This window comes from Aegilops tauschii, chromosome 2 (genome assembly GCF_002575655.3).
Source record: "Aegilops tauschii subsp. strangulata cultivar AL8/78 chromosome 2, Aet v6.0, whole genome shotgun sequence".
NCBI classification, from domain to species: Eukaryota; Viridiplantae; Streptophyta; class Magnoliopsida; order Poales; family Poaceae; genus Aegilops; species Aegilops tauschii.
The window spans coordinates 174,562,673-174,634,761 of NC_053036.3; the positions used below are offsets into that span (position 1 = coordinate 174,562,673).

General features: G+C 44.4%; 1 protein-coding gene across 2 annotated transcripts; it reads right to left on the reverse strand.

Moving 5' to 3' along the window:
* Nucleotides 1–37,029: 37,029 nt before the first annotated feature.
* Nucleotides 37,030–47,039, reverse strand: LOC109744470 (B3 domain-containing protein Os07g0563300). Of its 2 annotated transcripts, none has more exons than XM_020303682.4 (12): nt 46,546–47,039; nt 46,159–46,240; nt 45,954–46,055; nt 44,615–45,444; nt 44,327–44,423; nt 43,153–43,327; nt 41,011–41,081; nt 40,234–40,638; nt 39,882–39,931; nt 39,436–39,549; nt 38,668–38,735; nt 37,030–37,954 (listed from the first exon to the last, which is right to left on the reverse strand). In XM_020303682.4, the coding sequence occupies exons 1-12, from the start codon at nt 46,866–46,868 to the stop codon at nt 37,395–37,397; spliced, it is 2,877 nt and encodes a 958-aa protein (XP_020159271.1). In that variant the 5' UTR covers nt 46,869–47,039; the 3' UTR covers nt 37,030–37,394. The 2 variants fall into 2 exon arrangements, with proteins under 2 accessions (XP_020159271.1, XP_020159212.1); XM_020303623.4 differs by having other exon boundaries at nt 44,597–45,444.
* Between the last annotated feature and the right edge of the window lie 25,050 nt (nt 47,040–72,089).

Below are 72,089 nucleotides of genomic sequence, written 5' to 3' on the forward strand. Positions count from 1 at the left end.
CTGCAATTCAATTGTGCGTGCAATGATGAATCACTCATGCCTGTTATAGTGTACATTTAGGCATCATCATACATGGCATAACCTAATACATGTGCATTCCATTGTAGAATCTGGAATATGCAATGTTTATGTTAGTTCATACGTTGCACATGATGTTTAAATGCCCCTTAAATCTGGTCAGTCAAGTGATGGTCTTTAAGCCTCCTTCTTTGCTTCTTTTCTTGATATGTAAGATTTGCTCACACATCTGTTCAATTGCTTGTTTGCATCAGCCAGCCATACTAGGACTGTTTGCTTTGATTACTTGTTGTTCTTGACCTAACACTCTAACAAAGCTTGTCAACGATTTAAACACTAAGGGCTGCTGTAGTGGGGCCTTTTCTTACTCATAGGTGACATAAAGGTTTGGCTGTACACTAAAGTAGGCTCTCCAAGAGTACCTGGAGATCCAGTTCGAAGGTATGCCTAGTTTTTACATAGTGCAGACATAGTAAATGCTCATTTCATTGTGTGCAAGTGCAAGAGATGCGGCATGTTTCATTATGTGGTGTTGTTTTGTTATAATCTCATCCTTTTGTGTTCACAGACTCGAAAGTATGCATATTTATCTTCCAAGGAGACGAGTAACTAGTTTGTGTCACCTTGCAGAGGGGGTGCAATGAAGATAAGATTGAGGATTTCCAAGTACAAGATGTTAGGAAGGAGCCTTGCAAGAGAAGTAGGAGCTGCGCTGAGCCTCTTCAACCTGTTAAGCTAAGTCACTGTATCCAACTCAACAGTTCAATTCCTTGTTTGTTTCGGGCATAGTTAATTTGCTCTTTTCAATTGCTTTATTTGTCCTCAGTTAATGAGATGCCCAAAGAATGATGCCTGATGTTGGGTACTTGTATAACTATTAGTTGACATAATTAAAGGCCTTACCATTTAATTACTCTGCCGAAGTGTGCCTGAAGCTTTGAAGTCTATTAACCAACTATTATTGCATGAGGCTCACAATCTAGTTTATACTAGGCTAATGATTGCATAGTTTTGCTTGTTGTAGTATGTTTGTATGAAACCCTCTGCTGTTCATTATGCTCCCTAAGACTTTAATTGAGCTACAGAATGGCCAACTGCTTGCTTACTTCTACGCAACGTGCTGTCTAAATTTGTAACTTGTCTGTGTTTTGGATTGGGCCCCAACATCATGCTCCTCTGGTGAGCTAAGAGAGATTTCTGTATGCAGGCTGCACAGACTACCTTTTTTATAATTTTTAAAATATCACCTGCTTATGCTTCATGATGTGTAACATTATTGTTAGTCCTGTTTTGCCATGTACAAAATAGTCATGTGTACTTACAGAAACATTTCAGGATGAAGTGACATCAACACAAAGATCTGCGAGCAGTGCGGCATGGCCGTTACCGAATGATTATGGATTGGAATTGGAATGTGTTGATGTTCTCGAGCATCAACTAGAGGTGGCAAGACAACGTGTACATGATTCTCAATGTACAATCAACAAGTTGAGACTGGACATGCAGGTATTAGATGCAGGAGTCAAAAAAATGAAACAAGACACTGAGGTAACAACGAAGGAATTGGAGATTTTGCAGACTGAAATTTGTGCTATCTAAATCCGGCCAATCCTATTTTCTGAAGAGATTATAGTTCAAATGGTAAGTTATGTTGATGCCCGTCCATGATGTATGAGTTGTATTTGCCCAGTGTATGTAATTTGCTGTTTGTGTATGCTTTATTATCACTGGTGCCAAACCATAATGCCCAGTGGGTATAATCAGCTGTAATTTATTTATTGAATAGTGTAGGATTATTCTACGTTTCTATGCCTTAGTCTCTTTATTCTATAGTGTATGTTTTTTAGAGGTGATAGTATAGAGTAGGATAATTCTTTGAATATGCTATATCGTTCAAACGGGGGCCAACTCGCCCAAACGTTGTAGTGACCATGGCCCTCCACAAGTCGTACGATCCATGGGCCATCTACGGGACGGACGATCCATGGCCTTCTAGGGCCGTCGGGTCCGTGGGCCTTCTATGGGCTGTCGGATCCGTGGGCCTTCTATCGGCTGTCGGATCCATGGGCCTTCTATGGGCCATCGGATCCATGGGCCTTCTATGGGCCGTCGGATCAATGGGCCTTCTATGGGCCATCGGGTCAATGGGCCTTCTACGTCCCGTATGATCCATGGGCCTTCTACAGGCCGTCTCATCTATGGGCCTTGTACGGGCCGTATAAGGGGCCATAAACGGGCTAGAGTGGAAATCGTACGTTTTATGGGCTGACCATAATGGGCCGTTAATAGGTCGTATTTGATGATGCTATGAAAATGGCCCAACAGATTAACGGGCCACAAACGGGGCGACTGTATCCATGGGCTGAATTCGGCCCACAAGCAGAAAAGGCTAGTAACGGGCCGTAAGTAACCGAATGCTGGAAATGAGCCCAAGAATAAATGGGCCCTCAAAAGGCCGAAAGGTAACACGGGTTGGAAACGACCCAATGGAATAATGGGCCGCTAATGGGTATAAAGCGATACACTGTTCATTACGGGCCGGTTTCACCACGGGCCATTAATGGGCCAAGAGTTACAAAGGGACTCATATGGGCCGAAATACGTCATGGGCCATACATGGGCCGGAAGTTAAAATGGGCTGGAATTATATTGGACGGCCCAGATGACGCTACTGGGCCTAATTCGGATAGGCCGTAAACGGGCCCTGGGTTAGCGGGCTGTAAATGGGCTATATGCGAACAGGCAGTTAACAGGCTTGCCGTGGGCCGGCCCGCCACCTTTTGACCAAGTCAAACGGGCCGGCCTTTTCACAGGAATGGGCCTCTGTTGGGCCGTGCCACGTGTTGACGTATCATAGGCGCTTTGGGTCCAATGAGTGGATGACATCTGTCCCAACGGTGAGCCGACACGTGTTTCCTCCAGCCAATGATGATTTTACACGTGGAAAATCCCCATTGGTCGGGGCTGTTAACGGGTTATCGGATCCAAAACCGGACCCGATAGCTTAACGACGTTCCGTTACGGTGGATGCCACGTGTCGGTCACCCTTGACGAAAGCACTTCTGTGACGCGCGATTTATCGTCATGGAAGTGGACACTTCCGTGATGATAATTTTGGCAATGTCATGGAACACTTCTACGACAGCACAGGTATGACTATCTTGATTCTGTCATAAAATCGTCATGGATGTACATGCATGACAAAAATCGCGACCTACTGTGACAAACACGTATCATCACGGAAGTGTATTTTTGTAGTGATCTGAAAATCCAAGATATAGTACCTCATCTCACACCTCCGGGTACGCCACAGAGAAATGGCATGTCGGAATGGAGGAATAGGGCCTTGTTGGACATGGTCCGGTCTATGATGAGCAAATCAGATTTACCCTTGTCATTCTGGGGATACGCTCTAGAAACTGCAGCTTTCACACTTAACAGGGTACCATCAAAATTTGTAGAAAAGACACCACATGAGATGTGGACCGGGAAGAGTCCCAGTTTGTCTTTTCTAAAGATTTGGGGTTGTGACGCATTTGTCAAGCGACTTATGGCGGACAAGCTTACACCCAAGTCGGATAAGTGCATATTTGTGGGATATCCAAGAGAAACCTTGGGATATAGCTTCTACAACCGCGAAGAGAACAAAGTGTTTGTTGCTCGGAACGGGGTCTTCCTTGAGAAAGAGTTTCTCAGTTGGGAGGCCAGTGGGATGACAGTCCGACTTGAAGAAATTCGAGGACCACTCGGGGACGACTTGGCTAGTGATGAGACCATACCGGAGTCAGTCAGGGAACCCGTAGTGGAAGCGGCACTGGAACCATGGAGGTCGGAAAGATTGCGCAGAGTGCATGATATTTTGTTCCTAGAGAGTGACAAGTCGGCTACGTATGCGGAAGCGATGGTGAGCCCGGATCCGAGGTATGGCTTGTTGGGGAACGTAGTAATTTCAAAAAAAATCCTACGCACACGCAAGATCATGGTGATGCATAGCAACGAGAAGGGAGAGTGTGTCCACGTACCCTCGTAGACCGGAAGCGGAAGCGTTAGCACAACGCGGTTGATGTAGTCGTACGTCTTCACGATCCGACCGATCCAAGTACCAAACGTACGGCACCTCCGAGTTCAGCACATGTTCAGCTCGATGACGTCCCGCGAACTCCGATCCAGCAGAGCTTCACGGGAGAGTTCCGTCAGCACGACGGTGTGGTGACGGTGATGATGATGCTACCGACGTAGGGCTTCGCCTAAGCATCGCTACGATATGACCGAGGTGGAATATGGTGGAGGGGGCACCGCACACGGCTAAGAGATCAAGAGATCAATTGTTGTGTCTAGAGGTGCCCCCTTGCCCCGTATATAAAGGAGGGAGGGAGAGGCCGGCCCTAGAGGGGGCGCGCCAAGTGTGGGGAGTCCTACTAGGACTCCCAAGTCCTAGTAGGATTCACCTTTCCTTTCCAGAGTAGGAGAGAAGGAAAGAGGGGGAGAGGGACAAGGAAAAGGGGGCTGCACCCCTTATCCAATTCGGACCAGAGGGGGCGCGCGCGCCTCCTTCCTTTTGGCCTCTCTCCTCTATTCCCGTATGGCCCAATAAGGCCCAATACTTCTCCCGGTGAATTCCCGTAACTCCCCGGTACTCCGAAAATACCCGAATCACTCGGAACCTTTCCGATGTCCGAATATAGTCGTCCAATATATCGATCTTTTTGTCTTGACCATTTCGAGACTCCTCGTCATGTCCCCGATCTCATCCGGGACTCCGAACTACCTTCGGTACATCAAATCACATAAACTCGTAATACAATCGTCATCGAAACTTTAAGCGTGCGGACCCTACGGGTTCGAGAACTATGTAGACATGACCGAGACACGTCTCCGGCCAATAACCAATAGCGGAACCTGGATGCTCATATTGGCTCCCATATATTCTACGAAGATCTTTATCGGTCAAACTGCATAACAACATACGTTGTTCCCTTTGTCATCGGTATGTTACTTGCCCGAGGTTCGATCGTCGGTATCTCAATACCTAGTTCAATCTCGTTTCCGGCAAGTCTCTTTACTCGTTTCGTAATACATCATCCCGCAACTAACTCATTAGTTACAATGCTTGCAAGGCTTATAGTGATGTGTATTACCGAGTGGGCCCAGAGATACCTCTCCGACAATCGGAGTGACAAATCCTAATCTCGAAATACGCCAACTCAACAAGTAACTTCGGAGACACCTGTAGAGCACCTTTATAATCACCCAGTTACGTTGTGACGTTTGGTAGCACACAAAGTGTTCCTCCGGTAAACGGGAGTTGCATAATCTCATAGTCATAGGAACATGTATAAGTCATGAAGAAAGCAATAGCAACATACTAAACGATCAAGTGCTAAGCTAACTGAATGGGTCAAGTCAATCACATCATTCTCTAATGATGTGATCCCGTTAATCAAATGACAACTCATGTCTATGGTTAGGAAACTTAACTATCTTTGATCAACGAGCTAGTCAAGTAGAGGCATAATAGTGACACTCTGTTTGTCTATGTATTCACACATGTATTATGTTTCCGATTAATACAATTCTAGCATGAATAATAAACATTTATCATGAAATAAGGAAATAAATAATAACTTTATTATTGCCTCTAGGGCATATTTCCTTCAGTCTCCCACTTGCACTAGAGTCAATAATCTAGTTCACATCGCCATGTGATTTAACACCAATAGTTCACATCACCATGTGATTAACACCCATAGTTCACATCGTCATGTGACCAACACCCAAAGGGTTTACTAGAGTCAATAATCTAGTTCACATCGCTATGTGATTAACACCCAAAGAGTACTAAGGTGTGATCATGTTTTGCTTGTGAGAGAAGTTTAGTCAATGGGTCTGCCATATTTAGATCTGTATGTATTTTGCAAATTTCTATGTCAACAATGCTCTGCACGGAGCTACTCTAGCTAATTGCTCCCACTTTCAATATGTATCTAGATCGAGACTTAGAGTCATCTAGATCGGTGTCAAAGCTTGCATCGACGTAACTCTTTACGATGAACCTTTTGTCACCTCCATAATCGAGAAACATATCCTTATTCCACTAAGGATAATTTTGACCGATGTTCAGTGATCTACTCCTAGATCACTATTGTACTCCCTTGCTAAACTCAGTGTAGGGTATACAATAGATCTGGTACACAGCATGGCATACTTTATAGAACCTATGGCTGAGGCATAGGGAATGACTTTCATTCTCTTTCTATCTTCTGCCGTGGTCGGGCTTTGAGTCTTACACAATTTCATACCTTGTAACACAGGTAAGAACTCTTTCTTTGACTGTTCCATTTTGAACTACTTCAAAATCTTGTCAAGGTTTGTACTCATTGAAAAAACTTATCAAGCGTCTTAATCTATCTCTATAGATCTTGATGCTCAATATGTAAGCAGCTTCACCGAGATCTTTCTTTCAAATACTCCTTTATGCTTTACAGAAAATTCTACATTATTTCCGATCAACAATATGTCATTCACATATACTTATCAGAAATGTTGTAGTGCTCCCACTCACTTTCTTGTAAATACAGGCTTCTCCAAGAGTCTGTATAAAACCATATGCTTTGATCAACTCATCAAAGCATATATTCCAACTCCGAGATGCTTACACCAGTCCATAGATAGATTGCTGGAGCTTGCACATTTTGTTAGCACCTTTTGGATCGACAAAACCTTCCAGTTGCATCATATACAACTCTTCTTCTTGAAATCCATTCAGGAATGCAGTTTCGACATCCATTTGCCAAATTTCATAATCATAAAATGCGGCAATTGCTAACATGATTCGGACAGAATTAAGCATCGCTACGGGTGAGAAAGTCTCATCGTAGTCAATCCCTTGAAGTTGTCGAAAACCTTTTGCAATAAGTCGAGCTTTATAAACAGTAACATTACCGTCAGCGTCAGTCTTCTTCTTGAAGATCCATTTATTCTCAATGGCTTGCCGGTCATCAGGCAAGTCCACACTTTGTTCTCATACATGGATCCCATCTCAGATTTCATGGCTTCAAGCCATTTCGCGGAATCTGGGCTCACCATCGCTTCTTCATAGTTCGTAGGTTCGTCATGGTCTAGTAACATAACCTCCAGAATAGGATTGCCATACCACTCAGGTGTGGATCTTACTCTGGTTGACCTACGAGGTTCGGTAGTAACTTGATCTGAAGCTTCATGATCATCATCATTAGCTTCCTCACTAATTGGTGTAGGTGTCACAGGAACCGGTTTCTGTGATGAACTACTTTCCAATAAGGGAGCGGGTACAGTTACCTCATCAAGTTCTACTTTCCTCCCACTCACTTCTTTCGAGAGAAACTCCTTCTCTAGAAAGGATCCAAATTTAGCAACAAAAGTCTTGCCTTCAGATCTATGATAGAAGGTGTACCCAACAGTTTCCTTTGGGTATGCTATGAAGACACATTTCTCCAATTTGGGTTCGAGCTTATCAGGTTGAAGCTTTTTCACATAAGCATCGCAGCCCCAAACTTTAAGAAACGACAACTTTTGTTTCATGCCAAACCATAGTTCATAAGGCGTCATCTCAACGGATTTCGATGGTGCCCTATTTAACGTGAATGTAGCCGTCTCTAAAGCATAACCCCAAAATGATAGCGGTAAATTAGTAAGAGACATCATAGATCGCACCATATCTAGTAAAGTACGATTACGACGTTCGGACACACCATTACGCTGTGCTGTTCCGGGTGGCGTGAGTTGCGAAACTATTCTGCATTGTTTCAAATGAAGACCAAACTCGTAACTCAAATATTCTCCTCCACGATCAGATCGTAGAAACTTTATTTTCTTGTTACGATGATTTTCCACTTCACTCTGAAATTCTTTGAACTTTTCAATTGTTTCAGACTTATGTTTCATTAAGTAGATATACCCACATCTGCTTAAATCATCTGTGAAGGTGAGAAAATAACGATGCCCGCCACGAGCCTCAACATTCATCGGACCACATACATTTGTATGTATGATTTCCAATAAATCTGTTGCTCGCTCCATAGTTTCGGAGAACGGCGTTTTAGTCATCTTGCCCATGAGGCATGGTTCGCAAGTACCAAGTGATTCATAATCAAGTGATTCCAAAAGTCCATCGGAATGGAGTTTCTTCATGCGCTTTACACCAATATGACCTAAACGGCAGTGCCACAAATAAGTTGCACTATCATTATTAACTTTGCATCTTTTGGCTTCAATATTATGAATATGTGTATCACTACGATCGAGATCCAACAAACTATTTTCATTGGGTGTATGACCATCGAAGGTTTTATTCATGTAAACAGAATAACAATTATTCTCTGATTTTAAATGAATAAACGTATTGCAATAAACATGATCAAATCTTATTCATGCTCAACGCAAACGCCAAATAACATTTATTTAGGTTTAACACTAATCCCGAAAGTATAGGGAGTGTGCGATGATGATCATATCAATCTTGGAACCACTTTCAACACACATCGTCACTACACCCTCAACTAGTCTCTGTTTATTCTGTAACTCCTGTTTTGAGTTACTAATTTTTAGCAACCGAACAAGTATCAAATACCCAGGGGCTACTATAAACACTAGTAAAGTACACATAAATAACATGTATATCCAATATACCTTTGTTCACTTTGCCATCCTTCTTATTCGCCAAGTATCTAGGGGCAGTTCCACTTCCAGTGATGTAACGCCCCGAGACCGACGCTTCAGAAGACTTCCTTATTTTCGTGATCGCCGCGTGTTTCTTTTGGTGCTTGATCTTTTATTTTTGCATTGCATCATGTCATCATGCCATTTAATTTTTAAAACCCAACTAAGTAAATTGCATGGATCTTCGATCCATTTAAATCGAGGGAAATGCACATGGTGATTTCTCTTTATAACATATATCCTCCCAATATTATTAGGGAGCTATTTTAAAATATTCGATTATTTGGAGTTCACCTTAACACACGTGCAGAATTAATCCTATGCCTTTTTCTGCTTTGAGTCGATCTCTCTAACCTTGCCAATTCTTTTCCCTCTTATCGAGACCCTTCCTAAATGTTCAACATGTTGGACACTTTGTAATCCTACTCCTTCTTCTCATCTTCTTTTCTGTTTCATCTTGCCCTTTCCATCTAAAACATCATCTAGTGCAACACCCCATCACAAGCGTCTTCCTTTCTATTCTCACCCATTTATTGCAAGTGGTATTTTTCTGTCCCAGTAAAATGTTCACTTACTTTCTGTAAATCTTAAACCATGCCAACTACCTCTTTGTCAAATTTCATCTCTTTTAAAGTTGTTTTGGTTGGGTTAAAAAATGGCTCAAGTTTGAATTCAATTCAAACTTGAATTATTTTTCTTCCTCTAAAAATTGCCAAACCAATTTATTAAAATTGTGTATATTATCAAGACTTCAGAGATATTTTCTTTTCTAAAATATTCCACCTCTAGCACCTCCTTCTTTTCTCTAAAGTTCTGGTTGAGGAAATAAAGAAAAGAAGGAAGAAAGGGAGAGAGCCCAGCCAGCCTCCCAGGCCGGCCCATCCTTCTCCGCTGCCTCCTCTCCTCCATGGCCCAAGGCCCAGCCGCGCCCTCTTAACCCTAGACCAACCGACCCCATGGCCCGATCCCCTCTCTCCCCTTCGTTCTCCTCTTGCCGCCGCACACACACGCACGCATCGAGCAGAGCCCGGCTCGATCCCCTTATCCCCTCCACTCGTCTCCCTCCTCGAGCCAGAGGAGGAGCCCTGCACCCGTTTCTCCAGCGCCGACCTCCTCCTCGCTCCCATGGTGTCGCCGCCCGTCAAGCTCCACCCCCGGCGCCCCGAGCCATCCTTCTCCGCCGTGCCTCCTCCCCTCTGCAGGCCCCCTCTCATGGCGCTGCCTTGCCTCCATGGCCGCCGCGCCTCCCTCTGCAGCACCAGGCCGCGGCCACCTCTCCTCGCCATGGCCCTCGCGAGCTTCCTCCCGTGTCGCCTCTCCTCCTGCTTCTCCTTGTCGCCACCAACCCGCCTCGACCTCACCGCGGGCAGTAGCAGTTGCTGCTGCACCCTCGCGCTGCGCCCTCGTCCCGATTCCCTCCTCTGTGCGCCAAGTCCCTCGTCCGCTGCTGCTCTGCTCCGCTCCGCCGCCACCGCTCCATCCAGCAAGCGCGCCTCCGGCTGCCACAACCTCTGCCTCCTCCCTCCATTCGGCCTCAACCGTCGGAGACACGCCGCCTCCCCGCCACGGCGCCGCGCCCCTGTTCGTCGTCGTTGTCACTTTGAGCCCGTGCCCACTTCTTGTCGCTGCTCGCGCACCGCCCAGCCTTGCTGCTGCCACCAGAGGCCTTTTGTCTCGCGTTGTTTTGGATCAGCAAGGATGAGACGCCAAGACCCGTACCCGGACCGTCAAGCATCGCCCCGTGGAATTTGCTAAGCACCACTTCGACAAGTGTACCTCTACTTCGGATTCACCAAGTACCCCTTCGGATGCGCCTAGTTCGACTACATGTACCACCAAGTTCCTCTACCGTCGACCCGAACATCTACGAACCGTGTACGTCTACCGTCGCCGTGGATCCGACAAGATCCGTGTACAACTACTACCCCTACGACACGTGAACAACTACTTCCACTTCGAACGCGTTCCGCCCCGAATGCACGCTTCGAAGGTATAACCCCGAGACGACGTCCGTGGACCGAATGCATGTGTTGTATGAGATGCTCATGTTTGCACCGTGTTCGAAATTGTCGCTTGCGCGTTCCTTGTTTCCATGCCGCCGTGCCGTGGGAACCCGGTAACCGGGAGCACCCCACCATTCTCTTGCGTGTTTCACACATCTGCACAATTCTCCTTGCGCCGGTATCTCCATGAGCTACCGGAACCGATATGTTGCCGTGGCATCATTTTCGTTATCGTTGCCGTGGCACCCTTTTCGTTCCACCACGGTAACAATTGCTTCATAACTTGTTCTTGTCCACGTTTTATAAAAATTGCTTAAAACTTGCATTGTCATCCGCATCATGATAACAACATTTAAAATGTCTAAAATTGATGTTTGCATTAAATTGCTAAATGACATATGGGGATTTTCCGGTATTGTCGTTTGTTATTTCCGGCCTCATTTAAATTTGCCTAGATAGGTTGTTTAATTATGCTTCACCTCTTGCCATGGCTAATAACATTTAATATTGTTGGGTACATAAATGAGAGGGAACTAAATAATTAAATGTGGTGTTTCGTCAATATGCAACTCGTTGCATATTGAGCTCCACTTAATTTGTAGTGTTGTTTGTTGCATTTTGCCATGCCATGCCTCATTAAACCGGTCATGCATCATATTTGTTTTTGCATCATGCCATGTGTATGTGGTGGTTGTTTACTATGTTGTTTGTTTCTTTCCGGGTTGCTTCTCTCGTTAGCTTCGGTTTCGTTCTGGAGTTGTGAGGATTCGTTCGACTACGTCCGCTTGTCTTCTTCATGGACTCGTTCTTCTTCTTTGCGGGATTTCAGGCAAGATGACCATACCCTCGAAATCACTTCTATCTTTGCTTGCTAGCTGTTCGCTCTATTGCTATGCCGCGCTACCTACCTCTTGCTATATCATGCCTCCCATACTGCCATGTCAGCCCCTAACCTTGTCACCCTTCCTAGCAAACCATTGTTTGGCTATGTTACCGCTTTTGCTCAGCCCCTCTTATAGCGTTGCTAGTTGCAGGTGAAGATGAAGATTGCTCCATGTTGGATTATGTTTATGTTGGGATATCACAATATCTCTTTTTTAATTAATGCATCTATATACTTGGTAAAGGGTGGAAGGCTCGGCCTTATGCCTGGTGTTTTGTTCCACTCTTGCTGCCCTAGTTTCCGTCATACTGGTGTTATGTTCCTTGATTTTGCGTTCCTTACGCGGTCGGGTGATTTATGGGACCCCCTCGACAGTTCGCTTTGAATAAAACTCCTCCAGCAAGGCCCAACCTTGGTTTTACCATTTGCCTACCTAAGCCTTTTTCCCTTGGGTTCTGCAGACTCAAGGGTCATCTTTATTTACCCCCCCCCCCCGGGCCAGTTCTCCTTCGAGTGCTGGTCCAAACCGAGCGATGTCCGGCGCCCCCTGGGCAACCAGGGTCTATGCCAACCCGACGTCTGGCTCATCCGGTGTGCCCTGAGAACGAGATATGTGCAGCTCCTATCAGGATTTGTCGGCACATTCGGGCGGCTTTGCTGGTCTTGTTTTACCATTGTCGAAATGTCTTGTAAACCGGGATTCCGAGACTGATCGGGTCTTTCCGGGAGAAGGTTTATCCTTCGTTGACCGTGAGAGCTTATAATGGGCTAAGTTGGGACACCCCTGCAGGGTTATATCTTTTGAAAGCCGTGCCCGCGGTTATGAGGCAGATGGGAATTTGTTAATATCCGGTTGTAGAGAACTTGACACTTGACATTTGACACTTGACCTTAATTAAAACGCATCAACCGTGTGTGTAGCCGTGATGGTCTCTTCTCGGCGTAGTCCGGGAGGTGAACACGGTTTCTGGGTTATGTTTGACGTAAGTAGGAGTTCAGGATCACTTCTTGATCATTGCTAGTTCACGACCGTTCCGTTGCTTCTCTTCTCGCTCTCATTTGCGTATGTTAGCCACCATATATGTTTAGTGCTTGCTGCAGCTCCACCTCTTTACCCCATCCTTTCCTTTAAGCTTAAATAGTCTTGATCTCGCGGGTGTGAGATTGCTGAGTCCTCGTGACTCACAGATACTTCCCAAACAGTTGCAGGTGCCGACGATACCAGTGCAGGTGACGCAACTGAGCTCAAGTGGGAGCCCGATGAAGCTCTTGTTCATTGTGTTGTTTCGTTTCCTGTTGATCAGTAGTGGAGCCCAGTTGGGACGATCAGGGATCTAGCAGTTGGGTTGTCTTCTTTCCTTTTGGTTCCGTAGTCGGACCTATGTGTGTACTCTTGAATGATGTATGTTTTATTTATGTATTGTGTGAAGTGGCGATTGTAAGCCAACTCTTTATCCCATTCTTGTTCATTACATGGGATTGTGTGAAGATGACCTTTCTTGCGACAAAACCACAATGCGGTTATGCCTCTAAGTCGTGCCTCGACACGTGGGAGATATAGCAGCATCGTGGGCGTTACAAGTGACCAGTCCCTTTGCAGTAGAAGCACTTTAGTCTCAGGCTTAGGTCCAGACTTGGGCTTCTTCACTTGAGCAGCAACTTGCTTGTCATTCTTCTTGAAGTTCCCCTTCTTCCCTTTGCCCTTTTCTTGAAACTAGTGGTCTTGTCCACCATCAACACTTGATGTTTTTCTTGATTTCTACCTTCGTTGATTTCAGCATCACGAAGAGCTCGAGAATCGTTTCCATCATCTCTTGCATATTATAGTTCATCACGAAGTTCAAGTAACTTGGTGATAGTGACTAGAGAACTCTATCAAACACTATCTTATCTGGAAGATTAGCTCCCACTTGATTCAAGTTATTTTAGTACTTAGACATTCTGAGCACATGCTCACTAGATGAGCAATTCTCCTCCATCTTGTAGGCAACGTACTGTCAGAGGTCTCATACCTCTCGACACGGGCATGAGTATGAAATAGCAATTTCAACTCTTGGAACATCTTATATGCTCAGTGGCGTTCAAAACATTTTTGAAGTCCCGGTTCTAAGCCGTAAAGCATGGTGCACTAAACTATCAAGTAGTCATCATACCGAGCTTTTGTCAAAACGTTCATAACGTCTGCATCTGCTCCTGCAATACGTCTGTCACCTAGCGGTGCATCAAGGACATAATTCTTCTGTGCAGCAATGAGGATAATCCTCAGATCACGGATCCAATCCGCATCATTGCTACTAACATCTTTCAACTTAGCTTTCTCTAGGAACATATCAAAAATAAAATAGGGGAGCTAAACGCGAGCTATTGATCTACAACATAGATATGCAAATACTATCAGGACTAAGTTCATGATAAATTAAAGTTCAATTAATCATATTACTTAAGAACTCCCACTTAGATAGACATCCCTCTAATCATCTAAGTGATCACGTGATCCAAATCAACTAAACCATGTCCGATCATCACGTGAGATGGAGTAGTTTCAATGGTGAACATCACTATGTTGATCATATCTACTAGATGATTCACGCTCGACCTTTCGGTCTCAGTGTTCCGAGGCCATATCTGCATATGCTAGGCTCGTCAAGTTTAACCTGAGTATTCCGCGTGTGCAAAATTGTCTTGCACCCGTTGTAGTTGAACGTAGAGCTTATCACACCCGATCATCACGTGGTGTCTCAGCACGAAGAACTTTTGCAATGGTGCATACTCAGGGAGAACACTTATACCTTGAAATTTAGTGAGAGGTCATCTTATAATGCTACCGCCGATCTAAGCAAAATAAGATGCATAAAAGATAAACATCACATGTAATCAAAATATGTGACATGATATGGCCATCATCATCTTGTGCCTTTGATCTCCATCTCCAAAGCATCGTCATGATCTCCATCGTCACCGGCATGACACCATGATCTCCATCATCTTGATCTATATCAATGTGTCGTCACATGGTCGTCTCGCCAACTATTGCTCTTGCAACTATTGCTATCGCATAGCGATAAAGTAAAGCAATTATTTGGCGCTTGCATCTTATCCAATAAAGAGACAACCATAAGGCTTCTGCCAATTGCCGATAACTTCAACAAAAGATGATCATCTCATACAATAACTTGTATCTCATCACGTCTTGACCATATCACATCACAACATGCCCTGCAAAAACAAGTTAGACGTCCTCTACTTTGTTGTTGCAAGTTTTACGTGGCTGCTACGGGCTGAGCAAGAACCGTTCTTACCTACACATCAAAACCACAACGATAGTTTGTCAAGTTAGTGATGTTTTAACCTTCTCAAGGACCGGGCGTAGCCACACTCGATTCAACTAAAGTTGAAGAAACTGACACCCGCTAGTCACCTGTGTGCAAAGCACGGCGGTAAAACCAGTCTCGCGTAAGCGTACGCGTAATGTCGGTCCGGACCGCTTCATCCAACAATACCGCCAAACCAAAGTGTGACATGCTGGTAAGCAGTATGACTTATATCGCCCACAACTCACATGTTTTCTACTCGTGCATATAACATATACGCATAAAACCTGGCTCTGATACCACTGTTGGGGAACGTAGTAATTTCAAAAAAAATCCTACGCACACGCAAGATCATGGTTATGCATAGCAACAAGAAGGGAGAGTGTGTCCACGTACCCTCGTAGACCGAAAGCGGAAGCGTTAGCACAACGTGGTTGATGTAGTCGTACGTCTTCATGATCCGACCGATCCAAGTACCGAACGTACGGCACCTCCGAGTTTAGCATATGTTCAGCTCGATGACATCCCGCGAACTCCGATCCAGCAGAGCTTCACGGGGAGTTCCGTCAGCACGACGGTGTGGTGACGGTGATGATGATGCTACCGACGCAGGGCTTCGCCTAAGCACCGCTACGATATGATCGAGGTGGAATATGGTGGAGGGGGGCACCGCACACGGCTAAGAGATCAAGAGATCAATTGTTGTGTCTAGAGGTGCCCCCTTGCCCACGTATATAAAGGAGGGAGGGAGAGGCCGGCCCTAGAGGGGGCGCGCCAAGTGTGGGGAGTCCTACTAGGACTCCCAAGTCCTAGTAGGGTTCCCCTTTCCTTTCCGTAGTAGGAGAGAAGGAAAGAGGGGGAGAGGGAGAAGGAAAAGAGGGCTGCACCCCTTGTCCAATTCGGACCAGGGGGCGCGCCTCCTTCCTTTTGGCCTCTCTCCTCTATTCCCGTATGGCCCAATAAGGCCCAATACTTCTTCCGGTGAATTCCCGTAACTCCCTGGTACTCCGAAAATATCCGAATCACTCGGAACCTTTCCGATGTCCGAATATAGTCGTCCAATATATCGATCTTTACGTCTCGACCATTTCGAGACTCCTCGTCATGTCCCCGATCTCATCCGGGACTCCAAACTACCTTCGGTACATCAAATCACATAAACTCATAATACAATCGTCACCGAAACTTTAAGCATGCGGACCCTACGGGTTCGAGAACTATGTAGACATGATCGAGACACGTCTCCGGCCAATAAACAATAGCGGAACCTGGATGCTCATATTGGCTCCCACATATTCTACGAAGATCTTTATCGGTCAAACCGCATAACAACATGAGTTGTTCCCTTTGTCATCGGTATGTTACTTGCCCGAGGTTCGATCGTCGGTATCTCAATACCTAGTTCAATCTCGTTACCGGCAAGTCTCTTTACTCGTTCCGTAATACATCATCCCGCAACTAACTCATTAGTTACAATGCTTGCAAGGCTTATAGTGATGTGTATTACCGAGTGGGCCCAGAGATACCTCTCCGACAATCGGAGTGACAAATCCTAATCTCGAAATACGCCAACTCAACAAGTACCTTCGGAGACACCTGTAGAGCACCTTTATAATCACCCAGTTACGTTGTGACGTTTGGTAGCACACAAAGTGTTCCTCCGGTAAATGGGAGTTGCATAATCTCATAGTCATAGGAACATGTATAAGTCATGAAGAAAGCAATAGCGACATACTAAACGATCAAGTGCTAAGCTAACTGAATGGGTCAAGTCAATCATATCATTCTCTAATGATGTGATCCCGTTAATCAAATGACAACTCATGTCTATGGTTAGGAAACTTAACCATCTTTGATCAACGAGCTAGTCAAGTAGAGGCATACTAGTGACACTCTGTTTGTCTATGTATTCACACATGTATTATGTTTCCGGTTAATACAATTCTAGCATGAATAATAAACATTTATCATGAAATAAGGAAATAAATAATAACTTTATTATTGCCTCTAGGGCATATTTCCTTCATGGCTGGAGGCCATGATATCCGAGTTAAAGTCCATGGATGAGAATCAAGTCTAGGACTTGGTTGATCCGCCGCCTGGCGTAACAGCCATAGGTTGCAAATGGGTCTTTAAGAAGAAAACCGATGTGGATGGAAATGTTCAGATCCACAAAGCTCGGCTTGTCGCTAAAGGTTATGGACAAGTTCAGGGAATTGACTACGACGAGACTTACTCGCCGGTAGCGATGCTAAAGTCGGTGAGGATCCTACTAGCTATAGCTGCATATTTCGATTACGAGATATGGCAGATGGATGTCAAAATGGCTTTCCTTCACGGAAATTTAACCAAGGACGTGTATATGATACAGCCCAGGGTTTTGTCAATTCAACTAGCGCTAGTCAAGCTCAAGAGATCTATTTATGGGTTGAGGCAAGCATCTCGGAGTTGGAATATTCGTTTTGATGAGGCCGTCACTGGTCTCGGTTTCATCAAAAGCGAAGAGGACGCTTGTTTATACAAGCAATTAAGTGGGAGCTCGATAGTGTTTTTGATCCTGTATGTGGATGAGATACTACTGATCAAAAATGATGTTTCATTGAACCCAGTCAAGGAGTCATTGAATGGCAAGTTTTCGATAAACAACCTCGGTGAAGCAGTTTACATATTGGTCATTAAGATCTATAGAGATAGATCAAGGAGGCTACTAGGCTTAAGCCAGAGCATGTACATAAACAAAGGGTTGAAACGGTCCAACATGAGTGAGGCCAAGAAGGGGTTCTTGCCTATCTCACATGGTATAAGGCTAAGCGAGACTCGGAGTCCTTCGACATCTGATGAGCGAAGCAGGATGGGTCAGATTTTGTATGCATCAACAATCAGATCCATCATGCATGTATGTCATGACATGTACACGGCCTGATGTTGCTTTTGCAATAAGCTTGACAAGTAGATACCAGGCCAACCCAGGCGAGAGTCACTGGGCGGCGGTAAAGACTATTCTGGAGTACCTGAAAAGAAGTAAAGATATGTTCCTAGTTTATGGAGGTGAGGAAGAGCCCGTTGTAAAGGGTCATGCCGATGCTAGTTTAGATGATTGTCAATCACAGAACGGATTCATGTACGTCATGAATGGAGGAGCCGTGAGATGGACGAGTTCCAAGCAAGATACAGTGGCTGATTCTACCACAGTAGTCGAATACATTGCGGCTTGTGAAGCTGCAAAGGAACGTGTTTGAATCTGGAACTTTCTGGATGATCTTGGTATTTTCTCAACCTCGGTAAAACTGTTGGACCTTTATTGTGATAATTCGGGTGCCATCGCACAAGCCAAGGAGCCGAGGAATCACCACAAGACCAGACACATAGATCGGAATATCACCTGATACGAAAGATCATAAAGAGTGGTGATATAGAGTTATGCAAAATTCACACAGATGCAAATGTTGCATATCCGCTGACTAAGCCGCTTCCACAACCCAATCATGAGGGGTACGTTAGAGCTATGGGCATACGATGTCTAGTGCAAGTGGGAGACTGTTGGAGATATGCCCTAGAGGCAATCATGTATGATGATTTCCTATGTGTTCATAAATATATATAGTCCTTGGACATTATCAATGATGTGTATCAACAAGTACGTGACTTGTTTGTGGGACTATGCATTGTATGATGACTGTCCTAAAAGGTCCCTAGTCGAAAGGGTTGTGTGGACGCGCAGCCGACTGTTGGGGAACGCAGTAATTTCAAAAAAAAAAACCTACGCACACGCAAGATCTATCATGGTGATGCATAGCAACGAGAGGGGAGAGTGTAGTCCACGTACCCTCGTAGACCGTAAGCGGAAGCGTTATGACAATGCGGTTGATGTAGTCGTACGTCTTCACGATCCGACCGATCCTAGTACCGAAAGTACGGCACCTCCGCGATCTGCACACGTTCAGCTCGGTGACGTCCCACGAACTCTCGATCCAGCTGAGTGTCGAGGGAGAGCTTCGTCGGCACGACGGCGTGATGACGGTGATGATGAAGCTACCGGCGCAGGGCTTCGCCTAAGCACTACGACGATATGACCGAGGTGGATTATGGTGGAGGAGGGCACCGCACACGGCTAAGACAATGATCAACTTGTGTGTCTATGGGGTGCCCCCCTCCCCCGTATATAAAGGAGTGGAGGAGGGGGAGGGCCGGCCCTCTATGGCGCGCCCTGGAGGAGTCCTACTCCCACCGGAAGTAGGATTCCTCCCCTTCCCTAGTTGGACTAGGAGAGGAAGGAAGGGGGGAGGAGGAAGGAAAGGGGGGCCGGCCCCCCACCCAATTCGGATTGGGCTTGGGGGGGGCCTCCTAGGCTCCCTTCTCCTCTCTCCCACTATGACCCAATAAGGCCCATATACTTCCCGGTGGGTTCTGATAACCTCCCGGTACTCCGGTAAATGCCCGAACTCACCCGGAACCATTCTGATGTCCAAATATAGTCATCCAATATATCGATCTTTATGTCTCGACCATTTCGAGACTCCTCGTCATGTCTGTGATCATACCCGGGACTCTGAACTACCTTCGGTACATCAAAACACATAAACTCATAATATCGATCGTCACCGAATGTTAAGCGTGCGGACCCTACAGGATGCTCATATTGGTTCCTACATATTCTACGAAGATCTTCATTGGACCTGATGCACTAGGTATGACACCTAGATCAGATATGAACTCCTTCATCCAGACTCCTTCATTTGCTGCTTCTGAAGCAGCTATGTACTCCGCTTCACATGTAGATCCCGCCACGACGCTCTGCTTGGAACTGCACCAACTGATAGCTCCACCATTCAATAAAAATACGTATCCGGTTTGTGACTTAGAGTCATCCAGATCAGTGTCAAAGCTTGCATCGACGTAACCATTTACGACGAGCTCTTTGTCACCTCCCTAAACGAGAAACATATCCTTAGTCCTTTTTAGGTATTTCAGGATATTCTTGACCGTTGTCCAGTGGTCCACTCCTGGATTACTTTTGGTACCTCCCTGCTAAACTAATAGCAAGGCACACATCAGGTCTGGTACACAGCATTGCATACATGATAGAACCTATGGCTGAAGCATAGGGAATGACTTTCATTTTCTCTCTATCTTCTGCAGTGGTCGGGCATTGAGTCTGACTCAACTTCACACCTTGTAACACAGGCAAGAACCCTTTCTTTGCTTGATCCATTTTGAACTTCTTCAAAACTTTGTCAAGGTATGTGCTTTGTGAAAGTCCAATTAAGCGTCTTGATCTATCTCTATAGATCTTGATGCCCAATATATAAGCAGCTTCACCGAGGTCTTTCATAGAAAAATTCTTATTCAAGTATCTTTTATGCTATTCAGAAATTCAGTATCATTTCCGATCAACAATATGGCATCCACATATAATATCAGAAACGCTACAGAGATCCCACTCACTTTCTTGTAAATACATGCTTCTCCAAAAGTCTGTATAAATCCATATGATTTGATCACACTATCAAAGCGTATATTCCAACTCCGAGAGGCTTGCACCAGTCCATAAATGGATTGCTGGAGCTTGCACACTTTGTTAGCACCTTTTGGATCGACAAAACCTTCTGGTTGCATCATATACAACTCTTCTTTAAGATATCCATTAAGGAATGCAGTTTTGACATCCATTTGCCAAATTTCATAATCATAAAATGCGGCAATTGCTAACATGATTCGGACGGACTTAAGCATCGCTACGGGTGAGAAGGTCTCATCATAGTCAACTCCTTTAACTTGTCGAAAACCTTTCGCAACAAGACGAGCTTTGTAGACAGTAACATTACCGTCAGCGTCATTCTTCTTCTTGAAGATCCATTTATTCTCTATGGCTTGCCGATCATCGGGCAAGTCAACCAAAGTCCATACTTTGTTCTCATACATGGATCCCATCTCAGATTTCATGGCCTCAAGCCATTATGCGGAATCTGGGCTCATCATCGCTTCCTCATAGTTCGTAGGTTCGTCATGGTCAAGTAACATGACTTCCAGAACAGGATTACCGTACCACTCTGGTGCGGGTCTTACTCTGGTTGACCTACGAGGTTCGGTAGTAACTTAATCAGAAGTTTCATGATCATCATCATTAGCTTCCTCACTTACTGGTGGAGGAATCACAGGAACTGATTTCTGTGATGAACTACTTTCCAATAAGGGAGCAGGTACTGTTACCTCATCAAGTTCTACTTTCCTCCCACTCACTTCTTTTGAGAGAAACTCCTTCTCTAGAAAGGATCCATTCTTAGCAACGAATATCTTGCCTTCGGATCTGTGATAGAAGGTGTACCCAACAGTCTCCTTTGGGTATCCTACGAAGACACATTTCTCCGATTTGGGTTCGAGCTTATCAGGTTGAAGCTTTTTCACATAAGCATCGCAGCCCCAAACTGTAAGAAATGACAACTTGGGTTTCTTGCCAAACCACAGTTCTTAAGGTGTCGTCTCAACGGATTTAGATGGTGCCCTATTTAATGTGAATGCATCCGTCTCTAAAGCATAACCCAAAACAATAGCGGTAAATCAGTGAGAGACATCATAGATCGCACCATATCAAGTAAAGTACGATTACGACGTTCGGACACACTATTACGCTGTGGTGTTCCAGGTGGCGTGAGTTGCGAAACTATTCCGCATTGTTTCAAATGAAGACCAAACTCGTAACTCAAATATTCACCTCCACGATCAGATCGTAGAAACTTTATTTTCTTGTTACGATGATTTTCCACTTCACTTTGAAATTCTTTGAACTTTTCAAATGTTTCAGACTTATGTTTCATCAAGTAGATATACCCATATCTGCTCAAATCATCTGTGGAGGTAAGAAAATAATGATACCCGCCGCGAGCATCAACACTCATCGGACCGCATACATCAGTATGTATTATTTCCAACAAGTCTGCTGCTCGCTCCATTGTTCCGGAGAACGGAGTCTTAGTCATCTTGCCCATGAGGCAGGGTTCGCAAGCATCAAGTGATTCATAATCAAGTGATTCCAAAATCTCATCAGCATGGAGTTTCTTCATGCGCTTTACACCAATATGACCTAAACGGCAGTGCCACAAATAAGTTGCACTATCATTATTAAACTTATATCTTTTGGCTTCAATACTATGAACATGTGTATCACTACTATCAAGATTTAGTAAAAATAGACCACTCATCAAGGGTGCATGACAATAAAATATATTACTCATATAAATAGAACAACCATTATTCTTTAATTTAAATGAATAACCGTCTCGCATCATACATAATCCAGATATAATGTTCATGCTCAAGGCTGGCACCAAATAACAATTATTTAGGTTTAAAACTAATCCCGAAGGTAGATGTAGAGGTAGCGTGCCGACGGCGATCACATCGACTTTGGAACCATTTCCCACACGCATCGTCGCCTTGTCCTTAGCCAATCTTCGCTTAATCCGTAGCTCCTGTTTCGAGTTGCAAATATTAGCAACAGTACCGGTATCAAATACCCAGGCGCTACTGCGAGCATTAGTAAGGTACACATCAATAACATGTATATCAAATATACCTTTCACTTTGCCATCCTTCTTCTCCGCCAAATAGTTGGGGCAGTTCCGCTTCCAGTGACCAGTCCCTTTGCAGTAGAAGCACTCAGTCTCAGGCATAGATCCAGACTTGGGCTTCTTCACTTGAGCAGCAACTTGCTTGCTGTTCTTCTTGAAGTTCCCCTTCTTTCCTTTACCCTTTTTCTTGAAACTGGTGGTCTTGTTGACCATCAACACTTGATGCTCCTTCTTGATTTCTACCTCCGCAGCCTTTAGCATTGCGAAGAGCTCGGGAATTGTCTTATCCATCCCTTGCATATTATAGTTCATCATGAAGCTCTTGTAACTTGGTGGAAGTGATTGAAGAACTCTATCAATGACACTATCATCAGGAAGATTAACTCCCAGTTGAGTCAAGTGGTTGTGGTACCCAGACATTCTGAGTATATGTTCACTGATAGAACTATTCTCCTCCATTTTGCAGCTGTAGAACTTATTGAAGACTTCATATCTCTCAATCCGGGCATTTGCTTGAAATATTAACTTCAACTCCTGGAACATCTCATATGCTCCATGGCGTTCAAAACGCCGTTGAAGTCCCAGTTCTAAGCCGTAAACCATGGCACACTGAACTATCGAGTAGTCATCAGCTTGGCTCTGCCAGACGTTCATAACATCTGGCGTTGCTCCTGCAGCGGGTTTGTCACCTGGCGGTGCTTCCAGGATGTAATTCTTCTGTGCAATAATGAGGATAATCCTCAAGTTACGGACCCAGTCCATGTAGTTGTTATCATCATCTTTCAACTTAGCTTTCTCTAGGAACGCATTAAAATTCAACGGAACAACAGCACGGGCCATCTATCTACAACAACATAGACATGTAAAACACTATCAGGTACTAAGTTCATGATAAATTAAAGTTCAATTAATCATATTACTTAAGAACTCCCACTTAGATAGACATCCCTCTAATCATCTAAGTGATCACGTGATCCATATCAAGTAAACCATGTCCGATCATCACGTGAGATGGAGTAGTTTTCAATGGTGAACATCACTATGTTGATCATATCTACTATATGATTCATGCTCGACCTTTCGGTCTCAGTGTTTCGAGGCCATATCTGCATATGCTAGGCTCGTCAAGTTTAACCCGAGTATTTTGCATGTGCAAAACTGACTTGCACCCGTTGTATGTGAACGTAGAGCTTATCACACTCAATCATCACGTGGTGTCTCGACACGACGAACTTTCGCAACGGTGCATACTCAGGGAGAACACGTGTACCTTGAAATTTAGTGAGGAGTCATCTTATAATGCTACCGTCGAACTAAGCAAAATAAGATGCATAAAGGATAAACATCACATGCAATTAATATAAGTGATATGATATGGCCATCATCATCTTGTGCCTTTGATCTCCATCTTCAAAGCACCATCATGATCACCATCATCACCGACTTGACACCTTGATCTTCATCGAAGCATCGTTGTCGTCTTGCCAACTATTGCTTCTATGACTATCGCTACCGCTTAGTGATAAAGTAAAGCAATTACATGGCGATTGCATTTCATACAATAAAGCGACAACCATATGGCTCCTGCCAGTTGCCGATAACTCTGTTACAAAACATGATCATCTCATACAATAAAATTTAGCATCGTGTCTTGACCATATCACATCACAACATGCCCTGCAGAAACAAGTTAGACGTCATCTACTTTGCTGTTGCAAGTTTTACGTGGGTGCTACGGGCTGAGCAAGAACGGTTCTTACCTACGCATCAAAAACCACAACGATTTTTCGTCAAGTGTGTTGTTTTAACCTTCAACAAGGACCGGGCGTACCCACACTCGATTCAACTACAGTTGGAGAAACTGACAGCCACCTGTGTGCGCAACACGTCGGTAGAACCAGTCTCGCGTAAGCGTACGCGTAATGTCGGTCCGGGCCGCTTCATCCAACAATACCGCCGAATCAAAGTATGACATGCTGGTAAGCAGTATGACTATTATCGCCCACAACTCTTTGTGTTCTACTCGTGCATATAACATCTACGCATAGACCTGGCTCGGATGCCACTGTTGGGGAACGCAGTAATTTCAAAAAAATTCCTACCAACACGCAAGATCTATCATGGTGATGCATAGCAATGAGAGGGGAGAGTGTAGCCCACGTACCCTCGTAGACCATAAGCGGAAGCGTTATGACAACGCGGTTGATGTAGTCATACGTCTTCACGATTCGACAGATCCTAGTATCGAAAGTACGACACCTCCACGATCTGCACACGTTCAGCTCGATGACGTCCCACGAACTCTCAATCCAGCAAAGTGTCGAGAAAGAGCTTCATCAGCACGACGGCGTGATGACGGTGATGATAAAGCTACCGGCGCAGGGCTTCGCCTAAGCACTACGACGATATGACCGAGGTGGATTATGGTGGAGGAGGGCACCGCACACGGCTAAGACAATGATCAACTTGTGTGTCTATGGGGTGCCCCCTCCCCCGTATATAAAGGAGTAGAGGAGGGGGAGGGTCGGCCCTCTATGGTGCGCCTTGCAGGAGTCCTACTCCCACCGGGAGTAGGATTCCCCCCTCCCCTCCTTAGTTGAACTAGAAGAGGAAGGAGGAAGGAAAGGGGGGCCGGCCCCCCACCCAATTCGGATTGGGCTTGGGGGCGCCCCCTCCTAGGCTCCCTTCTCCTCTCTCCCACTATGGCCCAATAAGGCCCATATACTTCCCAAGGGTTCTGATAACCTCCCAGTACTCCGGTAAATGCCCAAACTCATCCGGAACCATTCCGATGTCCAAATATCTCTCCCTAATAATAAACCACGCATTGCTTCTGGTCATCCGTCGCGCCATTTTGCAAAAAAGTCACTGATGTTTTAGTTATTTGACCCGCAGTCCTTTTTTTAAGTGAATCTGATAAAACCGTTTTCACAAAAAACACCCTGCATCTGCCGACGTCCGCCGCCCGACCGCGCAGAGCGCCTCCATGCGCGGGCTCGCGCTCGAGCCACCCCGTGCCGACCGGCCACCGGAGCGCCGCGGCCGTACCAAGCACCTTCTCGATCTACAACGTACTTTCCAACATCAAACAATGGAGTGTCCAGCACGGGTTTGAGTTGTCTACAGCATGGAGGATGAGAGAGTCGTCAGAGAGAGAGCCGTGGTTGCTTGAAGACCTACGGCAGGGATGGAGCCTGCGGCGTGGCCCACGTCCCGGACGAACGGGCGCTCCTCTCGAGCGACCTCCTCCTCCCGACGACCCGACAGCAGCACAGACAAGGGGCGGCAAATCTGGCTGCCCCGGCGTGGATCCGGCGACAAGGCGAACAGATCGAGGCCGAGGAGGCTGAGGCCGAGGAGGCTGAGGCCGACAGAGAGGCGGCCGGTCGGAGGCGAGCAGAGCTCCAAGGCGGCGGGGCGGCGAATCCGGATGCTCCAGCGTGGATCCAGCGACGGGGCGGACAAATCGAGGCGGAGGAGCCCGAGGCTGACGGAGGGGCGGCCGGTCGGAGGCGCAGAGCTCCAAGGCCACGAGGGTGCGGGATTGTTCGGATCCACACGGAGGAGCACGAGGCCGACAAAGAGGTGGCCGGCCCGTCGGCGGGGCGAGCTCCTCCAAGGACCAAGTGGCCGTAGTGCCGCGGGTTGTTCCTTCGCGACTCTCTTCCTGGACAAAACAAAGCTTAGAGAGAGTGATGAAGGATAAGGGAAAAGCTGAGAGAGAGGAGGAGAGGGGCGGCGGCAGCTGGGCTGGCTCGTGGCACAGAGGAGCTCCTCTCTAGGTGCGCGGTTGGAGGAGGCAGGGAGGCAGCACGAGGAGGCCGGATGCTGGAGTCAGAACAAGGGGAAAATCTGCGAAGGGGAAAAAACTGGGACAGAAACGAGTGGGGTTGCGTCCTTAAAAGATAAGGCTGCCCGACGAGCCTAGCGATCCCTATTCCACCGCTTCGATCTAGAGCATTCTAAAAAAACATACGCCTTCGGCAACTGGGCAAGATTGGCTACAAAATCAATCAAGCTGCTTTTTAGACTAGCTTTGAACGTGTAGTTTTGTTTTTTACGGGAAGAACGTGTATAGCTTCTTTGGGGAAAGAACGTGTATATAGCTTATGGGATGAGTGTATGATAGTCCCTCCGTTCCTAAATACAAGTCATTTTTACAGATTTCAACAAAGACTATATACATATGTATATAGACATATTTTAGAGTGTATATTCACTCATTTTGCTCCTTATGTGGTCAGCATTGAAATCTCTGAAAAGACTTATATTTAAAAACAGAGGGAGTATAAAGTTGTAAAATCAACAACACTTTCAAATCAATACACCCTTTTTACTAAATCAAAGGGTGAAGTTTAAAACTTACCTCTTCGATTACGAGGGCATGATTGCCAAATTAAAAACTAACCAATTAATCACATGTGTGCGCCCCTTCGATTGCAAGGGCAACGAGTGGTAGCAGGAGGCGGCGGAAGGCACATGACAACAAACGCGATGGGAATGGTACACAACGGCGCACGACTCAGCATGGCTGGACAAGGGCATCAGTGCCTATAGTGTGTAGTAGGGCGTCGGCGATTTGCGAGCGTTACGCAGCTGATGTGGGGCAATAGGGGCTTGATCAAAGGCAGTGTGTGTGCTTGGCTGTCAATTGTGATGGCATGGCGGCACGTGTGGTTGCATGGCGATGAGTGGCGCCAACAGCGAGGTTGGCAGCGGCGGTGCAAGATGCGAGACACAACTCAACATATAGAACACCTATCATTCCCTTATTGTTGCCGATGCAAGCAAGTAGGAAATTCTCACGAGGATGGATGTAGGAGTGTATAGGTATATGTGCGCTTTGCCAAAGGTCCATAATGCTCTTTTATATGCTTTTGAGGGGGGTTGTAGCCTTTCCTCTCTCTCTCCATCTCTTTCTTTGGAACGGTGCGCATAAGAGTGACAATGTACGATCGCGCGGATGACATTGATTGGCACTAAATCTGCACATGTGCAGTAGGGCGGCAGCTCGCGTTGAGCAGGCCGACGACACCTTGGCCCCCTCTATTTTTCTTGTTGGCTCCCGGCTTTACCAACAAGGTGACGTGGATTTATTGTTTTTATATGATGAAATGTGGTTGCCTTCGTACGATACATCTTCACATGACACGGGGTCCATTGATTACATGTCTCGCTACCTTAGGTTAATCATATACGTCTTGCACTTCCTCCCTAAAAGTCCCACTTTGCTCGACCCGCTAGCTTCTGACATCGTGGATGGCATGTTAAACTTTTTCTGCCGGTGCAACACACGGGCACATTTACTAGTAGTCATCCAATATATCGATCTTTATGTCTCGACCATTTCGAGACTCCTCGTCATGTCCGTGATCATACCCGGGACTCCGAACTACCTTCGATACATCAAAACACATAAACTCATAATATCGATCGTCACCGAACGTTAAGCATGCGGACCCTACGGGATGCTCATATTGGTTCCTACATATTCTACGAAGATCTTTATCGGTCAAACCGCACAACAACATACGTTAGTTCCCTTTGTCATCGGTATGTTACTTGCCCGAGATTCGATCGTCGGTATCTCAATACCTAGTTCAATCTCTTTACCGGCAAGTCTCTTTACTCGTTCTGTAATGCATCATCCCGCAACTAACTCATTAGTCACAAAGCTTGCAAGGCTTATAGTGATGTGCATTACCGAGAGGGCCCAGAGATACCTCTCCGATACTCGGAGTGACAAATCCTAATCTTGATCTATGCCAACTCAACAAACACCATCGGAGACACCTGTAGAGCATCTTTATAATCACCCAGTTATGTTGTGACGTTTGATAGCACACTAAGTGTTCCTCTGGTATTCGGGAGTTGCATAATCTCATAGTCATAGGAACATGTATAAGTTATGAAGAAAGCAATAGCAACAAACTAAACGATCATCGTGCTAAGCTAACGTATGAGTCAAGTCAATCACATCATTCTCTAATGATGTGATCCCTTTTATCAAATGACAACTCTTTGTCCATGGCTAGAAAACTTAACCATCTTTGATTAACGAGCTAGTCAAGTAGAGGCATACTAGTGACACTCTGTTTGTCTATGTATTCACACATGTACTAAGTTTCCGGTTAATACAATTCTAGCATGAATAATAAACATTTATCATGGCATAAGGAAATATAAATAACAACTTGATTATTGCCTCTAGGGCATATTTCCTTCACCGACTAGACTAGCATATGACGGTGGATGGCTCGGTCTCACTAGCCATGGAGCATTGGATGCTAACCGGATAATATGGACTTGGAAGGATCTGGTCGGATTCGACCTAGTCAGATCTGAGTCGAGATAAGGTCCGAGTCGGACAGACCCACCTATGAGACGCAGCGATATGTCATATGTGAGTCTCTAGTACAACATATGTTCTATGTCCTAAGACCTGAGCTGGCGCATTTACTCGGGATGGTGACAGACCTGCTTTGGGCCGACCAAAGCTACTCTGTGATTGGGTAGTTACAAAGGTAGGTTTCGAGCTTGTCTAGACCCATGCTGCGAGACATGGTGCAAGATGGGATTTGCCCCTCCGATCAGGAGAGATACACTCTGGGCCCCTCGTGTGATCCGACCAAGATAAGCATGGCCATGCGACAAGGATTATGAGATAATCCGGTTTATGGTCGGCATCACTGGAACGAGAAGAGGTCGGGCTAGCACAAGGATGAAAGACTCGCCTTGAGCTCGACAACATATATCGTGTGGCAAAGGGAATAGAAGTGTGACGCGTTGTACAGGTTCGCCTAACCAGCTTCATCAGACACTTGGAGTCGGCACACTTTGCTAGAGGCCGCTACCGACTAGACGAGTTGGATGTGATCTGACTCGCGACCAAGTGAACGAGAACCTAAGAGGTCGCTCTCTTAAGGGAAGGAACCTGTGAGGCCCGATCCGACTCCACAAGTCGGATCTAATCCTACTCGGACTCGGATCTAGGCCGAACGGTCTTTGGGCTTTAGGATCCCTGCGAGGCCAAGGTGTTGAGCCTGCAACGGATGCCTATATATAGTGGGGGTGCGGCACACTCATTCAGTTGATCGCTGCGGCGCTATCACTAGGTCTTGCATGTGTTGCGAATAGCCACCTCCACTCGCCGCCGACTGTGTGAACGAACCTAGCAGTCCGTCACACGGTGTTCCTGTACGTGGGATCTGACGACCAGTTGTTCGAGGAAGATCGGACGAGGAGGAGATGAACCACGTGGACGCGTTGCCCCAACTCTTCTTCCACTGCACGGCACTGCGCGTCTAGTGGTAACAATCCGTGATCCATCTCCCGTAGCATGTTCTTGGTTGTTCTGCGCGTAGGAAAATTTTATTTTGCAGTCAACGCACCCTACCGTAGATCCCTACAATACTTCCCTCTGGAAGGGGGAAATAGAAGCCATCGACATCACCAACGATCCTCTCATCGTGGGAGGACCAATCTTCCTCAACATCTTCACCAGCGCCATCTCATTTCAAATCCTAGTTCATCCCTTGTATTCAATCTTTGTTCCAAAACCTCAGATTGGTACATGCGGGTTGCTAGTAGTGTTGATTACATCTTATAGTTGATGCTAGTTGGTTTATTTGGTGAAAGATTATATGTTCAGATCCTTAAGAATATTCAATACACCTTTGATCTTGAACATGAATATGATTTTTGAGTAGTTACTTTTGTTCTTGATGACATGAGAGAAGTCTTGTTATAAGTAATCATGTGAAGTTGGTATTCGTTCAATATTTTGATGATATGTATGTTGTTCTTCGTTTAGTGGTGTCATTAGAACATCGACTACATGACACTTCACCATACTTGGGCCTAAGGGAAGGCATTGGGGAGTAATAAGTAGATGATAGGTTGCGAGAGTGACAGAAGCTTAAACCCTAGTTTATGTGTTATTCTGTAAGAGGCTGATTTGGATCCATATGTTTCATGCTAAGGTTAGATTTATCTTAGTTCTTCTTTCGTAGTTGCAGATGCTTGCGAGAGGGCGTAATCATAAGAGGGTTGCTTGTTCAAGTAAGAACATCACCCTAGCACCGATCCACCCACATATCAAATTATCAAAGTAGCGAACACGAATCAACTAAACATGGTGACTGTGACTAGACGAGAATTCCCATATGTCTCTCTAGAACGCTTTGCTCACTATAAGAGAACTTTTCGGCTTATCCTTTGCTGTAAAAAGGATTGGGCCGCCTTCCTGCACCTTTTTTACTATTGTCACTTGTTACTTGTTACAAATTATCTTGCTATCAAATTACTTGTTATCGCTGCTTTCAGTACCTACAGAGAATACCATACGGAAAACCGCTTATAATTTCCTTCCGCTCCTTGTTGGGTTCGACACTCTTACTTATCGAAAGGACTACGATTTATCCCCTATACTTGTGGGTCATCATAGGGTTTTTTAGGGCATCCGAATTATGACAATAGGAAATAAGGGACTATCTTAAGTGATTGCAAGATTCATTAAGATTTTTTTTCTTTTGTATCCAAGGACTCCATTTGTCGAGGTGTAAGGAGCAGGAGTTGTCCGGTAGAAGAGATACAAGTACCTTGCACTTGTCATGTAAACAACTTCAAATATCCAAGTGGGAACCATTGTGCTAGTAAAGGAGCAGACTCCATATTTAACGCTAGAAAGAGCATCAACTACTTTATTGTATTTATCATTTTTGTATTCCACAAAGAATGTATATCATAGTAACTTGATTAAGATCTTATGCTGGACTCCTTCATAAAACTTTTGTTCTGCATATGTTCGAGATTTTCTTGGTTTGTTCTCATGATCAAGGAGGAAACAACAAAGTAGTGTCTCCATTTTTGTGATGCCTCCAAACTTGCTAAAGCTTACTTGTCATAAATTGAAAGGGCAACTATTATAGGTTAAGTTGCTTTGCTAAGAAAAGAGATAGGCTTTCTATTCTGCATTAAGACTACTCCAATGCCATATTTGGGAGCATTTGCTTCGAGGGCAAATGGGAGAGAATTTTGAGCATCGTAAGAACATGTGCTCGTGTCATATGTTGCTCAAGTGCAGTAAAATCAACTTCTTGGTAATCTGAGTATACAAATCCCTCTTTCTTCATTGCTTCAAAAAGTGGTCTGCAAAATATGCCATAATTGAGAGACATTTTCAAGTATAGGCTAGTTAGCAAAGGCGTTAATATTTGCAGGGTCAGTGGCCACCCCACCTCTAGTGATGATGTGGCCACGACATTCAACTTGTGGTTGAGCAAAAACTGTTTATTTACTTGACACACAGTTTCTTGTCTCTCAGTGTACTAACTACAATTCGGAAGTGTTGCTAGTGTTCTTCCATATATTTGTTATAGGTCAGAATGTCATCAAAGAATACTAATAGAAATTTTCCCAAAATGGTGTCAACATTGTGTTCATTCATTCATTATTGAAAAGTTGTTGGTGCATTAGTGAGGCCTAAACAACATAACCAAATACTCATAATAGCCCAGGTGTGTACTAAATGTAATTTTATCAACATCTCCCTCTTTCATTCTGATTTGATTATATATACTTCCAAGGTCAATTTTTAAGAAAATCAATGCACCATTGAGCTCATCTCCTTGGATCGGCTAGCATGTGAATTTACTCTAGAGTTTGCCTCCATTGGTAATAGTGCCTGGACTTTCTTAAGAGGAGTGATCTAACATGTGCAGTTAAGTGAGCTAGTTGAGAAGTGGTGGTACCGCCACTATCTACTAAAGTAGTGGCCTTTGTGGAGACAATGATAAAAGTTAAAGTGGATTTTTTTTATTTTTCTCACTAGGGTCTCCATGGACTTCATGCATTCAGATCTAAAGTTTGCGGTTACCGATGGTCTTTTCTAGGAGTTCGGTTTCATCATTCGCATTAACAATATAAATTATTTTATGGTTTCTGAACATTGATCTTGCAGTGCTTGAATTTGGCACTTTCGTGTTAGCTTGCAGACCTTTATGAGGTAGCTTGTAGACATGTTTGTTCCCTGGAAAGCAAGTCACTGCATTTGTAGAAAATGCCCTTAAGTCTGGCTTGTTGTACTGTAGCAGTTGATGTAATGGGTGTTATATTGACAGGAATAGTAGCGGGCCTAGGATGATAAATGGTGACTTGTCTGCTTGCTTTTGTGTAGATGGTTTGAGGGTGGTTGGTGGAATAGGTCAAGATTCTTGAATCCTTCTACCATCCCACATAGTTTGTCGCATGTATTTAGGCTCATGACATTCCAAGTGGCTCTAAATGTGGGGTCTTAACCTAGAAATGATATTGTGCATATAATAATCATTGTGTATATATGGCAAGGTTATCCCACCTAAGAAGATTAATTGGTGTGTCATATTTGGTAATATATTGGGACAGTGAACAAGTTAGTGAGAAAGTGAAAAGGATTTGGCATTTTCACAGACTGAAGTTTCGGAAATCTTTCACTCAAATATTTGCAGAATATGTGCCACACCAGCGTGGATATAGAAAATCTAGTGTCCCTTCACCACTAAATTGAATGCAATTTGACATATGACTCGACAAATTATGCTCTCTCATCAAGGGATGTACTGGAGGAGTCAAAATATTGTTCACATTCTGAATCTAGGAGTCAGCATTAGTGCCATCAAACTCGGTGATATTCATTCTAGCATGTTTCATAGTCAGTGTGCTTCTTCGGTGGTCGGTAGGGGTCTAAGGCCTGCATGTAGGAGTACCCCTTCTAAAACCACCTTATTATGGCTCTTCATCGGAAATATAGTCCCCTAGCTATCGTTGAATTTTTTGGCTTGTGGTTCCACTTGATCTTATTTGTTTTCAACATGGATAGGGTGCCAATAAGGCATCTTGGAAGCTCCATCCATGTTCAACTCCCTTCCCTGGTGATAATGTGACACCTCAGAGCCTGAAGTGAATGCATGTTGCTTGTCTAGAGCAATGTTGTGTAGAACAAGCTGTTTGGGATGGCCCACATGATTAATATTTTAGGATTGATGATGGGGTTGTGTTGTTGGGCACTCCCCTATGCAGGTCGACCAACTGGGTCTTCAATCTCTTCTTCGTTAGGTATTTTCCTAAGAGTGGCTGGAATTTCTCAAAGTTTTTTTGGATGCTTGCAAAGTTCTTGTTCACAGTCTTGATACACAGTCTTGATATCGAGTTGCAGGGATTCAAGCTTGAGATTGTCCATGCCAACCAAATTAGAGATCTTCGTCATGTTGCAGCAGGGAGGGTTTTATAAATTGTAGAGTACACATCGCGTAAGTGCTTAAGAATTTGGGCTGTAAAGGAAGGGATTTCAAACGACTCTCCTGGCAACCAGTCCTCAACAGCCAACTATGTGTCATGCATCGTAATAAATTAGATCATTTAAAATAGACTAATATCATATGCATACTAATGTATGACACTCCCCACTATGAGTAGCCTTACAATGCTACCAACTCTGCTAGGTTAGCAAAATCAGTCGCCTCCAAGGATCAGACATGCTCCGGATACAAGTTCAGTCTACATGAAGCTATCGATTTTTTCCTAGATAGTAGGATTCGGTCAACGGGTAGCTAAGTTTGAGAGGAAATAGTGCTTAACTTGTGTAACTCCCCAGCCAAACCCACCGATTCATTGATCGGTTCTTGGCTGTTGCACATGCTAGCAACTAGGATCTAGACTGGTCCCACAAACCAACACTAGTCTTTTCTGCACACTTTTACTATCAACTTCCCGATCGGCCACCCATTGTCAAATTGCTCCAAGTCAAGCACGCTTAACTTTGAGTTACTTTCGAATGGGCTCCCGAAAAATAAGGTGCACCTTGTTGCCATGAGTAGTCTATCATTCCTATTAAACGGGGATGTCACGTACACCTCACTCAAAGGAACCGACGTCCTCGTCGACTCAGCATGAACATTCTCTCTTGGCACAAATATGCCTCTTTGCCAACCGAAACAACAACACCTCATCTCCATACAAAGTTCATGAGTTCTCTAGATATAGAACCCCGGTTTTAGAGCATCTTCAACTAGGGACCTCAAATCTTCCACATATGTCCATACAAACATGTCAGACATGAGACAAGGGAAAACCCATGCTGTTCGCAAACCCTCAAATCCAGCCCATATATGTAAGAATAAAATGAAACCCCATATGTCCATACAAACATGTCGGACATGAGAAACAAGGGACAAACCATGTTGTTTGCAAACTCTCAAATCCAGCTCATATATGTTAGAAGAAAATGAAGATGTCGAGGGTGTCCGAACAGCCCACCATGTCCGGGACTACATTTTCTCTTTATTTATTTTTCTTCTCTCTCGGCATCCACAGCAATCATATGCATGTGCCCGAACAATTTCGGGACAAGATTGCGTCCACAAACAAATGAGGGTTTAAAGCGGACACTTCCCCCCACCCCCCGACCCACCCACACACCCACCGCAAAAGCTCCACAAAACTAGGTTATGCTGATCCCAAAAAAACAAGGGGCAGACTCTCTTTAGGATTTCAGGCCAATCTGGCTACTTCATAGTCTAATCAAAATATTCTCCAAGATTCTGGCAAGCCGGCTTGCGCCCAAGCTTGATGGTTTGGTCGATCAATGTCAAAGGGCCTTTATCAAGAAGTGTTGTATACAGGAGAATTTTCTGTACGTGCATAACACAGTGCGGAAACTGCACAAATCGAAGAAACCATCAATACTACTAAAATTGGACATTGCCAAGGCCTTTGATTCACTCTCGTGGTCTTACTTAATGGAGATGATGGAGGCGAGAGGTTTTGGCATGCGCCGGCGTGAATGGATTGCCATGTTACTCAGGACCGCAACCTCCCGGGTGATCATAAACGGACAATACTCGGAGGCAATACAACATCGGCAAGGGCTTAGACAAGGGGATCCGATTTCTCCTTTCCTTTTCATTCTCGCCATGGGCCCGTTGCAAAGAATGATGAATCTGGCCACTGCTAGCGGTGTTCTCTCAAAGCTTCCAGGGCGGACACCGCTAATGCGATGCTTGTTCTATGTCGATGACGTGGCTTTGTTCATGAACCCAAAGAAGAGTGCTGCCACAATGATCAAGTTGATACTATCGTGCTTTGCTCAAGCCTCGGGCCTTCACGTCAATGCAACCAAGAGCTCGGCCCTCGCCATCCGATGCGGCTCACTCAACCTCGACGACATTCTGGCACCTCTCGGCATCCTCGCAAGAATTTCCCAATCACTTACCTTGGAATGCCTCTATCCCTGAAAAACATCACCAAGGTTGATCTTGACCCTCTGCTGGTCAAATTTGGCAACAAGACCGCCACATGGAAGGGTGGTCTAATGGCGAAAAGCGGTCGCGTTGTGGTTCTTAAGTCAGGCCTCACAGCGTTGGCAATCTACATGATGACGGTGCACAAACTCCCGGTTTGGGCACTGAAGCGGCTAGTCCAACTGTGTCGTGTGTGGCTTTGGAGCAGTGAGGACACTTGCACCGGTGGCAAGTGCAGAGTGAGCTGGAATCAGATTTGTCAGCCAAAACACCTTGGTGGTCTAGGTGTGCTGAACCTTGCAAAATTTGGCGCCGCTTTACGCCTTCGGTGGCTATGGCTGGCCTGGAAAGACCCACCTAGACCTTGGTCGCGTTTGCCACTGCCATGCGATGACAGAGACCAGATGTTGTTTGCTGTGGCAACAGAGATATCACTTGGACATGGTAGAAAAACAAACTTTTGGCATGATAGATGGCTATGCGGACAGTGCCCCAAAGTCATTGCGCCATCACTCTTCAAAATCTCCACTCGAAAAAATCGCACCGTTCAGGAGGCTATGCGAGAGGACACTTGGTGTCGGATCTCGCCATCGGCCTTACAGACGTAATGTTACCTGAACTCTCTCGCTTGGCCATACTGCTTGATGACGTGGCGCTGCGGGAGGGACAGGCAGACGCCATTGCTTGGCGGTTCACGCCGTCATGCCAGTACTCCGTGAGATCGCCTATTTGCTGCAGTTCGAGGGGGCAATTCAAATGGAGGGATACAACCTGATATGGAAGGCATGGGCACCCGGAAAGTGTCGTTTCTTTTTATGGACAACCATGTTGGGCAAGGTTTTGACGGCCGATGTCCTGCTTCGCCGCGGCTGGAGAACACTTTGTGAACGAAGCCTTGAGACCGCGCCACACTTATTGATTGAATGTCCTTGGTCTCGTTTTTCTTGGCAGAAAATCGCCACGCTGTCCTGCATGCCGGCGTTGCTGCCTGACTCATGGGATGGAAAGGCTAATGTTAAAAGATTGGCTCTCAGACTGTTTGTACAGAGAGTGAGAGATGAAATCAAGCTATGGAATATGGCCGGAGCGGGTATTCCTTTCGATCCAGGCTGAGTGCTCGCTATTGTGTTTTATTTTTCCCTCTTCTTTTGTTCCTTCCTGTCGAGCCGCTTGGCGCTGACCCACATTGGGTTCCCCTGTAGCTCGCATTTTTCTTCTACTGATCAATGAATTTGGTAGCTGCACTACCAACATTCAGAAAAAAAACTAGTGTTTGTTATCCGAGTTTTGACATTAGAAGCACATACTAGTTGGGGATGGTTGAGTCGATACATGAATAAATTATGCCGCTGACATGGTGCCGAAGAGCGCTGCTCTTACAATACACATACATACAGGGTAGGCAACACCTACAACGGGGCCTGCCTACAGCACCAACCGACTGATCTATAGTATACACGATATAGCATCAACACCGGGAGATATGTCCCCCGCAACAGGAAGGAAACTAGATCCTTTTGTATGGAAAATGTAATAACACCTACGCTACAACTCCAGGCGCCGCATATCTCCATTGGTATAGACAGTTTTCAATCTGCTGTTATCTATCACCACTTTCGCCACTACGGTGAGCCGCACTAGGCTGCGTTCTCTCGGGGAAGTCTCATTGCACCGACCGCATCTGATTTTGGTGACTGCTCGTCTTCCCGTTCAGGCTGGATGTTCAGGTCAATCTGGTTCTTCATAGGAGAGGATGCCATGCTATGCTCCACGGCTTCTTCCGCGTCATCACCATTTCCGTTCACCTTCTGGGGAGTGCTAGTAGGACTGGTGCTAGCCAGCAGCGGGTCTTGTGGAGACTCGCTCGACTGGCCTTGCTCTTTCTTTCGAGGCGGCTCCTCCGATTCTTTCTCAGACGCACGCTTCTCACGCCGAAGCATCAGTGTCCTAAAACGACGGCGCACCGTCATACATACATTGCAGGTGCACGTCTGCTTGTGCTTTGGTCCCTTCCCACTAGGAGGCTGAATGCAGACAATGCACGAGCAGCCAGGGCGATGTCGGGGGTGCTTTGTAGTTGGCTGGGAAGGAAGAGATTCACCCTCACCAAGAATAGCAAGGTTTGCCAGAGTGTCCAACCCATCCGAAACATCGATACTGTCAGTATCCATCCTAAGTTTAGCCTTTTTTGCAGCACCTGCAATGTCAATTAAGCAAAAGCTATTATTATATATAGTAGCCATTACATAATGGTACAGTGTTACCTCCAACATACTATTCTTCAACAAGAGTTTCAAACACAAGATAATCACAATGTCTTTGCGCAAACAGGGATAACTTAGAGGATGCATTACCTAAACATCCACTGAACATGATTCTAGCGAGTCTTGAAATTAATACAATAAAAAGAGCATCGTCTAAATCCCAACAATAACTGAGGGAACCAGCGTGTTGATTTTAGTTAACATGTACTTTGGTTCAAGGTCCAGGCCACAACTAACCTCAGGCAATGTGGCAAAAGTTGACAAAAAGTTATGTCTATGATGTTATACTATATGGGCTATACGGCTGAGAACGTGTAGCAATCCACAATTGGAGGTTAGGGTTATAGCCATGGCAAATTGTAGCTCGCAACCATACATAACCTAAGACTACACACTGTCTTTGGCACATCTTGTAATGGTAGACATTTGATTGGTTCTCCTTTACACCTTCGGTTGTTCATTTGTTGTTATAGTGGATATCTAAAAGAAATATCCCTCTGTAATTCATCTTTGGCATTTCTATTTTGAAATAACTACTACTCCCTCCGATCCATATTAATTGTCGCTGCTTTAGTACAACTTTAGTAGGGAGTAATAAAATTCAACTTCTGCATAACCATGCATAAATCTTTCCAGGCCACCATACCTGCTTTTATAGGAATCAGTTCTGCAAGTTCCTCCATGCTTGCCTCTTGTGGAGAGACACAAGTCATCCTAGAAACAAAAACAACAATCAGCTCAACAGCTAAAATATAAGTAGGAGCAAATCATTCTCCCCTCGGTGGCAAGATAGTTACTATTGTTGAGCTCAATAATAAAGAAGTTCATGAACATCCAGTTGGGTAAGAGATCTCAGCCACTTGTGTCGTAACACAATTTCTCCATGGTGTTCTGTAGCTTTCAGTAAAAATAGATATGCTTCAATTTGGCACACTATATAGTAAATACATGTGGCATTCTCTAGCACTAGCACGAAAAAGGCCCATCTGTGCCCAGAGAGGACTTGTTTGAGGGATAATTATTTTCCTTATGAAGTTAACCGTAAGTTGCACATTGTCAAGAATATCAGTGGCTCTGTCTGGGGTTCTTTCCTCGAATTTTGATGGCATGTAGATCAGATACATGATTGTTGTTGACCACGAGAACATATCAGGAAAATAAGAATACTAGTTCTCAACCTAAAAAAACATGTCTTTTACGGCATATCCACTTGAAAGGTAACTTTTTTTGACCTAAACACGATTTGCTATTTTTGAGGATTAGATAATTGTAATTTGTGAAGATGGTTCATCTTTGTACCAGTAACTAGTACAGTATTGTACTGTTAGCTAGTCATAATAAACAATACGAGTGAAACTAGATAAAAATGTACGATGATAACGAAATAATCAGCCAACACAAAACAGTATGTCACCTTTCAGGATCCCATTTATTGTCGGAGCAGGTCCACTTAGAGGGTAAAAGGGCGTCTATTGGCAGTTTCCGCCATTTGGAACAATCCTCACACTGAGCCCACTGATGATTCTCACTGATAAAATAAATAAACTATAAGAAGCAAGCAGAAGTTAACAATGCGAGAAATCTTACAGATAGATTGATACATGGCAGCCTAGGTTTTGGCACTGGCATTTCACCACTCCCAGATAGGAACACGGAGGTCAATTATTACATGTTGCAACTAAAACCTAGAGGCTAGAGCACAGCAAGGAACTCACTGACAGAAAAAGGTAAGTAGATAAATATGTTGAGCAGACTGTTGGATTAAGCATTCGTTTCAATAAGAAAAGGAGGCCTCATTTGTTCCATCTCTACACACATGTCAAATGCACATGCCAAGAAAAATCAGTCTGAAAACATTACCCTGATTGGTCAGTCACAAAATATGTCTTCCTCCCAAGTACTGGTGGCTCCTGCGAAAAACGTGTAGGTTTTAGTCTTTTCATAACAAGTACATAAGAGAAAATAAATCATGTAATAATACAAGTTCACTGGTAAGCTATGTGCCACAAAATAAAATATCAGAATAAACATATGTACTACTCCCTCCGATCCAAAAAGAGTGTCGCAGTTTTGAAATAATCTTAGTTCAAAACTAGTTCAAAAGTATGACATTTTTTTTGGATCGGAGGGAGTACTATTTATCACAAGACCAAAAGTTTTTTTTCCGGAACAGATGAAAGACTACAAGTGATATTTGAGAAGAATGGCATACCTCATATTCCTCAAACTCATGGCCATCAACAATAACAACCGAAGGGGCCTTCAGGGGAGGGCGAAGCAATTCTTGAGCCTCCTCCCATGTTATCTTCAATTCCATGGATTCCTCGTTATCGATCCGGAACCGTTTAATCTTTGGACCGATAGAAGTTGCTTTTCTCTTCACAGGTCCGGGGGATGTGCGAACAGTTCCCGGCCCTTCTTTCTGTGCTACTCCACCTTTGTCTATTTTAGAGGCAGCTTGTTCCACAGGGCTAGAGTCTTTGTTCTCTGTGTTGACTTTATTTGGTCGCACTAACGAAGAGTTCGGACTAGAATCTGGAGCAGTGACATTAATATTCACATCTGGAAGATTTGGTGCAGCATTTGCAGGCTTTGTTGGTTCTTCCTGACGGAATATCTGATCAACATATGTAAACTTATAGTCAAACAAACTATTCCAGCAATTATTTTGTCAATAGCCAGCATAGTTATGATATCTGATTTTGGTTGATAAAAGTTCTAGCATATGAACAGGAGATCTTAAGACTTGACGGTACAACAGGATGCAGCAGAACATCTAAATTGTCAAGAATGGAGACATGCCCTATTGCATGTATATGATAATACTTCATCAGGCATTAAGCAAACAAAAGAACACAATTGAATCTGCATTCGACCATCCATTCAAGCAAATACCAATATACAAGCTGCATGAACTGTAACAAAAGATTGAATTTTAGAGCTATCCTCCATGGGAGCCACAACACAACATACTTAAGTAACACCGTACCTGTTCTTGAGTCTTTGTCTTTCTGAATCCCATGACCAGCTTCCCTTCAGGATCTATTCGGCTGAAACTTACTGAACAATATTACACGGGATGAGTTATCAGCAAAACACATGACCACTTTCTTAAGAAAAAATTAAAATAAAATAAGTGAATCGCAAATGAGAAGGGAAAAAGACCATTGCAGCCTTCAGCTATTGCCCAAATCCTTTTCAACCTAACAATGTTTCGAAACAATCTCAAATTCTTAAGACCATTGACTTTACCCTTCACTAACATTCCAAAGTGGTTGTCATTGACAGTGGTGGTCTTCACTAACATGGTGGCCCTCCTTCCTGTCAAGGCCTGCTTTGAAGCTGCCGCTCCAACATAGCCACATAATGTGTAATGATCCCCGGACTGGCTACTGGGTATAAGGCTGCTACGCCTGGCTACCACCTAGGATCTAGACTGGCCCCACAGACCTACATGAGTCTTTCCCGTAGTTACCAGATTCACTGGGAGAGGCCTCGAACTCTGATCTAGATCTAACAACCCAGATCAAAGTTCAAATTCGGTCGGTTCGAACGGAAATCGGGCGCCTGATTCGCCGAACCCTAATCGGTCAAGTTCTCTCCTCATTCGTCTCCTACATCCGCTAGAGCACGAGCGCGAAGGGAGAGATGTGCTAGAATAAGAACAAAGGAGAGATGCATGCCTGAAGCCATGAGGTAGAAGATGTGTGTGTGCTGCGTGTGTGGCGGCTGGGATCGCTAGGAAGTATCGACCTAAAGCCAGCATATTGGGTTTCCATTCTCTAGTGGGCTTAATGGTCTGTTCTTTCATATTGGGTTTCTATTCTCTAGTGGGCTTAATGGGCTGTTCTTTTGTTACGTACATGGATCAGATGTGGCCCACCTAGTGTGTACGTCTCCATATAAAAGAAAAGTACACTATACTAGAGGCGGCGAGTCATAATTGCCGGGTTCGCAAACCCCTTCTACGATTCGCGAATCAGAGATGTGTACCCCCCGTCGAATCCGACTCGGTAGATATAGCTAACTCCGAATCGCAAATTCAAATTGCGAACCAGGCGAATTGCCAATCAGGTAACTATGGTCTTTCCTGCACATTTTGTCCTCACTTGTGCACACCCAAGATCAACTTCCCAGTCGGTCACCCACCCTCAAATTACTCCAAGCCAAGCACGCTTAACTTTGAGGTTCTTTGCGGATGGACTCCCAGAAAATAAGGAATTCCTTGTTGATATGAGTAGTCTATCAATCTTATTAACCCGGATGTGCGACCTACACTGTATCAACCTAGCTCTATCAAGCCATTCTAGTTGTTGTAGTGATCCACACCTCTTAGGTGTCATCAGAAACAGTGTCTGTCGTGGGAAAAATGTGGAGGCTGTGCTGTACAGCTGTGATATGGATGCAGTGCAACTACGGCAAGAGCATAACATGGCACAATGGTGACAAGGACAGCGGACATGGTGGAGGGTGCTGGTGTGGGGGTGGAGAGGCCATGAATAGGGAGTCTAGATACTGGTGGCCCTGAGAAATAGGGTGAAAAGAGGCATAGTAAAGAAGGCGGGAGAGGAGATGGAGAAGACTGACATGAGAATCCCTTCATTTTTTTCTGTTAATTGTTTGATGTACGCATGTGACATTCAAATCAGCACAAACAGCTTGGGATGGACACAAGGGGTGGATGGTCTTTACGAGCTCGAGGGTGCATTTTACACTGTATTAGATTTTGAGACTGGATGATGACCTTTGGCAAAAATTGAAGGTTGAATAAGGGAAATTTACATATGATATGGAGAAAGATATGTAAATCAAGACACCAACAATTCAAATATAGGATCAGGACAGGTAATATTATTAAGAAAGGTAGCATTAATGTAATAGAACAGCAAACAGGTTATAACAACGAATTACAATCACATGCCCCAATCTAGTGGATAAGAAACATTGCCAGATCATGGTACTTTTATCTGTACAAGATGTGTACTGTGTGATATCATGGTACAAGGAAAAAACCTAATGGGGTACTAATTTGTTATACCCATGCTAAGTAACGCTACTACTCATAGGTTTTATATTAAGGTAATATATTCAACATCTAGTGCATTGCATGTTTTTAAGACAGGATATCTACCTGTATCGCCCGCTTGTAAGTGCATCGACTGAATGCAAGGTGTGACACCCTCCAATACATACATCCTGCTGTTATTATTGGGCCAGAAACGGAACTGGAACACCCATTCCTTACCACTGGCATCCTGAACTTTTAAGGGAAGTCCTTCTGGCTGAGAGATTGGAGGGAAGTATGCCTATACAAAATGATTTTTCATGAGGGTGGTTCTCTAAGAACTAAAATACCTACTCCCTCCGTTCCTAAATATAAGTCTTTCTAGAGATTCCAACATGAACTACCTACGGAGCAAAATGAATGAATCTACACTCTAAAATATGTCTATATACATCCGTATGTAGTCCATATTGAAATCTCTAGAAAGATTTATATTTAGGAACGGAGGGAGTAGTATACAAAATCCATACATATCCTATTATAATAAGGCTTCAAAATTCAAACATGTTTTCTCGAGCAAACTCTACTTGTATTTAGAACATCTGGGAAGAAGATTAGTTGCTGATACCACCATTCTACAGAACATAGTCACAGATCAGGTTAATCTAGCTCATTGGATTACTGACAAAAATAATATGGTTCAAGATTAGTTAGCAAACCAAGTAACGAGAAAAGAATGGATCATGTCGAGTCCAGATTTTTCCAAAATATAAAAAATCATAACTACTCCCTCCGTTCCTAAATATAAGACGTTTGGGTAGTTCAATCAATTTGAACTACCAAAATGTCTTATATTTAGGAACAAAGGGAGTAGAAGTTACAGTAGATTTCAGAAACAGGCCCTGCGTACATGTAGATGTGTCCTTTTAATTTGTACGCTGCAAAAAGAATGTGTTGATCTATATAATAGAAAAACATTACATCAATAGATCTAGGTGTAGGACACAACTAATCATATTTCTTCATGAAATTCTACAAGTGCGTAGTGAACATCCACATGCACTTGTGAAGAAAAATCAAGATTTTTGGAACTCCAAAATGTGTTTTCCGAATTCTTTAAAAACGATCTCCTTGAAGCCCGGGATCTTTGTGTTTTCCAGGATCATGTTACCATGCATAAAGAATAAGTAAGCAACAGTGAAAGAAAATTTCCATGGACAGTAGCCTTAACATAATTTAATCATGGAGAATCTACAAATTAACATAGGTATAATTAAGAATGACATGTGAATCAACTTACCTCAGCGCATTTCTTTGGCAACACCAAACGACCAATTCGACCAGCATCACTGGCACTTAACATTTTCTCGAACAAAGGAGTAATAACAGAATTCGAACTGTAGGAGTGTTAAGGAGACACTTACATATAGATAAGAAATATTTTTTTTAAAATAAGTTTGATATAATTCAAGATGTCATTATCATTATTAAAAAAATGAGCTTATGTTATTATTAATTACTACAATAGAGAGGAATATATTGTCTAAGAGGAAATTGCTCATTAAGATACGTAGAGTTTTTTGGATACTCTCCCGATAAGTGTTGTAGCTCTTTATCTGTTATTCTAGGCCAGTAGCGGGGAAGTAATTCTGATCTCGCCTTTGGATCCATTCTGGGCTTTCCATTACGAAATTGCGCTTGGTAGTTGGGCTCAATGACACTATGGGAATAGAACTGTTTTTGCACTACTGAGAGGGGCACCGTGGTGGGTGGTTGTTGCGGATTATTAGGTATGATTCTGAGATGGTCGCTTCGTCCAGGTACCGGTGGATAATTAGTGATAGTGTAGCCACCCATTGTCGGCAGGGTTGACGCCGCATCATCCTTTAGAATGGATGGATGATGTGAATCAAGCTTAAAGCCAGTAGATACAGTAGAACCACCATCTGAAATTATCCCTTTCCTTGAAGACAAAGGGTCGCTTTCTCCTACATGGTGACTAGGATCATGAAGGCTATTTGGATTTGGTCCTTCTCTCTGGTAGGGCGTAGAGGAGTGTGTCGGATCCATGCTTGTTTGCTGTCCGAGCCCATTGGCATATCTGTCCCTTATAATCTGGCCCATGCCGGCAGGTGTTGTTGGTCTGTCATGCATGTCATCGGATTTCTTTTCCTGGGCATGAATAAAAGTGCGCCCTGGAGGTAATTTTTCACTGCCACTCGGCCTATCAAACTCATAAGCTAGACGTTGCTGCAAGTCCGCCTGTATAGTGGACATGTTCCACAGCTGGTGATTCTGTCGCCACTGACTTGAAATCTGGCCTGTAGGAGGTCTCCAACTCTTTACATAACTGTCTTTTCTGTCAGCGACATTTTGAGGCATATGCACAGTAGGAGTTGACCACATCTGACTTGGTGCCTAACAAGCATAAGAAACAATTAGCATCAACAAGGGTTAGAATATGAACTTCACAGAACACAAGAAAATTGCAAAGCTCCTGCAGCATCGGCAAATATAAACACTTCAATGCCTAATAGAGACATCCTTCACATAAATCAATTGCCAGCTTTGGGTAAATCGCATGCGAAAAGTAGAAACGGGGCATCAGACAGGGTTGCACCTAACTAATGCTGGCAACCAAACATCATAGCTAGAGTACAGCTATGAATGATGGATGTTTTCAGTTCGAATGTACACTAGAAATGAGGAGGTGAGCATAACTAGGTGCAGGTGAAACCATTCTGCAAACCATCCAAATGCAAATTTGTAAAATCTCTGCACATGCAAATTGATCAGAGTTCACCAGCTTAAAGTGCCAGCATGCAAAACAGAGACGACATATTTCATAAGATAGTTTCTTCGTTGCCATCAGCCCAATAATAGTAATAGTAAATTCTTACGCAAGAGTGAAAAAATTGATGCCATACCATTGCCGCATACGACTTGCGAGCACATAGGATGCAATCAACTCCGCCGGCGTCGAGCAGCGCATACGCATGGACTGAGACGATGCACCCACAATGTAACCTCTGCCCAGCAAGAACCGAAATACAGTAACGGATCAATCAGCAGGTTCAAATCACGACTAGAGCCATAAAGGCTAGAGAATCAGCAGCATGCAGGCGTACACACCTTCCCGCACGCTTCGCATTTCCTCCATCCGGCCACCTCCGAGTGGAAGGTCTCGCAGAAGGTCCCATGCTCGAACGAACCACTGCTCACAGAAAACAGAAAACACACATGCATGCATGCATCAGGCACCAGAAGTCGTCGTACGCAAGTCAAAGCGCTCCCCGAAACCACCAACTTTACAGAAAACCCCCGCGTATCCGCCGAAATCGCGCCGACGTAGCGATCACTCCACGTAGATCCGGTGTGCGCCATAGGCGAATCCGCCTCCGGAGGGGCGGAGGGAGGGAGCGAGCGAGCTCTCCCCGGCCGCACGAATCGAACGGGCGCGATTGGGGCGGAGGGAGGGAGGCGCAGGAGATTCGATTAGAGAAGGGTTACCGTACGTACTAGCATCGGTCGCAGAGCTCGGCGTAGTCGCCGGAGCGGAGGCGCCAGCCGCGGCGGCGCTGGCCCTCGGATTTGGGGTCCTTGCAGTGCGCGTTGAAGCAGATCCTGGGCCGCTGCTGGAGCGAGGCGGGCGGAGGGCCCTGCTGCTGCTGCTGCTGTTGGTGCTGCGGCTGCGGCTGCTGGGACGGCGGCGGCGCGGCGGAGCCGGACGGCTGCTGCGGCGGCGGGGGCGGCTTGGGCTGGGGCTGCACCGACATGGGGGTGCCGGTGAGGACAGTGGCGTGCGCGGGCGCGATGGGGTTCGGCGGCCCCGACGAGGACATGGCCGGAACCCTAGGCCGGCGGTGCGGGGGGCGGGGCGGGGCGAGGGGGGGTTTTGGGGAGGCGTGGGAATCGTGGGGGCGCAGGGAAATATGGCGAGCGAGCGAGCGGAGGGGGGGAGGAGGGGCGAGGCGACGCGAGGAGGAGGCTTTTAAAGCGAGTCGCAGAAAAGTAGTAGTAGTACCCAGCGTCTGGATTGCTCTCGCTACGTGTACACGAAACGCCTCGGACTCACCTCCCAGCCTCCCACCATGCTATACGCCACCATACAGACTTTCTCCATTTTTCATCCATACCCTTGCATATATACATATAATAATACAGAGTACTACTACAGTACTACGTAAGGAGTACTCGTACGTATTACCATTGGTAGTACAAAGTAAAACATCGAAACTACTGTGCGGACGACAGTTGCCAGCCGAACTCCGCACGATGGAGGATTGAACGGTGCCATCCACCTTTGCTTGATGTGCTGCATCGTGCGAAAATCATCCAGAATTTGTCGTGTGTGTCGTAAAACGCACATATCACGGTGCTTACGTAAGGATGCAACTTTTATCCAGGCTAAAGCTAACTGGTGTTAGGTGGAAGAAGAAAACAGCCTCATAGACAAAAATGACACAGCCCTGCATTTTTTATCGCGGGATCTTGTTGATGAAGGAAGGTCAAACGGAGCAAAACGTGCTCCATGCATGCACGTTGGTTGGTTCGTTCGCTCCTGATCCCCGATCCAATCTTGGTCCAGCGTGAACGGCGGTAAAATAACACGACGAGAACGACCTCCCCTCTGGTGTTTCCTGATTATTAATATACTCGTACCAGTAGAGATTAGGGACGCCACCGGAGGTCCCTCGTCTATAGTCTTTTTTTTTTGCATGGTCGTGCACGACGACGATACAGCCAGGCGTGAACGGAACTACGTACAATCCGCGGTTAACTAGCAGGTGCGTACACGCCGGTACGCGTGGGCGGGAATCTACAGGCCGGGGCCGCGCGCGGCGGCGGGCGAAGGCGGAGAAGGGACGTGAGGAGGGAAGGATGGGGAACGGAACAAAATCACCAACGCCGGTGCGCGGCGGGGTCCGCTCGCCTTGTCCTCGTGCCCCGGCCCGGCGAGGTACGTGAACGAGTGGAGGAGTGCGATGCGGGGCGGGGCGGTGGCCCGGCGAGCGCATCCCGTCTTGCAAACAAAGCCCATGCACGCACGCCACCGGAGCGCCAAGCCATCGGTTTCCCCCGTCACGTACGCACGGAAAAAGAATCGTTTCCTGCCACCACTAGGGCAGCCGGAGACACGTCGGGCGGGCGGGCGGGCGGGCTTCGTCGCGGCGCGCCGGTCGAGACAGCGGCACGCGGCCCCCACCGCGCGGAGAGGGCGGTAGTGCTTGGTGCGACCCACCTGGCAGCAGCTTACATGGAAAGAAACGGTCTTTTCATTTTTATACTTTTCACCTGGCCTGCGGCTGCGCGCGGCTCAGCCTGTACGTGTGTACCAGATCAACGACGACGAGGACGGCACGCCCGTGCTTTTAGATTCGCGACGCTGTTTCGCGCATGCCCCATGCATCGATCCGGAGTCTAAACGCTTTTATATTAGTTTACGGAGGGAGTACTACCTGCTGTGCTGCCGCTGTACATTTGTATGTACTCTACGTGCGCGGTTGCGTCTCGCTTGTGTGCCGTCCTTGTCGCGCGAACAGAGTGGTTGGAATCGGCACCAAGTGGCGAATAGTGCGCGCACGTCCTCGAGATGTGTGATCAACATGCACCCAAGAGAAACCCACACGCAATTGTTTTTAGGGAAGCCTTTTGATTCGTGGATTCTCTTTAGATTTTATGTTGTTTTATTAGAGGTTTCAAATTTTTATCTTCACTGTGGATTTGGTAACTTGGTGTTGCATGAATATGGCTTCGCATGTCGAATCTTCATGAAGGTGCGATCTACAGACATAATTGCCGGGGGCATCAATGGTAGCCGGGCAGTTTCTTCGGTTACCACCTCCATTTTCGGTAGAGATGTAACGTCGATGTTTATCTAGAAGACCATACGAATTTGATTATTGGTAAATGTTTACTCAGATGTCCTTAGCAGTGCATTGACTTGGTAACTGGAATAGTTAATCACATCCAAGGGAAAATGGCTATATCATATTGCCGAGAGTCGTTAACTAATATCTTATTTAGAAATATTCCGCCCTTACTCACATTGGTCCTTGAAAGTCTCGAAAGATGTTTGTGGTGTTTATTTTCTAGTATTTTAAATTTATGTTATTTTTTAGGTCAAAATTTTATCTTTTTATGGATATAATTGCTTGGTGTATCATGAACATGGTCGGTGAGGTTAAATTATGTTGAACAAGGGAAGCAATGGCAAATCTTCATGAAGGGGTAACCTAGAAACTGTTGGGGGTAATGACAGTCTGGAAGTTTCTTCCGCTACGACATCTCTATGCAAAATCGTTAGCAATCTCTTAAGAACCACCTATATCTTTGGCATAGATGTGCCTTCAATGTTCGTGATTATACGAATTTGTTATAGGGAAATATTTCGCCAACTATTCTAAACCTTGCATTCATTCAATAGTTGGAGTTATTGATCGCATGCAAGGAAATATAGCTCTGCCATGTTGATGGGGATCGATGACTAGTCAGTGGGCCGAAGATGCCTCGGGTTAACTTGGGAATTCTTTTGAGAATATTTGGCCCTTATTCTTATTGGGCCTTCGAAGCCTAGAAAATATGTTTGTGATGTTTATTTTCTAGTATTAATTTTATGTTGTTTTACAGGTTTAAGATTTATTTACTTAGTGTCTCATGAACTTGGTTTGTGAGCACATATGAAGAAATAGAGAGTTGTCAGGAAGGGCAACCTACAAACAAAATTGTTGGGTCAATGACAGCCTGAAAGTTTCTTCCGTTATGATATCTCTATGCAAAATCGTTAGAAAACTCCTAAGAATCACCTTTATCTTTGGTATATATGTGCCTTTAATGTTCGTGATTATAAGAATTTGATGTAGGGAAATATTTTGGCCAACTGTTCTAACCTTGCATTCAATCAGTAACTGGAGTAATTAGTCGCATGCAAGGAAAAATAGCTCTATGATGTTGATGATGATCGTTGACTAGTTGGTGGGCCGAAGATGCCTCGCGCCTCGGGTTAACTTGGGGATTCTTTTGAGAATATTTGGCCCTTATTCTTATTGGGCCTTCGAAGCCTGGAAATATGTTTGTGATGTTTATTTTCTAGTATTGGACCTAATTATTTGGTGTCTCGTGAATTTGGTTTGTGAGCACACATGAAGCAATGGAGAGCCTTCCTGAAGAGCAACCTACAAATAAAATTGTTGGGTCATTGACAGTGTGGGTTTCTTCCGTTACGGTATCTCTATGCAAAACCGTTAGCAATTTCTTAAGAACCACCTCTACCTTTGGTATAGATGTGCCTTTAATGTTTATGATTATACGAATTTGATATAGGGAAATATTTGGTCATCTATTCTAAACCTTGCATTCACTCAGTAGATGCAGTAATTAATCGCATGCAAGGAAAAATAGTTCTACGATGTTGAGGAGTATAGTTGACAAGTCGGTGGGCCGAAGATGCCTCGGGTTAACTTGGGAATTATTTTTAGAATATTTGGCTCTTATTCTTATTGGGCCTTCAAAGCCTGTAAAAATATGTTTGTGATGTTTTATTTTGTAGTGTTTAAATTTTATGTTGTTTTATAGGTTTAAAATGTTATCTTGTTACAGATTTAATTACTTGGTGCCGCATGATCTTAGTTTGTGAGCACACATGAAGCAATGGAGAGTCTTCAGGAAGGGCAACCTACAAATAATTTTTTTGGGTCAATGACTGCTTGACAGTTTCTTCCATTACTAATTCTCTATGCAAAATCATTAACGATCTGTTAAGAACCACCTATATATTTAATATAGGTGTGCCTTTAATGTTCATGTAGAAGACTGTTTGAATTTGATATAGATAATATTTTCCAGCTATTCTAAACCTTCCATCCATTTTGATATAGGAAATATTTGGTCAGTTGTTCTGCATTCATTCAGTAACTGGGGTAATTAACACATGCAAGGAAAAAGTTCTATGGTATTTCCTTTTTTTGAGAATCAGTTATATTGTATTTCCTAGGATCACTGTCTAGTCAGTGGGCCGAAGATGCCTTAGATTAACTTAGGGATTCTTTTAATAAATATTTTTCCCTTGTTCGTTTTGGGCCTTAAAAGCCTGGAAATATGTTTGTGTTGATTATTTTCTAGCATTCAAATTTTATAGTGTTGTTACAGAAGATTAAAAATTTATCTTGTTATGGATTGCATTGCTTGGTGTTTCATTAACATGGGTAGTGAGGTTTGTTGCACACATGAAGCACTGTCAAATCTTGGGGAAGGGGCAATCCACAAACATAACTGTTGGTGTCAATGACAGCCTGACAGTTTCTTTCGTTACGATATACCTATGCAAAATCATCAATTAATAATCTCTTAAGAACCACATCTATCTTTGGCATAGATGTGCCATTAATGTTTGTGTAGAAGATCATATGAATTTGATATTGGGAAATATTCAACCAGTTGTTCTAAATCCTGCATTCATTCGGTAACTGGCATAATTAATCACATGCAAAAAGTAGTTCTACGACATTGCCTAGGATTGTTGACTAGTCAGTGGGCCCGAAGACACCTCTGGCTAACTTAGGAACTCTTTAAAAAAAATATTCAGCCCTTATTCATATTGGACCTTAAAAGCCTGAAAAGATGGTTGTGATAATTATCCAGCACTGGGCACGTCTTTACCAACCAAACCCGTGTCCGAGCTATTGGTCTAGAATACTACTCTCCTCCCCCTAACCATCCAACACATACCATAATTAAGTTATGGGGGTGGTACGGTAACGTGCTATAATATGACGTGACCACATATAGAGAAAAATAACCCATGAAGTGGTGGAGCTTCATTGGACCTTGTGTTGGTGTTTTGCTCATTTAAGTGATTAAGATTTAATGGGCCGTCTAATTTGCTAAAAGTTTGCTTTTGATGTTGGCACCTCTTTCTTGTTGGTAAAAGGTCTGCTGGTTAACCAATGGATAAACCACTTGATTTATGCATGAGCCCTTCTTGTATAAAACACAACTATTTATGTGTTAACCCAATGGGATCTAATACTTTGGGGAAATCATGTAGCGAAAAAATGTGTGTAGTTATATGACCAAGAGAAAGCGTCAACACTATTTCGTAGATATGCCACCCTATGGTCTTATTGATAAATTGCTATTAAAGTTCTCATATATAGAAGGTTTTATGTATGTGTATGTCAATGATACATGTAGGTTGATATACCTATTCATAGAAATCATTGCTCAACAAAGCCAACTACTACTTAAATCATGGGTGAATCAACGATCATGATGAATAGTCACTTGTTGAAAAGAGATTCGTTATATACTCCCTTCATTCCACAGTGTAGCACATATTAGTTTTCTCAAAAGTCAAACATGTCTATGTTGGACCAAGTTTACAGAATAAACTACCAGCATCTAAAATACTAAATAAATAAAATGTAGAAATTCACTTCATGATGAATCTAATGATACCTTTGATACTACTTTTTCCCCACTAGAAAAACTTTAATACTAATTTTGTAATGTGGATGTTGATTTTTTTTCTATAGAATATAGATATGTCTGACTTAAAACCCCTAATATGCACTACATTGTGGAACAATATATAAATAATAATGTTATTCATCACACATGATGCATAATAAGTTATTTCACATATGATGTACTCTTATGTCATTGTATTAAAAATTACATCTGGTATACAAATAGTAGCGTTTATATTGATTCACTGCACAAAATTGGCATAAGAAAACCAAGATATAAATGATAAAACCACAAAAAATATGTTTTTATGTATATTTTACTTTATGTTTTTACATTCGTAATTTTACATCACATAAATAGAGGATGTAAAAATAATAATATCATACACATAATATAAAGTGTGTGCATGGTTTGTTAACATAAGCGGCTGACCCACCCAAAAGGGAAAAGGTATTTTCATTTTAAGAATCATAACGCTAGCAGTGCATATATGTTGCCAGAACAAAAACTACGTGTATGATTCATGCCAAAAGAAACAATATGTATTGTTCCCGCAAAAAGGAAAAGAAAAAATGTGTGTATATTCTGTGTTTTTTGTGAATAGTATATTCTGTTTTCAATTGGTTTTTTTATGTTCTTTTTTTTAACACAGTACAGACGTAAAGCGCTCATATATACGTGCATACACTCACCTCTATAAACGTACACACGCACACTCTACCTCTATGAGTACCTCTGAAAGACTGGACCAACATATCATCTTGAGATTTTACGAGTCACTAGGCGCCTCGTAGTCGACGGAAACGTCTTCTCCCACTGAACATGCATCGCCGGAAATCCTAAAATAAATTCATGATAAATGCGAGCATCAGGACTTGAACCCTGTTGGGTTGGGGATACCACTGTCCACCTAACCATCCAACCACATATTGGTAAGTTTGCTACGTGTGTGCGGGCTGCACATACACGAGTGTGCCCGTGGGATGGATGTGCTGTCTTTTTGGCACAAACTGTGTGTATATTGATCAGCTTTCGTTCGAGAAAACCTAATTTCATGCATACATGTTTTTGCCAGAAAATTTTCTAATCTACTCATCAATCATGGCAGTAACATTAGAGGTAAAAAATATTACAACCAGATCCACCGCCAAGCAACGATTATAAGCGCTGGAGCGAGCCGAAGGCGCGCCGCCGTCATCGGTCCTCCCTCACCTAAGTCGGGCAAACCTCGTTGTAGTAGACAGTCGGGAAGCGTCGTGCTAATGCCCCAAAAGACCAGCACACCAGGGCAGCAATTATCACCGATGAAGAGAGTTGTAGATCGGGAGATCAAACCTGTAACCACATGAACAAAAAATTTGGATCCAAATAGATCCACAGAAAGACCAAACACCGACAAAATACCGCGAGATCCGACGAAGACACACTTCCATATCCTTGGACGACGCTATTTGAACCATCAGGACAGGGGTAGGACGTGAGAGACATTATTCCTACCAAGAGATATCGCCACCGCCACGCAACCCCAACCAAGACGTCGATCTTAACAAAAACGAGAACCCCCGCCCCTGACGGGGGGCCGAGATCCTCCGCACCTTGACGGCCCAAAGGCCATCGGAGATGGGGCAGATTGACGGCGACGCTAACGGAAGGAGAAAAAAGACATTTCTTGAGGAGGAGGAAAGACTCATGCATACATTCAAATGCACACGAATGTGCATGAAGTACCCCTTCCGCACGCCATTTATTCTCTGTAATTAGCTCATGCATGCACATCTTGTGCATTAATTGCCTTGTTTCTAGTAATGCGTTGCTCCAAGTCGGAAAAAATTAGGAGGATGCTTGGATTCAAGGGACTTATTTTAGTCTGACTAAAAATAGTCTCTTTAAAAGGCTAAAGTTCCAAGCATCCCTGACTAAAGAGGGGCTAAAACTAGTCTTGAGACTAAAAATTTTTAGTCAGAGGTACCCCTACTAAAATGTGGATTAGTCATCTCTCTCCATATTTAACTCCTCTCCTTTAACACAAGCGACTTCTGTATTGAAGGGTTTGGAGGATAATAAATGCTCATTAACTTGATTTTAGTCTCTTTAGTATTTGGATCCAAGCATGGGTAAGGCTAGCAAGTTTTAGTCCCACTACTTTTAGTCATGAGACTAAAACGTATCCAAGCACCCTCTACGTACGCGACTAGTACGTGTGTGCGTACCGCTAAGCTATTACTACCTCCCTGCTGGTTTATTTGTCCTCATTGATTTATGTGCTAAATTTTAACCATAAATTTAACTATGTTCATGCATGTCATAAAAAATTGTATTATTAAAAACTATGTTTAAATACGAATCCAATGATATAGTAATTTATGTTGACATATATTAACATTTTATTAGTTAAATCGTTGATTAAAATTTGACACAAATTACAAAGATGACCCATAAACCAGAACAAAGGTAGTATTGCAATAATTATTTTCAGAAAAGATAACTGAACCAGATCAACCATATGTTAATACGTAACTTGACGACACACACTAGCTAGTGTAGTAGTAAATCTACCGAAAAGCTCCTTTGATGCACGGCGTCTAGTGGTATGCATATCCTCACCATTCGGTTTCGTGTGGATCATCATTTAGCATTTATGGAACAATGTATAGGAGCGATGTGTTTGTTATTCACCAGGCTGTATTGGCCGCGTAATCCAGCAGACTTGGTCCTGGATTCCTCCTGCATGTGCAGCATATGTCCCGCAAGCAAGCACCATGATAGCCCGCATTTTAGAACAGGCTGCATCTTGTACCAACTTCAGGCACAGGTCAGGGCACGGAAAAGTTTGCCAGCTCGCTCGGCTGGATTGTTTGTCTGGTTGAGCAAAATAATTCTTCTGCACATATAAGTTGACCATGTAGAAATTTTTTCATAGATGTTTATGCAACCATTAGTTGGTATTCACTTGCGGCACTTTAGCTAATCACGTGGGACTAATCACGGAGAGCGTGCAGTGTTATATGAGCCACACGGTTACATGCATGCAGTTCTAACCGGGTTTACGCAATCAATTTTTTGTTTATGAAACTTAATTATTTCCATTACTAACCATCAGACGTACTAATTGCCCCGACACTCGCCCAGTACATAGCACTGTAACCATCTGTTTTGATCAGGCCAGACGACCCTTCTCGACTTACCCCCGGCTAGTTAGGATTGATCTCACGCTAAGTTGCTAACAGATACTCCTACATGATACTAACAGATAAAGCTATGAGATCGATCCTAACCTGCCCAACACGTTTACAACAGCACACGCAACCCTGCACAGTTTATACCATACCGTTGTACACTTTTTAACAGTGGAAACACTGGACTTATCCCCACACAAAGCACCACATTCAGCAAATTTCAAATTCACAGTTCGATTAATCAATCGCCAGGTTAGAGTTCTCACACAGACCGCTAGCTGTCATGGCCAACGACACTGGTCATGCACACAGAGATGTACGACAGCTCGGGCAGGTCCTTCATTTAAAGACACTAAATACCGGGGCCAAAACTTATGCGAGGCTAAAATTCATGTAGGTCATGCAGACAAACACAAAGTGCCCAAGCCAAAATTAGGGACGAGCCGTTCGTGTGCTAAAATTCATTAAATAGGTGTAGATCTCATGCACTTTTCATCTGAAATGAGCGGGGCCAAGCAGACATGAGGATGCATCCGTTGACGCATGCACATGTTGTGCGGTACTCCCTTCGTTTCTTTTTAGTCCGCATATAAGATTTGGTCAAAGTCAAGCTTTGTAGAGTTTGACTAACTTTATATTAAAAAATATAAACATTCACAATATAAAATCAATATTATCAGATGCACCATGAAACGTATGTTCATACTATATAGTTTTAGTATTGTAGATGTTCATATTTTTTATATAAATTTGGTCAAACTTTGTGCAGTTTGACTTTGATCAAATCTTATATACGAAGTAAAAAGAAACGGAGGGAGTACGAGCTCACCGCATAGAAAGTTGGACCTGTGACGAGTTTGGCATTGGATCCCAACACGATGGCACAAATAGGAGCGGCAATATGGCTGCACTTTATTGCGATCCCGGGCCGTATCTTGTGTATATAGCGCTACAGTTGGGAACCGGTATATCATTCATATTACACGCAGACACTTATTGTATCCATCTCGAAGCATGCATGACACGGCCTAGATAAAGTGCGCCAATGCCGCCGTGCGCTGAAAGTGCGCTCCGTAAATCTACCCTGCTACCCACCAGCAAGCGGTCGTAGCATCAATTGTTCCACAAAATTAAACAGGAATTTGCACGCCGTATATAGCTCATTGGATGCTCCATGTGAACTTGCAGCAACATGAGTATAGATAGGGTGCATGCAAGACAACGGAAAAAAGAATCTATGAGGTCTAAAGGCATCTCCAACAGCAATCCGCAAATTTTCTCCCGCATCCGTCTGTGAACAGGGGAAGTCGGTCCATGAACACGAATGCAGGAGGCCGACATCCAACACTAGCCGCATACATCCGGCAACAATTCGAACCAACCTCAAGTAATTCGATCAAACCAGACGGATTTCATTCAAGTTCGGATGTAATTTATATAAAAAGGTTGATATTTTGACTGTTTAACTAAAAACTAGAAAAAAACTAAACCCTATACCAGACGACCACCTCGTACGCGTGGCCGCCCTGCCCTGCTGCACCGCCGTCTCCGTCGGTGCCGCCGCCGTCGTGGTCCCTCCAACGGCGGTACGACGCCGGAGGGCCGCGACAGCCTTGTCCAGCGGCTGCCTGTTGCTCGCAGAGGAGCCGCTCCGCCTCCTGCTGCGCGTCGTGCGGAGTGCCGCCGCTGCCACTGCCAACGTGGCCTTCAGAGCCCTGGCGGCGGCCTTGCCGCGGCCGGTGTTGGCGGAGTAGTCGCTAAGCGACCACTCCTCGCCGATCTTGGCGAGCTCGCCGTCAAGGCGGCGGCGACGCCTAGCGGGCAGCGTCCGTATCCGCAGTGGTTACAGAGCGGTCGTGCGCCCACGCGGCGGCGAGGGTCGTTGCGGACCTAGTCCGGTGCCATGTCGCTCCGCAGATTTCCTCCCGCATCTGTCTGTGGACAAGGGGAGTCAGTCCATGGACACGAATGCAGGAGGCCAACATCCGACACTAGTCGCATACATCCGGCAACAATTCGAACCAACCTCACGTAATTCGATCAAACCAGACGGATTTCATTCAAGTTCGGATATAATTTACATAAAAATATTGATATTTCGACTGTTTAACTAAAAAACTAGAAAAAAACCTAAACCATATACCGGACGACCACCTCGTACGCGTGGCCGTCCTGCCCTGCCGCACCGCCGTCTCTGTCGGTGTCGCCGCCGTCATGGTCCCTCCAACGGCGGTACGACACCGGAGGGCCGCGACAGCCTTGTCCGGCGGCTGCCTGCTGCTCGCAGAGGAGCCGCTCTGCCTCCTGCTGTGCGCCGTGCCGCCACTGCCACTGCCAATGTGGCCTTCGGAGCCCTGGCGGCGGCCTTGCCGCGGCCGGCATTGGCGGAGTAGTCGCTAAGCGACCACTCCTCGCCGATCTTGGCGAGCTCGCCGTCAAGGCGGCGGCGACACCTAGCGGGCAGCGTCCGTCTCCACGATGGTCACAGAGCGGTCGAGCGCCCACACGGCGGCGAGGTCTGGGTCGTTGTGCACCTAGTCCGGCGCCATGTCGCTCCTGGCGAACACGGAGCGGCGACTCGCATTGTGTCGGTCGTACGCTCCTACTGCCGAGCCGCGCGCTCCGCCTCAGACACGACAACCCTCGATCCCAAGGGACCGCCGAGGTAGTGAAGGATCTGTTGGGAACGTAGCATGCAATTTCAAAAAAATTCCTACGCTCACGCAAGATCTATCTAGGAGATGCATAGCAACGAGAGGGGGAGAGTGTGTCCACGTACCCTCGTAGACCGAAAGCGGAAGCGTTTGTTAACGCGGTTGATGTAGTCGAACTTCTTCTCGTTCCGACCGATCAAGCACCGAACGTATGGCACCTCCGAGTTCTGCACACGTTCAGCTCGATGACGTCCCTCAAACTCTTGATCCAGCAAAGTGTCGAGGGAGAGTTTCGTCAGCACGACGGTGTGGTGACGGTGATGGTGAAGTGATCCGCACAGGGCTTCGCCTAAGCACTACGACAATATGACCGGAGGTGTAAACTGTGGAGGGGGGCGCCGCACACGGCTAGGAGTTGTGTGTTCTAGCGGTGCCCCCCTCATATATATAGGTTGGAGGGGAGGAGAGGCAGCCAAGGGGGCGTCCCAAGTAGGAGGTATCCTACTTGGGCGCCTCCCAATTCGGCCTCCCCCTTCCATATTCATCTGGAGGGGAAAGGAAGGAGGAGGGAGGAGAGAAGGAAGGGGGAGGCCAAATCCCTCCCCTTCCTTTCCCTCTTCCCCTCTTTCCTTCCCCCCTATTTCGACCTACATGGGGCGCACCAGCCCCCTAGGGGCTGGTCCGTCCCCTTCTTGGCCCATTAGGCCCATGTAGTTGCCGGGGGGATGCCTGGAACCCCTTTAAGTGACCCGATACGTACCCAGTACCCCCGGAACACTTCCGGTGTCTGAATACTATCGTCTTATATATGAATCTTTACCTCTCGATCATTTCGAGACTCCTCGTCATGTCCGTGATCTCATTTGGGACTCCGAACAACATTCGGTCACCAAATAACATAACTCATATAATACAAAATCGTCATCGAACGTTAAGCGTGCGGACCCTACGAGTTCGAGAACTATGTAGACATGACCGAGACACCTCTCCGGTCAATAACCAATAGCGGAACCTGGATGCTCATATTGGTTCCCACATATTCTATGAAGATCTTTATCGGTCGTACCGTAATGACAACATACGTTATTCCCTTTGTCATCGGTATGTTACTTGCCCAATATTCGATCGTCGGTATCATCATACCTAGTTCAATCTCGTTACCGACAAGTCTCTTTACTCGTTCCGTAATACATCATCCTGCAACTAACTCATTATTCACATTGCTTGCAAGGCTTCTTATGATGTGTATTACTGAGAGGGCCCAGAGATACCTCTTCGATACTCGGAGTGACAAATCCTAATCTCGATCTATGCCAACCCAACAAACACCTTTGGAGATACCTGTAGAGCATCTTTATAATTACCCAGTTACGTTGTGATGTTTGATAGCACACAAGGTATTCCTCAGGTATTCGGGAGTTGCATAATCTCATAGTCAAAGGAATATGTATATGACATGAAGAAAGCAATAGCAATAAAACTGAACGATCAATAAGCTAAGCTAACGGATGGGTCTTGTCCATCACATCATTCTGCTAATGATGTGATCCCGTTCATCAAATGACAACACATGTTTATGGTTAGGAAACTTAACCATCTTTGATTAACGAGCTAGTCTAGTACAGGCTTGTGACGCCCGGATAATTAAGCTACAATAAATCCCTGCTAATGGTGCCACGTCATCACATTATTGTTGCTAATCCTCACTTGATCCAAACCACTGTTCATATTCAAACTCAAATTTAAAGTCAAAAAATCAAATTTTCCAAACCTGAAAACTAAAATGTTCAAAGTGTGGCAAATAATCCCTGGGTATTTGTAATATTGGAACCAACCTCTTTTGGATTCCGAAAGTGCCCTTGGAAATTATTTGGTGGTCAAGTAGCTTTTAAAATTGGCCCTTTTGAATTTCTAAAAATGGTTAGACAACTCCTTTTGCCCCCAAACTTTTTGTGACAGTGGGCTAGGTGATAACACTAATTTAGGAGTTTGTTATACAATTTATAAAACTAAAGTAAATAGTAAATAAAGTAGAAAACTAGTAAACAGAAAAGTTAAAAATAAAAAATAAAAGGCAAAGGCCAAACCCCCCTCTCCCTGGGCCAAATGGCCCAGTTAACCCCCCATGGCTGAACCTGGCCGGCCCAACCACCCCACCTCGTCGTCCTTCTCCTCGCTACAGGAGCGAGGGGGATCGTGGCGCCCATCCGGCCACCGACCGACGCCGTGTCGATCATCGGCCGACGTCGCCCCCCTATTTAGCCGATGCCTCTCCCCCGGCGCAAACCCTAGCTACTCTTTCCCCGCTCCTCAGATCCGCCCCTCGGCCTCGTTCGCCATCACCGCCTTCTGCCCGAGGCCGCCCGACGCCGTCGTCGCCATGACCACCGACGCCCGTGCGCTCTCCGCCCTTCCCGCCACCTATGAGGTCGTCCGCCAGCTCCGCTGGGTACCGCTGCTTCGCCTACGACCAGAGGATCGAGCCGGAGCGCCCCATCATCGCCGTCAGCTTCGCCTTCTCCGTCGGTCGCCACCGCTGCCTCGCCGTGGATTGCCGATGACTGCATCGTGCTCCTGGAGCTACTAAACTCCCACCGGCCTTTCTTGCGCCTCGAGGTGAGCACCTCCCCCGAATCCCCCTTCTTTCCACCTTGATTCGTCGCTGTAGACGCCGCCTTGATCTCGTCATCGCCGCCCCAAAGCTCTGCGTACGCACGCGTGTGTGCGTACTGCTGCTGCTCGTGCGTTGCTAGCTGTTTACCACTTCTGTTGTTGATTCGCTGCTGCCGCTCTTGACAAGCTGCTGGTCCTGCTGCGCTGCACTGCTGCCGCGACGCTGCAGCCATCCGCCACCGCGTCCCCGGCCGCACCGATGTGCCGCCCACGCCGGCCCACGCCGTCACCCCTGCTGTTGCTGCAGCCCGACCGCGACCCTCCCCCGCCTCGCCTGGCCTCACCGCGTCGCGCACGCCCGCCATACCCCATGCACGCGCGCCCGTGCGAGGCTGCGGCTCCGCTGCGGCGCTGACTGCCCGCCGCTCGTGGCTCCGGCTAGCCGCGCCGGACCCTACCCCATGCCCGCGCGGCGCCCGGGCTCCATCCCCGCTCGCCAGCACCGCCGCCTCCCGTTGTTGCCGTGCCTGCGCCGCGCCTGTTGCGCCCCGCCGCTCGCTGCCTAGCCGCACGCCCGCCAGCGCCCCGCCGTGGTCGTGGCCGTCGCTCGGTTCCACCCCGACGGGCGCTCCCGCAAGCGCCCAGACGGGCTGGCGCCCGTGGCCCCATTAGCCGTCGCCCGCTAAGCCCCCATGCCCACTAACTAGGGGCCCTACAACCCCTTTACTTAAAAATATATATAGGTGTTTAAAAAAAGATTTAAAATAAATAAATAAATAATTATCTAAATTAATTAATCCGGTTTAAACACTATTTAAGATTAATTAGTCTGCTAATTAAACTAGGTTAATTTTGTAGTTAGCAAAACAGTGTATGACAGGAGGGCCCCACCCCCTGTTGACTAGTCAAATCTGTGTACACATAGCTGGGTACCCGTAGCAATTTGTTATTAATTTTTGAATTAATAATAAATCTAGAAAATGTGTAAATCTTTGAAAATTTGTAGAAAATAATCCGTAACTCGGATTAAAATACTTTGTACATGAAAGTTGCTCAGAACGACGAGACGAAATCCGGATATGCAGTCCGTTCGTCTGCCACACGTCCCTAGCATAGCGAACGTGCAACCATCCCCCACCATTTCATCTGATCGAAAATGCCAAACTTCGCGAAAGCTTTCCCGGATGTTTTCCCCCTTCGTCGGTATCGTGTAGCATCGCGTTAGAACCCGCCTAGTGCTTCTTATTGTCATGTCATGCACTTGTTTGCTCTGTATTTACTGTTTCTCCCCCTCTTCTTTCCGGTAGACCCCGAGACTGATGCTGCCCCTGTGATCGACTACGTCGACGACGACCCTTCTTTCCTTTCAGCGGAGCTTCCAGGCAAGCCCCCCTTTGATCATCTCGATATCACCCATTCCATTCTCTAATGCTTGCATTAGATTTTGCTACTGTAATTGATTGCTCCTATTCTGATGCATAGCCTGGTTTTGTACTTGCTTATTGTTACCTGATACGTCTCCAACGTATCTATAATTTTTTATTGTTCCATGCTATTATATTATCTGTTTTGGATGTTTAATGGGCTTTAATATGCTCTTTTATATTATTTTTGGGACTAACCTATTAACCGAAGGCCCAGTGCAAATTGCTGTTTTTTGCCTATTTCAGTGTTTGACAGAAAAGGAATATCAAACTGAATCCAAACGAAACGAAACCTTCGTGAGGATCTTTCTTGGAACAAACACAATCCAGGAGACTTGGAGTGGACGCCAAGGAAGCAACGAGGCAGCCACGAAGCAGGAGGGCGCGCCCAGGGGGTAGGCGCGCCCCCACCCTCGTGGGCCCCTCGTAGCTCCACCGACATACTTCTTTCGTCTATATATACTCTTATACCCTGAAAACATCCAGGGGAGCCACGAAACCACTTTTCCACCGCCGCAACCTTCTGTACCCATGAGATCCCATCTTGGGGCCTTTTCCGGCGATCTGCCGGAGGGGAAGTCGATCACGGAGGGCTTCTACATCAACACCATAGCCTCTCCGATGATGTGTGAGTAGTTTACCACAGACCTTCGGGTCCATAGTTATTAGCTAGATGGCTTCTTCTCTCTCTTTGGATCTCAATACAAAGTTCTCCTTGATCTTCTTGGAGATCTATTCGATGTAATTCTGTTTGCGGTGTGTTTGCCAAGATCCGATGAATTGTGTGTTTATGATCAAGATTATCTATGAACAATATTTGATTCTTCTCTGAATTCTTATATGCATGATTTAATATCTTTGCAAGTCTCTTCGAATTATCGGTTTAGTTTGGCCTACTAGATTGATCTTTCTTGCAATGGGAGAAGTGCTTAGCTTTGGGTTCGATCTTGCGGTGCTCGATCCCAGTGACAGAAAGGGAAACGACACGTATTGTATTGTTGCCATCGAGGATAAAAAGATGGGGTTTATATCATATTGCTTGAGTTTATCCCTCTACATCATGTCATCTTGCCTAATGCGTTACTCCGTTCTTATGAACTTAATACTCTAGATGCATGCTGGATAGCGGTCGATGTGTGGAGTAATAGTAGTAGATGCAGAATCGTTTCGGTCTACTTGACACGGACGTGATGCCTATGTTCATGATCATGCCTAGATATTCTCATAACTATGCGCTTTTCTATCAATTGCTCGGCAGTAATTTGTTCACCCACCGTAATATATGCTATCTTGAGAGAAGCCACTAGTGAAACCTATGGCCCCCGGGTCTACTTTACATCATATAAGTTTCCAATCTATAATTCTAGCTTACTATTTATTTTGCAATCTTTACTTTCCAATCTATACAACAAAATACCAAAAATATTTATCTTATTATCTTTATCAGATCTCACTTTTGCAAGTGGCCGTGATGGGATTGACAACCCATTTATCGCGTTGGTTGCAAGGTTCTTGATTGTTTGTGCAGGTACTAGGCGATTTGCGTGTAGTCTCCTACTGGATTGATACATTGGTTCTCAAAAACTGAGGGAAATACTTACGCTACTTTGCTGCATCACCCTTTCCTCTTCAAGGGAAAACCAACGCATGCTCAAGAGGTAGCAAGAAGGATTTCTGGCGCCGTTGCCGGGGAGATCACGCTCAAGTCAAGACATACCAAGTACCCATCACAAACTCTTCTCCCTCGCATTACATTATTTGCCATTTGCTTCTCGTTTTCCTCTCCCCCACTTCACCTTTGCCATTTTATTCGCCCTTCTTCCCTTCGATCTTTTGTTCGCTTGTGTTACCATGTGCCTCCTTTTTGCTTGCATCTTCGCTTGCTAAAAGTTTATGGATCCTCATCCATTCGCTAATCTTTTTAAGAGATCCAATTATGATGAACCAATTTCTAGTGATTTGAGTGCACTAGATTATCTTTATGAGGTTTTGCTTCAAATTCGTGAATATGAAAAATTGTGATGAAGAAATTTATGAAGAGATTCACGATAGCTCCTTCAAAAAAAGCATGACTGCAATGATTTTACTATAAATTCTCTTGATGTCAATTGTGCTAATAATATGCAAAACCCTAAGCTTGGGGATGCTAGTTTTGCTATGTCTACTACTTGTTGCAATGATCATGATTGGGGTGATCTTCTTATGATCTTGAAAATTTATTTAAGCCCCATGATGAATATGAGATTGATAATAGTGTTTGCAATAATATTGAAAGTGGGTTTGGAAGAGTGTCAACTTTAGATCCCACATATTTGGAGAATGTTCAATCTTATGGTATTTTTGATAAAAGTGGGTTTGGAGAGGTCATGACTTTAGTTAATGATAATCCCACTACTTTGGAAGAGTGTCAACTTCGCATGCATGTGGATCGTATTGAGAATATGTTATGTGATAGCTATATTGTTGAATTTCAATATGATCCCACATGTAATTATTATGAGAGAGGAAAATATGGTTGTAGAAATTTTCATGTTACTAAATTACTTCTCGTTATGTTGAGATTGTTATTGTTTCTCACTTCTTTCTTGCATATGCTAGTTTTTGGTTGTCTTGATAATTTATTTGCCTATAAGATGCCTATGCATAGGAAGTATGTTAGAATTAGATGTGTTTTTCATATGCTATATGATGCTCTCTTTGTGCTTCAATTCTTGTCTTTCATGTGAGCATCATCGAAATTATCAATGCCTAGCTAGGGGCGTTAAACGATAGCGCTTGTTGGGAGGCAACCCAATTTTATTTTTGTTCTTTGATTTTTGTTCCTGTTTAGTAATAAATAATTCATCTAGCCTCTGTTTAGATGTGGTTTTTATGTTTTAATTAGTGTTTGTGCCAAGTAGAACCAATAGGATCTTCTTGTGTGATAGTTGTTTGATCTTTCTGAAAAAGACAGAAACTTTGTGCTCACTAATATAATTGTTAAAATTGACCAGAACATGATAAAATGCCAATTCTTTTTGCAGTAGATCAATATACAAATTATCCATGTTGTCCTAGTTTTTCAGAATTTTTGGAGTCCATAAGTATTCGATCAAATCAGATTGCTACAGACTGTTATGTTTTTGACAGATTCTGTTTTTCGTGTGTTGTTTGCTTATTTTGATGAATCTATGGCTAGTATCGGGGGGTATGAACCATAGAGAAGTTGGAATACAGTAGGTTTAACACCAATATAAATAAAGAATGAGTTCATTACAGTACCTTAAAAGTGGTGGTTTGTTTTCTTGCACTAACGGAGCTCATGAGATTTTTTGTTTAAGTTTTGTGTTGTGAAGTATTCAAGTTTTTGGGTAATGATTTGATGGATTTCGGAATAAGGAGTGGCAAGAGCCTAAGCTTGGGGATGCCCAAGGCACCCCAAGGTAAAATTCAAGGACAACCAAAAGCCCAAGCTTGGGGATGCCCCGGAAGGCATCCCCTCTTTCGTCTTCGTCTATCGGTTTCGTCCATCGGTAACTTTACTTGCGGCTATATTTTTATTCACCACATGATATGTGTTGTGCTTGGAGCGTCTTGTATGATTTGATTCCTTGCTTTTTAGTTTACCACAATCATCCTTGCTGTACACACCTTTTGGAGAGACACACATGAATCAGAATTTATTAGAATACTCTATGTGCTTCACTTATATCATTTGAGCTAGATAATTTTGCTCTAGTGCTTCACTTATACCTTTTTAGAGCACGGTGGTGGTTTTATTTTATAGAAATTATTGATCTCTCATGCTTCACTTATATTATTTTGAGAGTCTTTTAGAACAGTTGGTAATTTGCTTTGGCTATAAAATTAGTCCTAATATGATATGCATCCAAGATGGGTATAATAAAAACTTCCATATAGAGTGCATTGAATACTATGAGAAGTTTGATACTTGATGATTGTTTTGAGATATGAAGATGGTAATATTAGAGTCATGCTAGTTGAGCAATTGTGAATTTGAGAAATACTTGTGTTAGAGTTTGCAAGTCCCGTTGCATGCACGTATGGTAAACGTTGTGTGACAAATTTGAAGCATGAGGTGTTTCTTTGATTGTCCTCCTTATGAGTGGCGGTCGGGGAAGCGATGGTCTTTTCCTACCAATCTATCACCCTAGGAGCATGCATGTAGTGCTTGGTTTTGATGACTTGTAGATTTTTGCAATAAGTATGTGAGTTCTTTATGACTAATGTTGAGTCCATGGATTATACGCACTCTCACCCTTCCATCATTGCTAGCCTCTTCGGTACCGTGCATTGCCCTTTCTCACCTTGAGAGTTGGTGCAAACTTTGCCGGTGCATCCAAACCCTGTGATATGATACGCTCTATCACACATAATCTTTATCATAAACCCACAATTCATCGGATCTCGACAAACACACCGCAAAAAGAGTTACATCGAATAGATCTCCAAGAAGACCGAGGAGAACTTTGTATTGAGATCCAAAGAGAGAGAAGAAGCCATCGAGCTAATAACTATGGACCCGAAGGTCTGTGGTAAACTACCCACACATCATCGGAGAGGCTATGGTGTTGATGTAGAAGCCCTCCGTGATCGATTCCCCCTCTGGCGGAGCGCCAGAAAAGGCCCCAAGATGGAATCTCATGGGTACAGAAGGTTGCGGCGGTGGAAATAGGGTTTCGTGGTGCTCCTGGTTGGTTTCGGGTATATGGGTATATATAGGAGGAAGAAGTAGGTCGGTGGAGCTGCGAGGGGCCCACGAGGGTGGGGGGCACGCCCAGGGGGGCAGGCGCGCCTCCCTGCCTCGTGGCCTCCTCGTTGATTTCTTGACGTCCACTCCAAGTCCTCTAGATCACGTTTATTCCAAAAATCACGCTCCCGAAGGTTTCATTCCGTTTGGACTCCGTTTGATATTCCTTTTCTGCGAAACACTGAAATAGGCAAAAAAACAACAATTTGCACTGGGCCTTGGGTTAATAGGTTAGTCCCAAAAATAATATAAAAGTGTATAATAAAGCCCATTAAACATCCAAAACGGATAATATAATAGCATGGAACAATAAAAAATTATAGATATGTTGGAGACGTATCATACACCGCCGGAGGCACTCATATAGAGTCATATTTTGTTCTAGTATCGAGTTGTAATCCTTGAGTTGTAAATAAATAGAAGTGTGATCATCATCATTATTAGAGCATTGTCCCGAAAAAAAAAGAGAAAAAAGGCCAAAAAAGAAAGGCCAAAAAAAGGCAAAAAAAAAAAAAGAAAGGCCAGAAGGGACAATGCTACTATCCTTTTTCCACACTTGTGCTTCAAAGTAGCACCATGATCTTCATGATAGAGAGTTTCTTATATTGTCACTTTCATATACTAGTGGGAATTTTTCATTATAGAACTTGGCTTGTATATTCCAACAATGGGCTTCCTCAAATGCCCTAGGTCTTCGTGAGCAAGCAAGTTGGATGCGCACCCACTTAGTTTCTTTTGTTGATTTTTCATACATTGATAGCTCTAGTGCATCCGTTGCATGGCAATCCCTACTCCTCGCATTGACATCAATTGATGGGCATCTCCATAGCCCGTTGATTAGCCGCGTCGATGTGAGACTTTCTCCCTTTTGTCTTCTCCACACAACCTCCATCATCATATTCTATTCCACCCATAGTGCTATGTCCATGGCTCACTGCTACCTCTTGAGCACTGCGTTGGTTTTCCCTTGAAGAGGAAAGGGTGATGCAGCAAAGTAGCGTAAGTATTTCCCTCAGTTTTTGAGAACCAAGGTATCAATCCAGTAGGAGGCCCCGCACGAGTCCCTCGCACCTACACAAACAAATAAATCCTCGCAACCAACGCGATAAGGGGTTGTCAATCCCTACACGGTCACTTACGAGAGTGAGATCTGATAGATATGATAAGATAATATTTTTGGTATTTTTATGATAAAGATGCAAAGTAAAATAGAAGGCAATAAAAATAACTAAGTGTTGGAAGATTAATATGATGGAAAATAGACCCGGGGGCCATAGGTTTCACTAGTGGCTTCTCTCAAGAGCATAAGTATTACGGTGGGTGAACAAATTACTGTTGAGCAATTGACAGAATTGAGCATAGTTATGAGAATATCTAGGTTTGATCATGTATATAGGCATCACGTGCGAGACAAGTAGACCGACTCCTGCCTGCATCTACTACTATTACTCCACACATCGACCGCTATCCAGCATGCATCTAGAGTATTAAGTTCATAAGAACAGAGTAACGCTTTAAGCAAGATGACATGATGTAGAGGGATAAACTCATTCAATATGATATAAACCCCATCTTGTTATCCTCGATGGCAACAATACAATACGTGCCTTGCTGCCCCTACTGTCACTGGGAAAGGACACCGCAAGATTGAACCCAAAGCTAAGCACTTCTCCCATTGCAAGAAAGATCAATCTAGTAGGCCAAACCAAACTGATAATTCGAAGAGACTTGCAAAGATAACCAATCATACATAAAAGAATTCAGAGGAGATTCAGATATTGTTCATAGATAAATTGATCATAAACCCACAATTCATCGGTCTCAACAAACACACCGCGAAAGAAGATTACATCGAATAGATCTCCACGAGAGAGGGGGGGAACATTGTATTGAGATCCAAAAAGAGAGAAGAAGCCATCTAGCTAATAACTATGGACCCGAAGGTCTGAGGTAAACTACTCACACATCATTGGAGAGGCTATGGTGTTGATGTAGAAGCCCTCCGTGATCGATGCCCCTTCCGGCGGAGCTCCGGAATAGGCCCCAAGATGCGATCGCACGGGTACAGAAGGTTGCGGCGGTGGAATTAGGTTTTTGGCTCCGTATCTGGTAGTTTGGGGGTACGTAGGTATATATAGGAGGAAGGAGTACGTCGGTGGAGCAACAGGGGGCCCACGAGGGTGGAGGGCGCGCCCAGGGGGGTAGGCGCGCCCCCCTACCTCGTGCCCTCCTAGTTGATGTCTTGACGTAGGGTCCAAGTCCTCTGGATTACGTTCGTTCCGAAAATCACGTTCCCGAAGGTTTCATTCCGTTTGGACTCCGTTTGATATTCTTTTTCTATGAAACTCTGAAATAGGCAAAAAAACAACAATTCTGGGCTGGGCCTCCCGTTAATAGGTTAGTCCCAAAAATAATATAAAAGTGTATAATAAAGCCCAGTAATGTCCAAAACAGAATATAATATAGCATGGAACAATAACAAATTATAGATACATTGGAGACATATCAAGCATCCTCAAGCTTAATTCCTGCTCGTCCTCAAGTAGGTAAATGATAAAAACAGAATTTTTGATGTGGAATGCTACTTGGCATAATTTCAATATAACTCTTCTTATTGTGGCATGAATATTCAGATTTGATATGATTCAAGATAAAAGTTTAATGTTGACATAAAAACAATAATACTTCAAGCATGCTAACTAAGCAATTATGTCTTATCAAAATAACATAGCCAAAGCAAGTTATCCCTACAAAATCATATAGTCTGGCTATGCTCCATCTTCCCCACACAAAATATTCATATCATGTACGACCCCGGTTTTGGCCAAGCAATTGGTTCATACTTTTAACACGCTTAAGCCTTTTCAACTCTTACGCAATACATGAGCGCAAGCCATGGATACATCACTATGGTGGAATAAGGTATAATGGTAGGGGTTATGTGGGAAGACAAAAAAGGAGAAAGTCTCACATCAACGAGGCTAATCAATGGGCTATGGAGATGCCCATCAATTGATGTTAATGCGAGGAGTAGGGATTGCCATGCAATGGATGCACTAGAGCTATTAGTGTATGAAAGCTCAAAAAGAAACTAAGTGGGTGTGCATCCAACTTGCTTGCTCACGAAAACCTCGGGCATTTGAGGAAGCCCATCATTGGAATATACAAGCCAAGTTCTATAATGAAATTTCCCACTAGTATATGAAAGTGACAAAATGAGAGACTCTCTATCATGAAGATCACGGTGCTACTTTTAAGCACAAGTGTGGTAAAAGGATAGTAACATTGTCCCTTCTCTCTTTTTCTCTCATCATTTTTTTATTTGGGCCTTTTCTCTGTTTTTATGGCCTCTTTTTTATTTAGTCCGGAGTCTCATCCCGACTTGTGGGGGAATCATAGTCTCCATCATCCTTTCCTCACTTGTGACAATGCTCTAATAATGATGATCATCACACTTTTATTTACTTACAACTCATGAATTACAACTCAATACTTAGAACAAAATATGACTCTATATGAATGCCTCCGGCGGTGTACCGGGATATGCAATGAATGAAGAGCGACATGTATGAAAGAATTATGAACGGTGGCTTTGCCACAAATACAATGTCAACTACATGATCATGCAAAGCAATATGACAATAATGGAGTATGTCATGATAAATGAAACGGTGGAAAGTTGCATGGCAATGTATCTCAGAATGGCTATGGAAATGCCATGATAGGTAGGTATGGTGGCTGTTTTGAGGAAGATATAAGGAGGTTTATGTGTGATAGAGCATATCATATCACGGGGTTTGGATGCACGGGCGAAGTCTGCACCAACTCTCAAGGTGAGAAAGGGCAATGCGCGGTACCGAAGAGGCTAGAAAATTGCGGAAAGGTAAGTGCGCGTATAATCCATGGACTCACATTAGTCATAAAGAACTCATATACTTATTGCAAAAATTTATTATCCCTCAAAGCAAAGTACTACTACGCATGCTCCTAGGGGAAGGGTTGGTAGGAGTTAACCATCGCGCGATCCCGACCGCCACACAAAGGAAGACAATCAACAAATACTTCATGCTCCAACTTCGTTACATAATGGTTCACCATACGTGCATGCTACGGGAATCACAAACGCCAACACATGTATTTTTTCAATTCCACAATTACTCAACTAGCACAACTATGATATTACTACCTTTATATCTCAAAACAATTATCAAGCATCAAATTTCTCATGATATTAATTAAAGCAAATTGCCATGCTATTTTAAGACTCTCAAAATAATATAAGTGAAGCATGAGAGATCAATAGTTTCTATAAAACAAATCCACCACCGTGCTCTAAAAGATCTAAGTGAAGCACTAGAGCAAAAACTATACAGCTCAAAAAATATAAGTGAAGCACATAGAGTATTCTAATAAATTCTGAATCAAGTGTGACTCTCTCAAAAGGTCTGTACAGCAAGGATGATTGTGGTAAACTAACAAATAAAGACTCAAATAATACAAGACGCTCCAAGCAAAACACATATCATGTGGTGAATAAAAATATAGCTCCAAGTAAAGTTACCGATTGAAGTAGACGAAAGAGGGGATGCCTTCCGGGGCATCCCCAAGCTTTGTCTTTTGTGTGTCCTTAGATTATCTTGGGGTGACATGGGCATCCCCAATCTTAGGCTCTTGCCACTCCTTGTTCCATAATCCATCAAATCTTTTACCCAAAACTTGAAAACTTCACAACACAAAACTTAACAGAAAATCTCGTGAGCTCCGTTAGCGAAAGAAAACAAAAGACCACTTCAAGGTACTGTAATGAACTCATTCTTTATTTATATTGGTGTTAAACCTACTTTATTCCAACTTCTCTATGGTTTATAAACAATTTTACTAGCCATAGATTCATCAAAATAAGCAAACAACACACACAAAACAGAATCTGTCAAAAACAGAACAGTCTGTAGTAATCTGTAACTAACGCAAAATTCTG

Coding starts and splice junctions, on each gene's coding strand:
- LOC109744470 (XM_020303623.4), bottom strand. CDS start 46,868: ATGTCCTCGTCGGGGCCGCCGAACCCCATCGCGCCCGCGCACGCCACT. Junction 41,082..43,152: donor CTTACAAGCGGGCGATACAG/GTAGATATCCTG, acceptor AATATTGTTCAG/TAAGTTTCAGCCGAATAGAT. Junction 37,955..38,667: donor ACTGATTCCTATAAAAGCAG/GTATGGTGGCCT, acceptor TTGACATTGCAG/GTGCTGCAAAAAAGGCTAAA.